Source organism: Seriola dumerili, unplaced genomic scaffold (genome assembly GCF_002260705.1).
Source record: "Seriola dumerili isolate Sdu_G_001 unplaced genomic scaffold, Sdu_1.0 BDQW01000807.1, whole genome shotgun sequence".
In the NCBI taxonomy this organism is placed as follows: Eukaryota; Metazoa; Chordata; class Actinopteri; order Carangiformes; family Carangidae; genus Seriola; species Seriola dumerili.
This window is the reverse complement of record NW_019175062.1, coordinates 2,806,597-2,857,470: the sequence shown is the minus strand read 5'-3', so window position 1 is coordinate 2,857,470 and position 50,874 is coordinate 2,806,597. Positions and strand designations below refer to the sequence as shown.

Sequence of the window (50,874 nt, the reverse complement as noted above, 5' to 3'; positions counted from 1 at the left end):
ATTAATAATTATGACTTAATATGGATGGCAGTAGTAGTTATCTATACAGCAGCAATAAAATTCTGAATATGGAGAGTCTCCAAACATGGTTAATGAACATAGATACAAATGAATGTAATAATGATAAAATCAAAGAAAATATTTTGAATTTCAGTTTCAGTGCAGCACGTGTGGTGAATCTTATTAAAAACATGGGGATACCAGTCATGCTTTGAATAAAACCTGATCCTCCTCTAGAACAGAAGAGGCTTAATGCTAGTGACTTGTTATACTGCAAGTTATAAAAAAACTCTGGTTACTAGATGTGGAAACTGAAAAATGTGGGGACAAGATGTACAGGTTCTTCTAAAGCTAAAATGAGACTACAGCAGTTTGAGACACATTAAGTGAGTCTTTGTCCTGGCAACAATCATTTGACAACCAGAATCTGTCCCTCCACCATGTCTCAATAGTCTTGAATGGAAACACTGGATTTTCTACTAAAAAATAGCTCACCTTTGTGTCCCGGAACCCGTGTTTCCCTGTGTCTCATTGTGTGTCTCCCTGGTCTGACTTTGTGTGTGTGTGTGTATGTTAGTAGGCGCATTTACCTCTTCCTGGCTCTGCAGCTCTCTATACCTGTTTGTTATATACTCATCACCTATAGTTCATGCACTCTGGTCCTCATCTCACTCATCACGACATTGTTCACCCAGTCAACGTGGTAAAAATGCTCTCCGCCACCCAGTTGTAGTATACTTGAGTTGTTCCATGAATATTTCTTTGTTTACCTTGTTAGCTTTGTTTCGCCTATGCCCCGGGACTCCAGTGCCTGAATTTCACTCCATTTCCCTCAAGCCGCTGCCTGTTAACCCTCTCTGTCATGCTGTTCACCCCCAGCCATCTCCAGTCTCCACATCTCCTTACTATTGCTCGACGCTCACCTCTCCTCCCCAGCAACACCTCCACCTCTCATGCCTGACTTCTCCTGCCTAAACCCCCTCCTCTCCTTTCATCTCCCCACAACCTTTTAGCTATTAGAGTACCTTTAATACTGCCTCTGAGTTTCTATGTCTGCTTCTGTGTCCAGATGTCTAAAACAAATGTTAAACTCTGTTCATTATCTTAAGGATAAAAGGTATTTTTTTATATCTCTTTTAAGTTAAAAAGTAGATCTCAGCCAAGGTTGTATAAAGTGAAGTGGGTCTTCAAAGCATTTTAGCTTTGCTTTTGCTTAGAATCTAGTTTTATTATTTCTTCACCACTATTTTATTGTTTTTTTACTTCAACCCTCTCTGTATTTTAACTATTGTTTGAATTATCTAGCTCTTTCTTTTCTTTTTGTTTGTAACTCTTAGTGTGCAGCTGTTCTATTATTATTAGAACTTAATCTAGGTAAACTATAGGGTTATAGATAATTTCACTACATACACAGAGGCAAGCTGCAATCATTGTACAATATGGGATGATAGCACATATATTATAAGGAGCCATATTTATAGTACAGAAAGGATTGTTTTATTATTATTTTGTAAATAGGCATCCCATCTACTGTGAAAAGAAAAAAAAGACACACCTGCCCATGCCTAACTTTGTCTGTGTCATTGTTACATACCATTTGAACCAATAAATTGTCAAGTAATTTATTATTTATTTTTAAGTTATTTGATCCATCTGAGTATAATAACAACGCTTTACAGAGTAAGAACACAAAGTAAATAAATAGATAACAATAATAAATGATAAATGATATAACTGATAAATGAAAACAAGATGAGACAGAATAAGGGTGGCAATGATGGGTACTAAAAACAAAGCAAAATGGAAACAAATATAGTACTGTTGCTATAGTATGATTCCAGACAATACCCACTGTGGACAACAAGGGAATCACATGTCACAGCTCACACTCATTGGGTCCATCCATCCATGTAGCCATCATCACCTGTTCATTTTTCTGGATATCAGGAAGTCTGATTACTGGAAGTAGATATGATTGGAAATGTCTTCCTCCAACGGCATGAGAGCATCCTGACAACTGAACACCTCAATGGTTCTCTGGAACACATCATGTTTAAAATATTACTTCAAGGAATATAGACACACACACACACACACCACAGTCACAAGCTGCCTTACCTTCATGCCTGTCAGTAACTCCTCTCTCGGTGTGGTGAGGAGAAGCTGGTAGAGTCTGTACTTCTGAAACAAACTGGAACCAACACAACACACAGGGTCAGCTGTATAATTATTAAAGGTCCCATGTTGTAGAAAGTGAGATTTCCACATCTTTCTGATTATAAAGCAGGTCTAGGTGCTAAATAAACACTGTGAAAGTATCAGAATATCTGCCTTAAAACAAGCTGTCAGGACCTCAATAACTTTGTGATGTCACAATTAAGCAGTCACCACCCTCAGCTATGCCCCAGCTGGGCCCACCTGGACATTCCCAGCGTGGCGACAGTTTTTTGTAATAGGCTGTAAACATGTTTATTTCTGCTGTAAAGTTGGACATTTTCACATGGGAGTCTAGGGGGATTGACTCACTGTTGGAGCCAGACTCAAGCGGCCATATAAGAAGTGGAGTTTTTGGCACGTCTGTGTTGGCTTAATTTTTTCAGCCCCAGAGGTTGCCACTTGATCTGTACATACATATTCACAAAAACACTTTCCCTTTGTGTCCTAACCTAACCACTGACATCATTTCTAAATAGATTTTATTCACCGTCTTTTTTTTTTTTTTTTTTACAGATACAAATCTTTTTACACATGAAAAAACTTGAATTTCTCATGCAGATTTATTTTACATGTTTATAGGTTGATTTACAACTGCACACTTTGGAATAATTTGTGAACATCATTTTACAAGCTCAGATTGGACACAAAGTTAATAACATGGGATTAATATAAAATATGACATTTCCACTACATAACCTATAATGGAACCTTTGAATCACATTTTGGAAAACCCCATGTATAGATATTTCTGCCCAATACATAATCATTTTTAGATTTTCTTGTTACCTGTTTCTGATGTAACATATGAGCTCTGTGGCTTCATCTCTGTCCAGAAGTGAAGTGGTGTCTTCCTCTGACGTTTGGCAGGCAGTAGCTAAGGCCTTAGCAAACTCCATCAAATTCTCCACTAAACCCATCTGTTTCTCTGGAATATGATGAAAAGACACTGTTTAGTGTATTGATTATGATATATGTGTAATGCATTTACAAGTCATGTTTTCTGCATCATGGAAACACATTTTAAAGATCAAGTGCTCATTTACAATGAGCAATTTTCGTATGTATCAGAAACATGTCAATTTAACATCCTGGTCAATGTTGAGGTGGTAGTTATAGTTTAGTTATAGTTATAGTTTTGTATTGAACAGCTTTATATTGAGAGCTATTTCTAATATTCTAATCTAAAAATGCAGGATTTGATGCTGGGCTATTGTATGGATCACTTAAGATTGTAGAGGTGCACTTAATAAGCTGATAACTCAGTTTAAAGCGTCTTTTAATATCACTCCACTATTCTATATAATACACTATAATAATAAGTGTGTACATTAACACTCTGTATCATGCCCTCAAAAATCCAAAATGGAACAAAAAAGTAGCATCCATGGCACGCACCCTACTTTCAGTCAACACAATGCAATGCTGTGTTTTATTAGATTAGAAAATGACTCTTGTGCAGCTCTACAACTAATAAGTGCCTGTTATATGGTGAATGCGTGAGCAAGGAAGTAATATCAGACACAGCAGAGGTCTGTTTTCATTCAGACGTTTTTACACAGTAGGAAAAGCTAAGTTGTGAATGATAAAATGAACAATGATTTAGTTTCAAAATCCTGGTATGGTTCCTTTTAGCTCACTGTCACACTGTCATGGCTTACTGGAACACTTGAATGTTACAGAGCCATTATCATCACCTTTACTTCTGCTATGCCAAGTCATAATGTGTGCTGTGAACAAGGCCTGTTGCAAATACATTAAGTTTCTTAATTCATTTTGTGCTTTCCTTTTTCACACACCTCTATATTTAGATCCTATATTTTCCACTGTATCTTATTTGCTACACAAACATAATGTAAACCCCGGACAAATCAGATTTTCAAATGCATGTTGTCTGCATGAAAATCTATTAGCAGACTCTTGAAAAAGTTACATGATCATTGCATGTTAATGCAGAGCAGACTTTTCAAATCTTTTCAAATTTTCAAATATGATGTAAGTTAGTTAAAAAATCCTGACTTGATGTACACTGTGATAGATTTACATACATGGTTAGCTTTGATATAATGTACATTAATTTGTTATAAATGGGCTAAAACATGCAAAACCTCCGGTATGGTCCTGTAAAGTTTAATTTCATTTAATTTGATCTGATGAAGCATAAATTTGAGAACAGTGGCTGAAAATAACTGATTACTTTGAGAAGGTTCAGGATGCTTAGATCTATGGAGACACTGTTTTTTCTACCTCCCTCTTTTCACTCCCTATAAGATATCTTTGCCTGTCTGTCCTACTTACCTCTTATGTTCTCCAGCAGCATGTGTAGTACAGCTATGGTGAAGGCGGTCTGTTTGGGGGTGAACTTGGCCTCTTTAGTCCACCAGAAACCAAAGACGTAGTAATCAAGGAGGGCAGCTTCCTTCATACAGGTCTGATGGTTTCTAAAGCCCAGGATCTCCTTCAGTTCCCTACAGACAAGCAGTACACACTGAACCACAGTCACTTACGTGCTAATAAATAATAATAACAATAATAATAATAATAATAATAATAATACATTTTATTTATAAGCGCCTTTCAGGACACCCAGGGACACTTTGCAGAGCAAACTAGATAGGCAAAGTATGAATGAAATAATGAAATATACACTATATATACACATACACACGCATATATATATATATATATATATATACGTATATATAAAATGCATACATACATACACAAACATATATATACATACATACTCATATGCACATATAAATAAAGCAACAATTCAACAATTCAAGTGCACAGTGTACATTTCACAGAGCACTAGGAAAGGCCAGCTGAAATAAATGGGTTTTAAGCTGCGACTTAAAAGAAACAACCAGAGTCTGGGGGAGAGCATTCCATTGGTTAGGGCCAGCTATACTAAAGGCCCTATCACCCATGGTGTGCAGTCTGTCCAAACCTTGAGGGTTTGTAGGGATGGAGAAGATTGGTTAGGTATTGAGGTGCTAGACCATGGTGAGATTTATAGACAAGTAGCAGTATTTTAAAGTGAATGTGGTATTTAACTGGGAGCCAGAGTAGTTGCTGAAGAGTGGGGGTAGGGGTGGTGCTCCCAGGACTGTGTGTGACTAAAGTTGCAGCTAAATTTTGAACAATCTGAAGTCTATTTAATGCCCGTGAAGGCACACCAAGGAGAAGAGCGTTACAGTAATCAAGTCGAGATGTGATAAATGAGGATGAGGGTCTCTGCAACAGAATGGGTAATCTGGAGATGTTCTTGAAATGGAAAGAGGCTGTTTTGGTGATGTTTTTGATATGTGTGTTAAAACAGACGGTGGAGTCTAGAGTTAGACCAAGATTTCTAACTTCACCTGCAGAGGATATAATGAACCCAGGGATGGTGAGATTTAAATGGGGAACTTTGTAAAGTGTCGCTGAGGATGGCTTCAGATTTATCTTGGCCAAGTTTGAAATAATTGCAGGTCATCCAATCACTGATTTCATTTAAGCAGTCGGTCAGGTTGGATGGTGGCAAAGTGTCTGTGAGCTTGGTTTAGATGTAGATTTGTGTGCTGTCAGCATAGCAGTGGAAATTGAGGCCATGCCGACGAATTATGTGTCCAAGAGGTAAATGGTAAATGATAAATAGTAGCCAAAGAACTGCGACCTGGGAAACACCATGGGAAAGGGAGGATGTGGTACCTGAGGTTATTGATGGAGACAAATTGTTTTCTTGCTGTGAGGTAGGGCCTGAACCGGGATAATGGAGTGCCGGTGACACCAAGTAAATGTTCTAATCTGTCCAGGAGAAGTTTGTGGCTGACTGTATCAAATGTGGCAGACAGATCTAACAAGATGAGTATGTTGAGATAACCAGAATCTGAGGCTATGAACAGGTCATTTGTCACTTTGGTGAGGATAGTTTCTGTACTATGTTTTGTCCTAAACCCAGATTGGAACTCTTCCCATAAGTTGTTGTCAGACATATGAGCCAGGAGCTGGCTGGCCACAGTGCGCTCAAGGAGTTTTGCTAGGAATGGAGACTGGTCTGTAGTTGTTGAGGTCCTCCAGGTCAGTTCCAGGTTTTATTAGGACTGGGGTGACAGCAGCCATTTTTAAACAGGAAGGGACAGAGCCAGAGAGAAGAGATGTATTAATTATCCGTGTCAGCAGGGGGCAGAGGACAGGCAGGCATGATTTTATCAGAGGAGTGGGCATGGGGTCAAGAAGGCACATGGTAGACTTTGAGTTTTTCTAACGGTGGTTATATGTTGCTCATCGACAGGGGAGAAAGCTGAAAAACTGACAGGGAGAGGAGGGAGGGGTGATATAATTACATTTCATGGACATATTATGTAACTGGTGGTAGATGGAAGTTATTCTGTTCTGGAAAAAGTCTATGGAATCACAGCAGAGTTTTGTAGAGGTAGTTTGAGGAAATTGTTTTGGTGGTTGATGTAGCTTATTGATTGTAAGAAAAAGCTCTGGGGTTGCCTTGTACTTTTGTAATAATGGTGGAGTAGTAAGTGGTCTTTGCCTTGTCAAGTGCTTCCTTGTAAACTCTGAAATGCTCTTTGTATGCTAGTATATTTACAGTTAAACCAGTTTTCTTGCTGAGATGCTACAGTTGGTGATCAGCTGCCTTCATTTTGCGCAGCTCTGTCGTAAACCATTTGAGTGCGAGATTTTAGAGGAGCAAGATGATTTAAGGTATCTGAGAGGAGCACATTAAATTTAGAGACCAGGCCATCGGTTGATGAGTTTGTGTAATTGTCTGTGAGCTCAGCCTCCAACATGTTCATAAGAACGGGTGTCCTCAGATAACTCAGATAACTCTTGATGTTCCTGTATGTGATAGTGCAAGAGGAATGAAGTTGATGTGAGGGGACAGGGAGTAGTACCAGAGGAGCAGACAAGGTCCAGTGTATGACGTTTAGTATGTGTGGGGAAGTTGATGTGCGGGAATTGAGGGATTGAATTCTGCAGCAAATTAACATTTTCAATGAGTTCAATTTGAATATTCAGGTCACCAACTAACAAAATGGAGTGAAACATAGAACAAACAGATGTGAGTAGCTCAGAAAGTTCACTAATGAAAACAGGATGTTCTGGGAGGACGGTATATAAGTAAACATAACAGACGCTGTAAGCCAGTATATTTCAGGGCAAAACATTCAAATGACATAGTCTATTGTACAGGCACAGTTGAACATATCCTTATATGTTGAGTGGTTATCCTTATATCCTTATACTCAACATATAAGGATATGTTGAGTGGTGGAGCACTGCAAGACCACCAGATTTGCGTGGTTTGTCAACGTACACAAACCCAGGGGGAGTGGCTAGGTTTAGTGTTAAATAGTCATTAGGGAGCTGCCAAGTTTCAGACAGACACAAAAAGTCAATATTGTGCTCAGAAATCAGTTATGAAAGGTGGTTTGTTATTTAAGGATCTTATATTTAATACAGCAAATTTGGTATCAGTTGTATCTCTGTGATTAGATGACTGAGGTGCATTACAATTTACCATAATTAAATTTTGTGGGTTTACACTTGCAGTCCTTTTCCTGCCTGGGAGAGAAGTTGATATTTTGAAAAGCACAGTGTTTAAAACCTGACTTGTCTTACAGACTCTCTTGGGGTATGCAGGGTTCAGCAAAAGGGGTGTTCCATGTTGATAGGGGGAGCACTTGAGGTTGTTTATTGTTGAGGGGTGTGGCGAGGAAGAATGGCTAGATACAAGTGTTGACATTATGCGTGTGGTCTTATAAGTGAATCACGCAAATGGGACTGTGTTGATGGTATGAACAGAAACAGTTGAGAAAGGAGGCGGTGAGTCTATTCATTCCGATGGGAGAAGTGAACGTGATCACAGATTATGACCGATTCTTTCAAGCCATAGTCACCGAAATAAATATTGGACCCATTTTTCACAAGCCACAGATCTCCAGAACATTCTGACATTAAAATGGCATTTTTCAGACTGATAGATCAGGAGTAAATTTACTTTATTCTGACGTTGCTTTCCAACCAGATAACCAGGATCCGGAGACAGTAATCTTTGGATGGACATGAAACCATGAATAAAAAGTTAAAACTTAAATAAAACTTGTGTGTCTTTGCTTAACATTTCTTTTATTGTCATTATTTTTTAACCGTTTTTGGAGGAGAAAACAGAGAGTATTAGGCTATTAGACTGATATGATCTTGTACTGGGTTAATCAGATATCAAGCTAGCAGATGAAAATGAGCGGGAAAATAAGGTACAAAATTGTACTGTATCAATCAGTGTTGTATTGTCTTGTATTGTTTTGACATGGACAAGAAATCCATCAGTTAGTGTTAAAATTGCCAAAGCCAAAGCAAATTTATCTGTCTGTTCTTTCTCAAAGGATGAAGACAGGTAAGTCCGGATAAAGTTAGATATTAACTGTCACATTTCATACCAGTTGCATAATAGGCCTGCATGAGCTACCTGGTGTCACTTTGCAATGCCCTTCTAGCTAGATTGATTGTTGCTCAAAACAATTCCAAATGAGGTGGGGGTGATGAGGAGTGGAGTGACCACACCCACTTAGGAGAAAGGAAGTGTACACCATTCTATACCATTGGCATTGCGTTTAATGCGTCATCTTTTGTTATAGAGTTCGCTGCCAATGCACGCACGCCATCCAGATTGGGATGGATTCCATCTATGCTAAAAAAGACTTCTGCTCCCAGAACAAGTTAAAGTTATCAATAAAAACAAAGTTCTGTGAAGTGCAGGCTGACTGGAGCCAGGTGTGGAGGCTAAGCAGGCTAAAACCGCCAATGAATCTGTTAAAAAAGGGGATGGGACCAGATAAAAACACGCTTCTCACAGACTTTGAGTGAGTAACAGAGGAAATCAAGTTTCAAGATTTCTGACTGCTTAAGCGCGGTGTTATTTGTGCCAACATGAATAATGACTTTTTGGACATGAGGGTGGATCTTAAGAACACCACGGTAGTTGTTCTAGGATATCAGGGACCTTGGCACCTGGAAAGCAGTGGGTCACAGCTGCTTTTGTGTGGATATTCCTAAAAATAAGTCACCGATGAGGAGGAGGAGGAGGGGGTGTGGATCTCGCATCCATGGAAGGATCGGGCAACAGACCAGTGCTCCAGCTTACGTGGAGTCGAGCTCAGCAGGGCCTTTATGCTCCCCCCACCAGTCAGAGACCATACCTCTGCTGGGACATCACACTTAGTGGAAGTGGCCATTGGCCATTGGCTTTGCTCCTAGGAGCAACCACGGATCCTGTGGTTGGGTTGATATAGCATGCGCTGGAGTTTCTGTGGTGATGGAGCCGGTCCATGGGAGAGTGGCATGATTGTTTATGGTCACATTCTGGTTACCACAGCCAGAGGAGCCTAGGACAGAAATGTGCTTGGCTTTGGCCATGGCTATAGTTGAGATGCACAAGGATGCACTTGTTCTTCTCTCTGACCTCAGTTTCCACACCAGCATTTCTTCAGCTTAGAGATGGTAACTCTCTTGCTAATGCTATTACTATATATTGAGAACTTTAGATCCAGACGCCCTATGGCTAAATCCTTCGTCCAGATGAAAGAGACGGTTAAAACAGCAAAGATCTGACAGTTGAGACATAAAATGTGGCTTAAAACTGATGAAAGGGGCGTCGCGTAGCGCAGTGGGTTATGCAGGCGACCCATATATAGAGGCCACAGTCCTCGCTGCAGCTGGCTCCCGGCTCGACTCCCGCATCGGACGGCCCCTTCCTGCGTGTCATTCCCCCTCTCTCTGCCTCCCCATCTCCTGTCTCTCTACTGTCCTGTCCATTAAAGGCACAAAAAGCCCAAAAAAAAACTGATGAAAGACCAGGGCATGAGGTCACTTCCTCTTTTTGGGACAATTTGTGGGTTTTAGCAATGTAAGGTAAATTACGAAAAGATCTCCCGAGTGTTTTCAACATGCTTCGTAGTACAGGCGTCAAGGCTACTTACAACAGAAGGTCGTCTGCGCCGCGCTGCTGCAGCTCTGCGGTTTGTTGGAGAAACAGCGCTTCCCACTGCAGAAACAAAGCGTCCTCTTTCTTACAAGACAAAACACAGTCCAGCCATGTCAAACAAATCAACCACAAACACAGCAAACACTTCTGATAAGCGCAAAGCTCAGATCTACCTGTAGTTTACTGTCCTTTACTTTTGGTTGCTCTTTATTTTCACGACGTGTAGCTCCTCCAGACATGTTGACGCTATTGTCGTTGCCATAGCAACAGCCCTTCGGCCTCAACGGTGAAGATCTTACTTACGGGGAGAGATTCACATGTTTATACATTAAAACTTTCATCTGATCATAAATGATAGTTGAAGCATGTGTTAAGGCATCAAAAACATAGAATAATGCCTCACGTTGGAATGATAGCTGGTTCCAGCCTTCTGTTTTGAATTTTTCTGATCGGAAAAACTGTATGTGCTTTTGCAAATTTTCGTCCATTTACTGTAGGACACGTTCTGTAAACTAGCCGTTCTACAGGGCTTCATTACTCACGTCTCCTACAACGTCTTTTTTCAGTGTTGTCAATGCTATTGTATGAATATCAATATCATCAGTTAAAATAAAATAATTAAAATCAGTAAATATTACTGACGGCATTCCAGAAAAGTCATCAATAAAATGTGCACAGTATTCCGGGGCCTGTTGATGGTAACTACTGCATCAGTTTGATCATTTAAAAAAGCTTGATAATTCTGTGAGAAGAGGCCTGTTCAGAGTGGCTCCCCTCTGATTGCTACATATATGTGACTTGATCCCAGCTAATTTGGTGCTGTATCAATTTATGTATGAAGTAACTGTGGCTTAACATTCATTCACTGATGATTTGTTATATGTTAACTAATGACACTAAATCTTAGCAACTTGGGCATTTATTAATAGTGCCCAACAAGAATTCATGACACATCCTGCATGCATTCGTGTATGCATTAGCTCATGAGTGTGAACATAGCTAGGCCACCTGGTGGCTACTTTCTCATAACAAATTATCCTCAACAAGACTCGTTAGACTGCTATAGCTGCTGTGTGGTTATCAACTGATGGATGAAACGTCACACCCTCCTCCGCCCTATGTACCGCCTCCAATGTATTGAACTGGGTTTCCCCGCCCTTGCTCGCTACGTAACATGCGGCACATCGATAGTGGTAAATTGAGCGCAGCCACTATCTCCACTGACCTGGATTGAACAGGGTCTGATTCGCGCTTAGCTGTGGAAAAGACGCCACCGCAGGTAATTTAGGGGTCTTCTTTTCTCAAAATATCCTCAGTACATTTAAGATGTGTCTATCATCTGATCCACTGACTGACAGCTTCACTGCGATGAACATATTTGGAGAAATTGTTCATTCTTAATTCAAAAGAACAGTCAGAGCGCACATGTAGAGTTAAACGCTGTTACCAGCCTTGCTGTTCTACTAAAGAAATGAGAACCGTGTGTCGCTGTAGGCTGTCGGATAAACCAGGACCTGTCGTCACTACATAGCAAACTGATTCTGAACGTGATCTGACGTCGTTCCCACCGCCCACACTCATATGTCATTCTAAGCTGGAAGTCTAAGTGGCAGACGAATCTTCTGCTTTGATTTCTGTGCCGTGCAGATGGAGTCGGGACCGGGAGGCCGTGACTGCCCGTCACCGCTGCTCCTGCAGCCGCGGAGTTGTAGGAAGAGTACTGATCTGCTGGACAGACCCCTGTGATCTGATCATCCTCTGCTGCTACAGTAGTGTTTGAGACACCAACCTAGTTAAAAATCTCTGCTGAAATCATCATACTCTACATGGACCCGCAGGGCGCAGCGAAGGGGGGAGCGGGGGCCTCCGGAAGAGACCAGAGCTTCACAACTCAAGTCTAACTCCACTAAGGCTCATGGTGAGTTCTTATGCTATTTATTATTCGCCTATTTTATACACTGATCTGTGACTACATGGTGTTTTTGCAACAGTGTAGCTGAGGGTATTAACATAAAAATAAAATCATAACTTACTATCAGCCTTAGTGGATTTTATGATTTGGGATATTGGGCTGTATAAATAAGATTTGACTAATACCAGCGTAAATTAAGGTTACAGTGCAAACAATATATATTTCTAGTTACAAGTTAAGGGGACATTTTAAGGATAATAATTCTCAGGTGATTCTAAGACACCGCACTGCACTGCATCAGCAATTCTGAGGTTTAAAACGGAGGTTGGATTATATTAGTTGAAACTGTTGGTTGCTTCGGGCTCAGTGCAGCTTGCAAAGCAGGGCCACATCAATGCACAGGAGTGGCCCAGGGCAAAAATGAGCTATGGCCCCCTACTATCTCCCTGTGTCTCTTCTCTGCATAAGTAGTATGTTTCTGGTAATTTGACTAACCTGATTTTACGTCAAAGTCAAATTAAAAGCCATGCCACTCAACCTGTGCAAAACAGCTGTGAAGGGATTTGTGTGCCTTGTTAACTCTGAGAACATAACTCAAATAATCCTGACTCAGGCCTGAAGATCACAGATTTTTAACCTTACAAACTGGAGGTTTGGGGTTTGCAAAGTGTGGGCAATTCCAGTTTTATGGAGTACTCATGGGTCAGCCTCAGCTGCACAGTTTGTTTTATCCAACTCCACACAACTGACAAATCACAACTTGTTGCCCACTATGCTTGGTTGGCATTTTGTCTTGTTTTCATGGGTCCTAGCATCACTGCTGCTGCTGTTTGGGCTGTTACTATAACCCGATTGTGACAGGATTTTCTAGGCTGTACTCATATTGATATTTGAGAGTTTAAAAACACAAGCCAAAACATAAATGAAGATTTTTGAGAATGTCCACTTTAACTTTTTTATTTATTTTTTAATGAGCAGGAGATTTACAGATAATAATCTTCTCACAACTCTAGACAAACTACAGAATGGTGACATTGTTTCAAAACATATCTTTGGAATTTCATTACATTTATATATTGATCTACAGTGAGTTAATATCAGCTGATGTATCGGCCAGGCTCTTCAGTGTAATTATCCTTGGTTCCCTTTTCCATCATGTATCTAGAATTATGAAAATTAATTTATGCATGTTGGGTCTGGGCAGGTTTCAGACAGGTTTGGACCCATAAAGACCTCTAGTTATACCTCAATCATAACTGAGTATATACTATAGTGGTGTATTTTATTGTTATATCTACTATTATTGTTATGATTATTATTATTTTGTGTGTATTCTATAATGTCTTCTGTTTGCTAGTGTTGTGAGCCCATATGTGGTTCCAGCTTTGTAGAGCCCAAGTCTAATTTCCCCCTCGGACAATAAAGTAGCCTATATATCTATCTCTTTGAAGGCAGCATAGCTGTATTTAAAATAAATCAGGGTTTGTAGTAGATGATACCATTCAATTAAAGAATGCCTTGACCAGCCCCAACACATCTTCAGGACATCCCTGATACTAATGAAATGTGTCTGATGCACTCAAGATCGATAATCCTCAATGCTTAATTTAGCTCTTGCATCTCTTAGAAATATAGACAGCAGGAAACAAAACCAAGGGACAGACTTTTTCACCCTCTGTGGATTAATACAGCAAAGGAATGCTTTTACGTTTTGACAAATAAAATGTATTTAGAAGCAAGTATTACTATTTTTTAAATAAACTTTGATCTGTAACATTTCTAGGCTGGTGAAAAGCTTTGACACTATGAGAAAAATCCTGTTTACTAGTAAGCACAGGCATCAAAGGCAGAACAAAGGATCCTCATTACAAAATCTTACATCTTGACACAGAGCGTGGTCGCACATCTGAGACAAGTGGACTGTAGTGTGCACTGATCTTTGCTGCTGTGTGTGCATGCCTGTATTTACTAATTTTATAGAAACTGCAAAGGATTTATTCAGTCATGCTCTGTCCAATAGATGGCTTGTTCAGTGGAGCGTGAGGAGAGAGCATGTTGTCCCAGAGAGAGAGAGATGAGAGGAGGAAGACATGACAGTGTCTCTAAAATACAAGGCCTTGGAAACACAAAGGAAAAGCGAGTTGACGCTGTCGTAAAGACGGAGCCAAGTTAGCTCTTGATTTCTGCCTTCACAGGAATCTTCAGCTTGAATTATGCACATGTAAGAGTGTGTGTTCCAATGAAGGAGAGGGCCGAACTGTTGGTTGCCTCTGAACACAGAAGGAATGCTAGACCTGTCCAGGAGATGCACATCACTTACTGTATATGAGTCACTTTCTCTAAGCGTCCTCCACATCCCTGCCTCCACAGCTAAGTCATCTGAGCGTGGCAGAATAATATTAATGCACATATATTTAACTCACAGTGCAAAAAAAATTTTTGTTGGTAACCTCATGGATTTGCCATCACCTGAAAGGACAAAATTTGTCTTAAAATGACAGTCAAGAGTGTACATTAAAGGAATACTTAAACAATTTTCGGAATAATGCTTATTTACTCGCTGCGGCTGTTATTGTTTTCACCGTGTGTGTGTGTCATCATGGTCCAGGAGACACCTACTGTAGCAGGAACTACCACAGAGGCGGTTTTGAGTACTTTGGCAGGTTTGTCTGCATGTCTGTCTGTCTGCATCTATTGACAGATCTGAGTACTAATGAGTACTTTTGTGATAATGTGGTAATTACTACTGAGTACTCATGTAATAATGTAGTCATGATATAATAATTACTGAGTACCCATGCAGTAATGTAGAAATAATATAGTAATTACTTCAGAGTACTCATGTATTAATGTAATGATAGTGTAATAATGACTAGTGAATACTCATTTAATAATATAGTAATAACTACTATATGACTACTGAGTACTAATGTAATAATGTAGTAATAGTGTAAGAATGACTACTGAGTACTCATGTAACAATGTATTGATGACTACTGAGCACACATTACACAGTAAATGTGAGTAATGTAGTAATAGCTATTATATGACTACTGAGTACTCATTTAATAACGTCAAAATAACTGCGGAGTATTCATGTAATGATGTAGTAGTAACTACTGAGTAGTCATGTATTAATATAGTAATGACTTCTGAGCACTCATGTAATAATGTAGTAATGAGTACTGAGTACTCATGTAATAATAGGGACTTTAACCAGCAGCAGTTGAAGGGATGGCTATGGCATGACATCATAGATAGATAGATAGATACTTTATTTATCCCCTAGGGGAAATTCATGTGTCTGTTCACTCGTGGTTTATAATAATAATAATAATAATAATAATAATAATAATAATGAATAAAAACAGTTAATAATACATAAACAATAATAATTAGATTAATTCACATCCTTTGGCTGAGGAGTTGTATAGCCTGATGGCAGTGGGAATAAAGGATCTCCTGAACCTCCCTGTTCTTCAGTGCAGTGAGATGAGATGTTTGCTGCACCTATAGCTGCTGCCAGAATGTTGTAGAGAGGATGGTTGGTATTGTCCAGATGACCTCCATCTTACATTGCATGCGTCTCTCCACAGCAGTCCTGAGTGAGTCCAAACTCCTGCCAAGCACAGACCCAGCCTTTTTTACCAGCTTGTCCAGTCTCCTTGTGTTCATGTCGGACATGCTACTGCCCCAGCAGACTGCAGCATAAAAAAGTACACTGACCACCACTGACTGATAAAACGTGCAGCATTTCACTGCAGACGTCAAAGGAGCTGAGCCTCCTGAGGAAAAAGAGCTGGCTCTGCCCCTTCCGGTAGATGGAATCCGTGTCCAGGGACCAGTCCAGTTTACTGTCCAGGTGCACACCTAGGTATTTATAAGTGTGCACCACCTCAGTGTCCTTCCCTTGAATGTTGACTGGCTGAAGGTTGGGCCTAGACATACAGTCCATGACCATCTCCTTGGTCTTGGAGGTGTTCAGAAGGAGGCAGTTCTTGTCGCTCCATTCACTGAAGGCCATCTTCAGATCCCAGTACTCCTCTTCCTGCCCATTTGTGCTACACCCCACAATAGCTGTCTGAGTATTTCTGGATGTGACAGGACTCATAGTTGTATTTAAAGTCGGCCATATACAGGGTGAACAGGAACGGAGCCAGAACAGTCCCCTGTGGAGCCCCAGTGCTGCTCATGACTGTCCCTAAGACGCAGTTACCCAGCCTGACGTACTGTGGTCGTCTTGTCAGGTATCCTACAATCCAGGACGTGAAGCAGGGATCAACCCCAATCCCTTCCAGTTTGTCTTTNATTTATAAGTGTGCACCACCTCAGTGTCCTTCCCTTGAATGTTGACTGGCTGAAGGTTGGGCCTAGACATACAGTCCATGACCATCTCCTTGGTCTTGGAGGTGTTCAGAAGGAGGCAGTTCTTGTCGCTCCATTCACTGAAGGCCATCTTCAGATCCCAGTACTCCTCTTCCTGCCCATTTGTGCTACACCCCACAATAGCTGTCTGAGTATTTCTGGATGTGACAGGACTCATAGTTGTATTTAAAGTCGGCCATATACAGGGTGAACAGGAACGGAGCCAGAACAGTCCCCTGTGGAGCCCCAGTGCTGCTCATGACTGTCCCTAAGACGCAGTTACCCAGCCTGACGTACTGTGGTCGTCTTGTCAGGTATCCTACAATCCAGGACGTGAAGCAGGGATCAACCCCAATCCCTTCCAGTTTGTCTTTAAGAATGGGGGTTTGGATGGTGTTAAATGCACTTGAGAAATCAAAGAACATAATCCTCATGTAACTACCTGGCTCATCCATTTGTAGGCGAACTGTAGGGGGTCTGGTGCATGTTCAACCTGTGGCCTCAGAAGGTGGAGAAGCAGCCGCTCCAGGGTCTTCATGATGTGTGATGTGAGGGCCACCGGTCTGTAGTCATTTATCTCAGCAAGTCGGTCCACTTTAGGTACCGGAACAAGACATGATGTTTTCCACACGAACGGGACCCTCCCTGTTTGTAGACTTAAGGTGAAGATCCTCTGGAAAGGCTCAGCCAGCTGGGTTGCACAGTCCTTTAACAGCCTCGAACACACACTATCTGGGCCTGTTGCCTTTCCAGGACATAGCCTCTTGACCTCCGCCCTCACCCCTCCACACTAGGGTCAAGTCTTCGGTCCTTTATAGCAGAGTAAAGGACAGGAGACTTGACCCTAGTGTGGAGGGAGTTGCAGCTGAAGCAGTGAGAGAGAGAACAGTTGAGGCTGTGTCAAACCTTTTGCAGGTTGAACTCATTGGCCTTGTCCACATCACCTGATGTTGCCTGGCTGTTCTTCTCTTTATAGCCAGTGATGGTCCTCATCCCCTTCCACATCTCTCTGGTGTTGTTGTGCTGTAGCTTCCTCTCCACTTTCTTTTTGTAGTCACCTACTTTAATCTCCTCTTCAGCTCATGTTGCACACACCTGAGTTTCTCCCTGTCTCCATCCCTGAAGGCCTCCTTTTTCTGGTTGAAGAGGGTATTGATGTTACTGGTGATCCAGGGTTTGTTGTTTGGAAAGCAGTGTACAGTCCTTGCTGGTATTACAGTGTCCATACAGAAGTTAATGTAGTCAGTGGTACATTCAACCATTCTATCAAGGTCAGGGTCCTTGCTTTTATCATTTTCCTGTGACTCCAACAGTAAATTCCGAAACAGTCTTTTAGAGACTCACTGGCCTCCGTGGTCCAGTTCGTGAATGCCTCAGAACACGGGGCTTATAGGAAGGCTGAAGAAAAACCAGATTATGATCTGATCTGCCAAGTGGTGGTAGAGCTGAAGCAGTGTAGGCCTCCTTGACATTTGCATACAACAGACCCAGTGTCTTATTTTCCCTTGTGGGACACAACATACTAAGTCAAGCCATTCAGGTGAGAGGTGATGGTGACATGGTTCAAATCCCCCAATATTGCAATGAATGCATCAGGGTGCTTTGTCTGTACTCTCGCAACAGTCTCGTGAATGATGTCACATGCGACTGCAGGATCTGCTCGTGGTTGAATGTTAACAACAATGGCGACGATGTGTGAGAACTGCCTCAGTACATAGTACAATCTAAGACCAACTGCCAACAGTTCAATATCCCGACAGCAGATCTTCTCCTTCACTGTGATGTGACTGGGGTTGCACCATCTATTGTTCACAAGCAGAACCAGACCTCCACTTTCATTCTTACCGTTTGCATACAACAGATCAAGTGTCTTATTTTCCCTTGTGGGACAGTCAACATACTGAGTGAAACCAGTCAGGTGAGAGTGACATGGTTAAAATCCCCCGATATAGCAATGAATGAATCATTTTCATTTTTCCCATCCCATATTCCCCTTCACTTGAGTCGCTGTTGCTTTGATTTCATCTGGGGGGCAACCAAAAATAGTTATATGGGTGGATGGAAAGATTTTCAGATTCAAAATCCTTGAGATTGTGTCAAAAATGACTGCCAGAAGCTGGACAATTTGGGGCATGACCAGAACATGTGGGTCAAGTCACAGGGAGTCTGAGTTAATCTATTGCTTCCCTCATCTAATCTGCCCAGGTAGAGCTTGGCAAGCCTGGCTTTACTATAGTGAATTCTGTATAATACTTTAAATTGTATTAGGCTAAGTCTGACACAAATGGATGAGGAATTGCCAGAAGTAATCCGATAGGGTAATCGCAGTTCGTTCTCCCAGCTGGCCCTAATTTTGTTAACAACAGGTTCAATAGATGGCGAGAGAAGGTTATAAAAAGCTTTGAGAATAAGATATATTCCACTTGGGGGTGAGATTTGAGGAAACAGGGAAGAGTGGGTCCTCGCAAAGTCACGTAGCTGGAAATATCTAAGGAAATCTGAGCTGTTTAGTTTGAAGTTTGCACGCAATTGTTCAAAACTAGGAAATAACTCATTTATATACATGTCTTTCAGATAGCAGAGACCACTCCTCTTTTGAGAGTCAATTTTAGCAGGCACGAATAAATGATTACAAATAGGAGTTGTCTGAGGGAGAGTGAGCCAACTGAGGTGGCGCCTAATTTTTGCCCAAATTTTCAACATGCCAAATACTATGGAATTGGATGTGAAATGGGAGGGACAGAGAGGAAGGCTGCCACAAGCCAGGGCCTGGAGCGAGGAAGAGGAGCATGACTTAGCTTCGATCTGGCACAAGTTGCTCTGAGGTAAAACCCAAGCATAATCTTGTGAATATTAGCAGCCCAGTAGTAGACTGGGCTGCTAATGACTAGGCTAATGACTAGGCAGGCCAAGCCCTCCATGGGATCTGCTCCTTTGTAATAATGATCTACCGACTCTCGCATGCTTACCAGCCCAAATAAACAAGGAGATAATGCAGTCTAAAGCGGTTAAAAGAAAAAGATCTGTATATATAATTATTTTTCCAGTGACCCTGGGTGCCATGTCAGGAGATTTCATTGATGCACTCATACTGAAAGAGGCTTGCGTAATTATGCAGGGTTTTGGAAACATGCAGCGCAGTCTAACCTCCAGCAGCTAGTCTCCAGGCTTCATGCAGTCATTCTGACTAGCATGAGTGAGGCTGGATGCTATGAATACTGATCATGCAGCAGCACTGTCTATATGCAGAGAGGAAACATGATTACTTTCTTTTATAAGCAATTTAAAGCTCTTCGCTTATAACAGCATGTTGGTGTCATGTTATTATTAAAGGAATAGTCAGACATTTTTGGAAATACACATTCTTGCAGAGAGTGAGATGAGGAGATGAATATCAATCTCATGTCTGTTTAAGTACAATGCTGGAATGAAGACATGGTTATCTTAGCTTAGCATACAGACTGGGAGCAGGGGAAACAACTAGCCTTACTCTGCCCAAAGTTCAGAAACACACCTACCAACACCTCTAAAGCTCACTGGTTAACATGCTACATTTTGTTTGTTTTACTTGTGCAGCAACGGAAATGTAAAAATGAAGGTTTGTGGTTTTGGGGGTTGTCATTTGCTGTAACTATCTCTTGGTGAACAACAGCCAGGTGTAGTGACTGTACACAGCTTTCTGGAGACTTGTGCCACTTTCATATCATAGGCCTATGGGAAGGATTGTAGAGATGATAAAGATTCAGATGTTTACAACTAGTGAGCAGTACCTGTATGATACTGTAAATTTGTAGATTTCGATGTGACATTGTGTCCACACAGGAGGCATAGCACAAGCAATGTTAGCAGAGCAGCAGCGTGGTAGGTCACCCACATTATGGAAGACCAACACACAATCACTGTAAGTAAAATGTAGGACCACAAAAATACACTATGGGTCAATGGGTTTTACTTTACTTTTACTTTACACCCATGACCACATTTGTTACCATTGTAAACATTGTACATACCAGAACATGTGCTTAGCCACTGTGGTGACATGCTGCACAGATGTCATAGATGCATGGATAAAATGATGTTCGTAAAGAAATACTGTAGATGCAGCGTGAACAGAAAAAACAAACAGAATACAACTTGTCAATCAGTGAGCTTTTGATGTTTTTGTAAGTGTGTTTCTGAATTATGGAATGGTCTAGGTTAGCAGCACTAAAAGGGGGGCCTTTTAGTTTTCATGCCAAGCTTGGCTAACCGCATTCTGATTCCACCTACAAATTTAACACATATACAGTATCTATCTTATCTCATTATCAGAAAGAAAACAAAGCATATTTCCCAAAATGTTCAAACTGTTCCTTGAAACTGAATAAAGTAAGCAGAAAAATGCAACAATATACTCCTGACAAAGTCCTGAACTAGCTTAGATCAGTGCAGGACCACCTTGACACTTTTGTTATAGCTTTTGGCTGGACTAAAGCAGTTGTTAAAGAATTGTTTTTTCATTGAACAACAGAATAATGTCTCTGTGTGTCAGGGTGATTTTTGTTCTCCATTCTAATAGATCATTTTAAGCAATGACTTTATAAGACACGTTATATTCTGCATTGTTCTCTTTGTAAACTTGTGTCATTCGCAGGATTTGAAGAGAGTGTTGTCATTCCCACCATACCCTGGGGATTACCTGCATCCAGTGGTGTATGCCTGCACTGCAGTCATGCTGCTCTGTCTGCTTGTCTCCATCATGACCTATATTGTTCACCACAGGTGAGAAGAACATTTGTTTAAGGATTGTTTCACATTTTTCAAGTCTATCTTAATACAATAGTCACGTGTCCATACAGTATATATGTTGAAAGAGTTATTGGTGGATGTAAAGGTCTCAGTATATGGCTCTATTGCCTCTAAGTGTCTCAGACTCCCTCTACAATGGTGGAATTGCTGGGGCTTACATCTGACATATTTTGCAACTTTCCAGACTGACACGTTAATAATAATAGTCATAACAATAGGCTTTATTTATATAGCACTTGTCTTAACACTGTTACAAAGTGCTTTATAAAAAACTAAAACCAAAAAAAGGGGAAAAAGAACATGAGTAAGTAAAGGAAGTAAAAACAATAAAATTTATAAGAAAAAACAGGAATATAACAGTATAGATATGAAGCTTTGTCAGACATTTCCAAAAGCTGTCACAAAGAGAAAAGTTTTGTGTGTCTAAGTTCAGTAGGCAGATAGTTTCATAGTGTCTCTAATACAGGGTTTTTTCTGCATAGAGAATTGCGAGGCAGCTGCCTCCGTCAAATTTCATGCTGCCTCCGCCTCCCAACAAAATTCTAGTAGGCCTACTTGTTTTCTCGGTACTCAGTGGATTTGATGTAAAAGGTGAGCAATAAAATGTTTAAATCTAAACCTAAACATCTGTGGGTTTTTTAGTGTCATCAGCATAAAATGGTAAAAATCTGAAAAAAAAAAATCAGCTTCTTTACTGAACTGATTAAACCTTTGCCACAACACAGTGCAACATCCTCCCAAAACATTGCGTTTGCCAATAAAAAACGTGCAAGTGCACATTCCTGATTAATTTGGAACAATTTTGTTGAAAAGTTAAAATCCTGTCTCATGATGTTTTTCATAGCCTTAAAACACATGGATTTAATACTCAAACCAGCCCCCCCAGCAGTGGCACCATAAGTCTGTTTGCACTGTGCTTACATTTTTTTAAATAATTTTGTTTGTTTTAACAACTTGAAAATAAAATAGTGACAACAGGAGATCCTGTCTTATTTTGTGGCTGCATCCACTAACGTTATGAGTGAGATTGAAGAAGAGAGCAGGAGATAAAAGGAGGAGTATATGGTGCTTTGATGCCCAGTGTTGACACTGCTGATGTGGAGCACTGGTGAACATCCATCATGATATTGGAATTGATGCAGAGGCCGTTTTGCAATAGTTTAATTAATGTTATTAATGTGATTAATGTTCAGACGCAGAATGAACTTCAAATAGGCAGGACTACTATTTCATTTTATTGTCTCATGAGGTTTTTTGATTGTTTATTGTAGCAGCTTGGTTTGGTCTTGCTGTTGCATATCGTAATTACTCTGGTAGTTAGTGAAGCAACTGTTCTCATGATAATGATGCTAAATGAGGGAATCTGTTACCTAATGACGATTTTTACTGCACGTTTCTCTGGGATTTTCAACATATTATGTAAGAGTATATTGTAGGCTGTTATTTAGCTGCTGTTGTTGTTTTTAAGGCCTGTTGGTTGGTCTTTGAAATGCATGTGGTAGGAGGCTAATCAGAGTTTTATTGTGGTGTTTGTGTCTTAACTTTAGCGCTATAATACACAAATAAATCTCTCTTTCTCTCTCTCTTGCATGCTCACTCGTTCGATGAGTAGACATAGGCCTACTGTATGTGCATGTGGGAGAATATAGATAGTCTTCCTGATAGAACTTGTGCTAAGCTTCATTTCAATCAGGAAAGACTCATTTGCTTAACGAATAAAGTTTAATTGCCACGTGCAAAGAGAGAAATATGACATAAGGGGGTGAGGCTGTGCAAAATTTGGGGAAACCCCCCAAAAAGAAAGCAAAAGGAAGAATGACAGACCAGAGAGATAAATCGATACTTACCTTACTGCAGCAGAGGACATCTAGTAAATTAGGTAACAAAAAGGTTACGCAGAGAAATGCATGCTGAAAGGAGTATGTAATGGTTACATAAATTCATAAAGATAATTCATGGAAGAGGTCGCGTTAGCATTAACTGAAGATGACGTTGCTATAGGCCTGAAATAAATTATGGCAAGCAGCATTCTAGAATGAATTGAAAATTGAAGATGTGGTAGGATGCTAGACAAATTCAAAATATGCGACATGAAAAACGAGACAAGACAGAGATGAAAATCATAAATGAAATTACATGAGCTTGTTAGAAATTAAGGTCAGTATGTCACTTAAATGAAATGGTTAAAGAAATATAAAGTCTAACACTAAAGAAATTAAGGTGAGAAAAGACGAAGACAATGATGTAGTAAAAGTTCAGTGAGGATCATACTGAAATAGAAAGGTCATAAGTCTGAACAGAAATTAGAACAGTGAGACTAACTTAAATAAAATGCAAAAGTAACATTAAGGTCCGACAATGGTGGCTGAACTGAGAACAGAGTTATGCATGTATGGCATAGAACATGCTGAGGCAAAGATGACCATGATGATGAAAGTGGTCTTGTAACCTGATGTGCCGAGCCGACCAAAACTAAAAGATATAAAAGAATGATGATTTTACAGAGTGTATTAAGTATGCCAGGGACATCCACCACCAGTTGAATTTACATGAGTGATGACCAGAGTAGGACCACTGCCATATGTCATATGTATGGGTAACCGTATGACTTATATGTATGAGATCTTATTACAAAATAGCACTAATGTCAGGCGATGTAAGAAACGTTTACGGATGCCGTCTCTATAATTAACAGGATGAATATATCTTTAACAGTACAATGAAGGAGATCAGTGCTAACAAATCGTTCCACTCCAAAAAACAAAAAACTGCAATGATCAGGGAATGCACCACCAGAAAACATGTATCATTAAGGACTGATGAACCTGAGCTGAAATGAGGAGGATCTATTGTGAGGAATTGTAGCATTGCAGCCGATAAATGAAGGGATCTCGATATCTGATTACAGAATCCAAACACTATTGAAAACACGTGGGCCATATGTCAGCTGAAGTCTGACGCATTGCGAGTACCCTACTATTGAATCTCTTACTGATGAACATTCCACAAGATGGGCAAATGGGGACAATTGCTCATATAAAAATGTAACATATATGACAAATAACCCTATGTAAGAATGATGTGCAATATGTGTTCCTATAGGGCGATAATTATCACATATACTGTATGTCCTCTAAATATTTGAGCAGATAAAAGTATAACATGCGTGAAATACCACAATAAAACTTAAACATGATGAAATATCTATGTGATGAATTGTATATTGTGACAATATATATTAATGATAAATTTCCATTTGCAAATTCTTAATGCAACATACATCTAAAAGTATGTTTTCTTATCAATTGAAACATGTGAATGTTTGAATTTACACTAATTTATTTATTTTTTAATATATAAATAAATTATGGCCCCATTTAGGGAAAAATAGAATGAGCAGGGTATGCATAGGGCATGTGATTGACCAACTGTACCACACGGCGACCTGCCTGATATCGGGATAGAGTACAGAACATGTCAGTTCTAGCCCTCACTCCTCCTCAGCTCTGCCTTCTCATCCAAATACATTTCTGTGGTTTCAAAAACCAAGATGGCGACGCAAAAATTATGAACTCAAGTCTTCAAAATGGCAGTCCACGAGCAATGTTCGACTTCCATGGTAGCTACTGATAAAACATAGTTAGACATTATGTAAATATGAAAGAATTCCAAATTCTGATTCTGGTTCATATAAAAATATAAAATACTTAATGTGTGCTTGAGTTCAGATAATCGATATAGGCATATTACGTTACTTAGGGTGAAGCGCTTGCTTGAAAATGAGCTCCATAACCTGCGATCTTATTATTTGAATAGCTTGATAAGAGAGTAGCTTTGATGGCATGAGGCTTAACCATGACGCTTGGCTCCCCTGAAAAGGACTGAAAAAGGGCTCCATAGAAAGCCTCCCTGAGACGTTTAGGGGGAGCTTTAAAATTAAAAAAATAGTGTATACTACTATATTCATTCACTTTATTCATATTGTAACTTAACTTAACTCTGTTCATTGTTTGCAGTGTGATCCGCATCAGCAGGAATGGCTGGCACACACTCCTCAACTTCCTCTTCCACACAGGACTAACATTTGGAGTTTTTGCCGGGGGCATCAATCAGATCAACCTACCTTTTGTGTGTCAGATTGTAAGTTTTTTTTCCCTACTTGATTAGTTTGGTGATATTTTTATGTTGCCTGCAAAATGTGATGGTCCTGAGAGAGCTTGAGGCCTGCTCAGTTGTTGGTCAGGCAGTTCCTGTCAGTCGTGAGGTCACTGACAAATGGGCCTCAAACAAGGTGCCACCTGATTTGACAAGTGAGGTATTGAGTTTCATCAAAAAGGAATCAAATGAAGGACAGTGTTAAAGATTTGGTTAATCATTCAGCTTAAATTTGCAAGGGTTGATTCACATTATTAACTGTCTGTTTAGGTGCAAAATTTCCTCTGGTTAAAATATGCAGTGCAGTATCTATAAAAGGTATTCAGCCTCATTGGCTGTTTAGAAGTTTTTACACTGAATCTTCAGTAAGTCATGCTGTGGCTGAGGCTGTTTTTAGGCAGTGTGTTGCTTTTAGCTAAATGCTAGCAGCAGCTCACTGTACAAAAGCCTACCAGTTTTGCCCCTTATCAAGCATACAGACTCTTCCTCCTTCCCTCACTCCCGACATACAGCCCCGCCCATCATACAGAGTGCAGCAGTTAACAAGCGGTACTGTAGTTAACGAGCGGAGCCGTAGTTGATGAGAAGAGTCTTTCCATGCAGTTGTGACGGTGAAACTTGCCGAGGGACAATACTCTGGACTGTCCTTTACTGTGTGCGTGAAGGATATAAATGTAAGTTGTGACATTTCTGTTGGGAATAATTATGCATTAGACTCGCTAACCTGCTCTGTTGTACTTTTATCATGCTTGCTGACGGATTGCTAGCTTAATAACCTTGTAACTATCTTAAATGTATCAGCAGTTGTTCATGTTAATATTAGGCCAATGCGCTGAATAGTGGCGTATTTAACACACATTATAATTAACAGCAATTTCTATTGTTGGATTTATGTTTAAAGGGCCATTTCATTATATTTCATGTTCCTGTTATGTGCTTTATGCTTGATTTCAGACCACACATATACGCTGACAGCCAGGCCACACCTGTTTAACAAGTTTTGTAATAAATAAGCTTTCCTCCTACCTCAAAGATTATCTGACTGGAATCATTTCCTTAGTGTCCCAACCCATACCACTTACCGAGGCTACGCTTCCTTATACTCACTATGGCAATGCTAGAATACTAGGCCCGTAGGCATTTTATCATAGCTCTAAGTCACACTAAAAGTCCTCTTTACAAAGCTGATGAGACCAACTTTTACTAATGAAAAGTGAAAACTCCAGAGCTAAGAGTGTGACTCCGTTGCTATAGGTGACATCAATTTTCATGGATAAGCATGAAACATGCGCAACATACCTCAGTAATAATAAAAAAAAAACACTGAGAAATAAACAAATACAAATTGAATAATAACGGTGCTGTTTAGGTGCTGTTTACAAAATTAGTGCATTAGTGCAAGTTTGTACATGCATAGAAAAGATTTGCATTACTAAAAAAAAGAGAGTGTGAATAAAATCTGTGAACGAATGATGAGCGCTGAGGTTACACAAAGGAAGAAGTGTTTTTGTGAACATGTACAGATACAAAACAAAACAAGGCATCTCTGGCCAGGTCCACCATTTTTTCAAAAAGCTGACTGTTCAGGTGCCATGGCACAGCAGAGAGAGATCAAAGTTAGTGTGACCACCAGCTTTATTAATAAAATTACATCACAGGTCCCTGGGTTGCTCTACCAATGGCATAATGTAAATCCTGAGTCTCTGGGCAGAGGTCACCCTGGAATGTGATAAGAGCAGAATTGTGGTAAATTGAGTCCACATGGGGGCTCCATACAACAGCTAGCCTCACCAACACCACCAAAAGTCATTAATTAACAAACCACACTTTTTTACACATATGCTGAACTAAGCTAACCATCTCCTGGTTTAACCCTCATACCTGAGGAACAAATGAGCTTCCTCTGTAAAAAAATAGCAACAAGGATGAACTGTCAGAGCTAGTGCAAACAGATGTAGAACTGCAGAATTATACACAAGCAGATACATGCTAAAACTACAGTACATTCATGAACTCGAGACATAAATTACCTCAACCTAACAAAGATATAATGCAAACCTAATCAGTGAACTAGCACTTTAATAAAATTGTTCAAACTATTAGTAACACGTGTTTTTCCTACTACAAATCAATGTCTGCTGTGAGAAAGGCTGTTGCTGGAGTATTTTGAACAATATTATTAGCTGAACATGGCAAACAGAAACAACAGAATTTAGCGTGTTATTATTCTAGCATCTGTTAATTGGTAGATATTAGTTTTGCAGGTATTTTGTCATAAACCAAGTTGTGGGGAACATGCATGGCTTTACCAAATTTATAATAATTCATCCAATATTTCACCCATGACAAAGAAACGAACCACAGTCATGCTTAAAGCCTCACTGTGAGTGGGCTAAAAATTCTGAATCAATATTTTTAAGTAGAAGTGAATACTTTGTATGAGCACTGTACCATAGGCCTATGTGGCTGTGCAGAACCACCATGCATCACACAAAAACACACAAGTTTCTCTTGAGATTCTGTATCTGTACAGTTTTGCTGTATTCTAACCAAAGTGGTTTAAATGTTATCACAATATCTGTATAGATCAGTGGACCAGTGCAAAAAGAATTTGATAAAGCAAAGCAAAGTTGGTTCAGTGGACATATTGTAATGCATTTCTATTCAGTTAGCAGCATGATTCAAAAGTAATAGGAGAGGGCACAATTTGTGGTATGGTGATTACCCAACTATCTTACATTCATGTGTTGCTTTTAATAATGTCCCTTTGCATCTTTTTCGGTGTTAGGTCGGCATTGTGCTCCACTATGCTTCTTTGTCTACCATGATGTGGCTGACGTTTACTGCTAGGAACATCTGTAAAGATGTGTCCAAAGACCCACTTCGGGCCCAGAACAGGAATGGGCTGGCCCAGACTCGCACCAAACCAACCATCCTCAGGTAAGCCATAAGATGGTAAGCAGATGTTAATTCACACAAAAGCACATTGTTCTGATTAAATCACTAAACAATACAGTGTAAATTAATCGTAACTGGTGTTCTGTCAACAAGCAGTAACCTGCTTTTCAAAAATGAAAGGAGAGCCTGATGAAAGACAGCTTAAAAGATATTTAACTGTATCGCAAAGAAAGGATTATAGCAATGTTGGTAGTGCCCTTAGACATCTTTCTCTCTTGCTGATTTTCACAAAGCAAATGATGGAGTGTTAAGCCAACTGATTCAATTCATCTTCGTAGTCCTTGCAGAAGTGCAGACCTGGAAAAACTCCTATTTGCTCTTACCCTTTCAGCATCAACTGACAAATCTCAGTGCACTATGACAGTGTGAAAAGCTGTGAAGGCAATCAATGTTAAATGACTGAGAAAAATGTGAAATTTAACAAATCTTACAACTAAGTTATTTAATTACATACAAGAGAATTTTATATCACATATTGTTTGTAGCTGATGCCTCATGTCCCAGTGAATCAAGCTCCACTTTATACAGTGTGCCTTCATTTTATTGTTTGTAGATTTAATTTTAAGTTGATAAATTGCCCATGAGCCTACACTCAATAACCCATAATGACTACATGAAATTCATTAAACATTAAAAATCAAGAACTGAAATCTCTCATTTACAGTGTTCAGACCCTTTGTTGTGGCTCCAAACTGTGGTCAGGTGCTTCCCGTTGGCTTTATTTATTTATTTAAAATTTTTTTGGGGCTTTTTGTGCCTCTAATGGACAGGACAGTAGAGAGACAGGAAATGGGGAGGCAGAGAGAGGGGGAATGACATGCAGGAAAGGGCTGTCCGAAGCGGGAGTCGAACTGGGGGCCAGCTGCAGCGAGGACTGTAGCCTCTATATATGGGGCGCCTGCGTAACCCACTGCGCTATGCGACGCCCCAACTGTTGGCTTTATTGATCTTTCAGATGTATCTAGAACTTGAAGTCCACCTGCAGCAAATTGATTGGAAATAGTTTAAAAAGGTTCACACCAGTGTATATAAAGTCCCACAATTCACACTTTTTGTCAGGACAAAAACCAGGCAATGAAGTCCAGGGAACTCTCTGTCAACCTCTGTGATTAAATAAAATTGTGGTGAGGCATAGATCAGCTCCCAGGAGCACAGTGGCCTCTATAACTGTGAAATGGAAGTTTCGAACCACCAGGACTCTTCCTAGAGTTGGCCATCCAGCCAAACTGAGTAACCAGGAAAGAAAGGCCTTGATCAAGGGGGTGACCAAGAACCAATGATCACTCTAAAGAAACGGAGAACCTACTGGAAGGACGACTATCTCAGCAGCACTCCATCAATCAGACCTTTACAGTAGAGTGGATAGAGAGAACCCACTGTGAGTAAAAGGCATATAGCAGCCTGCTGCAATTTGTCAAACAGCTTTTAAAGGACTCTGAGAGCATGAGGAAAAAGATTTTCTCTGATGAGACAAAAACTGAACTCTCTGGGCAGGACTCCAAACATCTGGTGAACACCAGGCACTGCTCATCACCTGGCACCAGCATGGTGGGAGCAGCATCATGCTGTGGAGGGCTTTTCCTGAGCAGGGACAGAGAGATGGTCAAAACTGAGGGAAGGAAGAATGCAGCCAAATACAGAGAGGTCCTTGAAGAAAACTTTTTATCTATTTGAAATGAAATCTACAACACAGTTAAGTGAAGGGGTCTGAATTTTTTCTGAAGCCACTGTATATTTCAGTCTGAATCAGTGGGGTGCCCCAACCCACCAACAGCATGTAACTGCCTTAACTGCCTTAACCACAAATTGGAAAGTAAATTATAGAGTAGTTTAATTTGATGAGCTACTATCCTTTGATTCAGCTAGATTTTCTTATGTCTCACTTGTTACCCTGCAAAATTTCCAAAACACCATTTGTACTTGATATTTTTCACTTTTTTGCAGATTTTATCTTGTTAGTGATGGAATCCCTCTCATAATTGTTGGAGTCACAGCAGCATTTGGTATGGATAACTATGGCAGCAGGGATGATGCTTTGTAGTAAGTACTCATTATATTTGAGCATACATTCACTGCTTTCATGGTTAAATAAAATAAATTTATGTTTATGTCTCTGTGTCTTTTTCAGTTGCTGGATGGCATGGGAACCAAGTCTGGGAGGTTTCTATGCTCCCATGACTCTTCTGGTCTTAGTCATGTCTGTGTACCTCTTGTGCACCTACATCCAGCTCAAATGCCACCCAGAGAGGAAGTATGAGCTGCAAATTCTCAGTGAGGAGCGGCAGCAGTTGTCATCCAGTGATTCAAACCATCACTACCACACAGACACTGGTGGAGCTTCTGGACCTGCTGGGGACTGCCCACCATTTGCTACTGGTGTATCAGTGCTGGCCAATGAGCACTCATTTAAATCTCAGGTCCGGGCCACAGCCTTCACCCTCTTTCTGTTCCTGGCTACCTGGGCTTTCGGGGGATTGGCAGTATCACTGGGGCATTTCCTGGATATGATATTCAGCTGCCTCTATGGGGCTTTTTGTGTCACTCTGGGACTCTTTCTTCTCATCCAACACTGTGCCAAACGCGATGATGTGTGGCATAGCTGGTGGGCTTGTTGCCCCACTAAGTCCAAGACAGAGGACAGCAATGGAGGTGGAAAGAGCCAGAGGCAGGGGCTCCATCAGCCTCACTGCCACCTAAACTCCCCATGCTCAGGCAAGCAGCCGCTGCTCTCTCCTCACCTTGTGCAGACTTCTTACCATAAAAGGACGGCATCTCCCCAGAGCCCCACACCCAACCACACAGGTCCATGCTGTGTGGCTGTGATGAGTCCTGTCACTACAACCCCCATCTCACCTCTCACTGAGCCAATGCCCTCACCACATCAACAGTCACTTCCTGACGAACTTCCTTATCCTGTTCTGCCCCTGCAGAGCTGCCTTACTGACAGAACAAAGTCACGCTCCTTCAACCGCCCACGCCCATGCCTCCAGGACTACCGTTCTCACATGGCTTCCACCAGTATGGATGGCAGTGTGCACAGCTCACACCTAGACAGCCCTCATGCTGCACACCATCTTGAAGGCTCACCACTGGTTTCCAACAGCCCACACCCAGACATCCAGCTTCCCTGCCTCAGTCCTCACTTGGATAAACAGCTGGTTTCCTGCCAGAGCTTACAACGCCAGACCTCCTGCCACAGTGTACAAGACATAATGACTTCCTGCCACAGCCATGCACACAACATGCATGACAGCATCAGTTCCTGTCACAGCCTCCTCCTGCCTTCTCATGGGATCCACGCCTGCCAGTGGCACATGTACAGCTCAGCTGATCATTCTTCCACCACAAGCTGCTGTGAGAAACCCGATCCCTTCACCTTGCAGTATCAGCAAGATGCTTATAGCTGCATGTCAAAGACAACAGACAAAGAAAGGGATAATCTCTGTGAAGAGGTGGAGCAGAAAGGTTTCCCCAGAAATACTCTGCCTCGGCAGCACGCCACTGTCAGCCTACGAGGCGCCATCAGCCGAAACAGGAGCCTGCAGGAGGATGCCCTATTTGGTTCAGACGCCACAAGAAACATACGAACTGGCCCTTGGAGAAATGAAACCACTGTATAATTTTCTTATGCTTGTATGTGTGAGACCTTACAGCAGCCCTGTAATCAAATTATTCCGTAAGTGTTTGGGCCTCACTGCCTTCAACTTTGCCCTTAAATTACAAGTTGAACTTTCAGTGGGGCCTTGTATCTTGACAACATTTCAGAACCCTTTATAACAAAGTTATCTTTGTGTGTTACAAATTGTGTGTTTTTATGAGGAATCTTCAAGAACAGTTAAATTAATGTTGAATTAATTTTCTGCTCCATGCAGTTTAAAGTTGCAGTCAGTATTGTCTGGCTCGCGAGGGCCACAGTTATTCAGTAGGGATCAGTTCATCTGAGTTAGGAACTACATGGACCTGTTAAGACCTCTGCTCCTCCCCCTTGACCAAGGAACTGGAGTTTTAAACATTTCTATTGGGATGGAACATAGAAATTTCCTCACTTGGCTTTTTGGGTAGAGGTCTTCACCTGTTTGGACCCAATCTGAAACTGCCCTGTGGGGAATAAGATCTGAATAGGCCTAAAGATAATTACACCTGATCCAATCCAGTATTATGCAAAGACGACGTATCACTGATTGCACCTTTAAGTTGGATTGATCTCTTTTAAAAAGATCTATATTTGTTCATGTTATGTTTCATATTGTTAGACACAATATAATTTTAAATATGAGTTACATGTATGATTTTAAGTAGTGTGAGCATGTGTGTTTTTTATGTGTGCAACAGTGCATGGGTAGGTACATAGAGATGTGGTGTGTTGGTGCTATATGTATTTGTTATTATGGATCCACACTTGCAGAATTTTACATTTATGAATATCTTGATAAAATATTTACGAAGTCTGAAGATTTTCTATGGAGACACTTTATGTATGCTGCCAAATAGAGTCAAATAGACTCTTGTCTGACAAATATTGCACTACTATGTACCATAGTAACCCTCACTTTGTGAGATGATAATTCAAAAGAAAAGTGCAATGTGCTACAAAGCACAAACTTTGTCCAGTGCCAGTCTATGTGCCAGTTTTCACTGTGATGAGAAACTACACACAACTCATTCTCAACATTGTTTGTAGTATCATACAAACTTGAACTCAGGTTTTTAAAAGATCATCAGCAACTCTTTGAAGTTGTTCCAGAAACTTCCATATGTGTTCTCCAGATTTACGAGTTAAGCCAGGCCTATGTCAATAAATCAGGCTAAATTTCAGTTTCATAAAGTAGTTAAATAAGTCTGATAAAGTTACCATGACAATGTATCCTTTGTCAGGTTAGCTTTCAGATTTACTTTCACCTCAGGCCTAATCAATGTAACCCAGACATGAGAGTGTCCTCTCCTGTGAGCAGAACGCTGAACAGTGCCCTTCAAAGTTATCCCAACTTGACATGGTCCTACAGTAATTCCTATGTTCAATGTATCAGCTCCGGCTTCTCTTTCTGTCCCAGTCTTCTGTATTGTGAATTGATTCGACCTACCCCTCATGTCTCAAGTCTTGTTTTATAGAAATAGTTTGATATAGTGGGAAATGAGAGAATTGATGTGACTCATGTCTGTGCAGATCTAGCTTCAGTAGGTGATTAACCTAGCTTAGTATAATGACTGGAAATGGGAAAACAGCAAGCCTGGCTCAAAAAGTAGTCGCATCATGTAACACCCCCTAAACCCACAAACTGTCATTTTACATTTTTGTCACAAATTAAAGGCTGATTGTTTCCCCAGATCTGTACATAATACAAAGGCATGATTAATCTTCTTATATTCTAAAAAAGACAGTGACTAAGAACATTTCCCAAAATGTTGAACTATTACTTTTAAGTCACGAACAAGCAGTTCTTAACCCAAACATGAATTAGGCCGATCACATTAGTGCTCATTTAGCTTTATGCAACAGCTTCAACCTGTAAAACATAACCCAATCCTTGATCACAGAAAGAGTAGTCCCGCAAAATAATGTTACATGAGCACATACTGAGACATTTTTTAGCAAAGATCATAAATTATATTTTGTAGTGAGAATAAATTTGAGCAAACAAAAATCCATTCTGTGGTCAGTAATCCTATTTGTAGCTAACCTGGTGTATGAGGTATCATTGACAAGGCCGAGTCCTTTCCACAACAGTCTGGGTCCTTTGCTGCATGTCATCCCCACTCTCTCCACATATATATATATATATATATTTTATACACACATAATAAATATATGTACATATAAATACATACATACATAGTTTTTCTTGAAAAAAAGGGATGAAACACAAATGTAATGCCATAGAAATACAGTTATGGAAGAAGTGAGGGAAATGGCCTTGATTTATTCAATGGTTTATTATTTTATCAGTCTTAACCATGGTTTAGATTGTTAGACTTACTTAATTCACATTCTTCACATTAAATTGTGCTTTTCTGAGCCTTCTTTTTGAACCTCTCAGGTTCATGGTATTTAGCGGCATATTTGGAATTTCACTCAGTTAAATTTATCCTTACATTTTATACTACTTTTAGGCCATAATCAGGCCTTCACATGGAAACTAGTATTACATTTATGGAGGGATGAGTCATATCACTGTTATATATTGTAGGTCAAACACAAAAAGTTCACTTATATGTCACCATATCCCAGTTTGTGACACTAGCCTTCAGGCTGCTGATGATGACTGTGAACATGTGATGTGTTGTTGTGCCCCAGTGTTGGGACAGCTTTAAGCGTCTTCCCAAGCCAGAGACAGGTATCACCTGTTAGTGTTGAAATGAATGATGCTGTCCAAACATGAGACCATTTTAATGTGGCATTCTTGATTTGTCACATCTATTATATATATATTATATATTTACAACAGTGTAAAGAAACAAGTGGACACCTTGTAAGACAAAGCGAGTATATGAGCACTGTGTGTTGTCTGCACCAGAAATAAAGATATGCTGTGAGACACTGCATGAGTCATTCTTCTCTCTTTGTACAGGGTCATAGATACGATCAAGGTTGAAATTATACATCATAGCCTTTTTGTAGTGAATTGGACCCAAAAGGCTTGTTTGTGTCATAAAGTCACAAAACAAGCCTTTGGGTCCACATTCACATTTAAACTTCGTCTTCGTCTTCGTCTTTGTCGTCTCCCGCTTATCCGGATCCGGGTCGCGGGGGCAGCAGCCTCAGCAAAGAGGTCCAGACAGCTCTCTCCCCAGCCACTTCCACCAGCTCCTCCGGGAGAATCCCGAGGCGTTCCAAGGCCAGCCGAGAGATATAATCCCTCCACCGTGTCCTTGGTCGGCCCCGAGGGCTCCTCCCGGTTGGACATGCCCGAAACACCTCCCTGGGGAGTCGTCCAGGAGGCATCCTTACCAGATGCCCGAACCACCTCAACTGGCTCCTCTCGACATGGAGGAGCAGCGGCTCTACTCTGAGTCCCTCCCGGATGACCGAGCTCCTCACCCTATCTCTAAGGCTGAGCCCGGTCACCCTGCGGAGGAAACTCATTTCGGCTGCTTGTATTCGCGATCTCGTTCTTTCGGTCATTACCCAAAACTCATGACCATAGGTGAGGATTGGAACGTAGATCGACCGGTAAATCGAGAGCTTTGCCTTCCGGCTTAGCTCTCTCTTCCCCACAACGGACCAGTTCAGCGCCCGCATCACTGCTGACGCCGCCCCAATCCGCCTGTCGATCTCCCGCTCCATCCTACCCTCACTCGTGAACAAGATCCCGAGATACTTAAACTCCTCCACCTGAGGCAGAGCCTCCCCCCCGACCCGGAGCGGGCAATCCACCCGTTTCCGGCTGAGAACCATGGCCTCAGACTTGGAGGTGCTGATCTTCATCCCAGCCGCTTCACACTCGGCCGCGAACCGCCCAAGCGAGAGCTGAAGGTCGGCGCTCGATGAAGCTAGGAGGACCACATCATCCGCAAAAAGCAGAGACGAGATCCTCCCGCCACCGAACCCAAACCCGTCCACCACCCGGCTGCGCCTAGAAATTCTGTCCATAAAAGTTATGAACAGAACCGGTGACAAAGGGCAGCCCTGGCGGAGTCCAACCCTCACCGGGAACAGGTCCGACTTACTGCCGGCTACGCGAACCAGACTCACACTCCTTTGGTACAGGGATTTAATGGCCACTAACAAGGGGCCATCCACCCCATACTCCCGGAGTGCCCCCCACAGGGAGCCCCTGGGAACACGGTCGTAAGCCTTCTCCAAATCCACAAAACACATGTGGACTGGATTGGCAAACTCCCATGCTCCCTCCAGCACCCTAGCGAGGGTAAAGAGCTGGTCCACAGTTCCACGCCCAGGACGAAAACCACATTGCTCCTCCTCGATCTGAGGTTCAACTATCGACCGGACCCTCTTTTCCAGTACCCTGGCATAGACCTTACCAGGGAGGCTGAGGAGTGTAATTCCACGGTAGTTGGAACACACCCTCTGGTCACCCTTCTTAAAGATGGGGACCACCACCCCGGTTTGCCACTCCAAAGGCACTGCCCCCGATGTCCACGCAATGTTGCAGAGGCGTGTCAACCAAGACAGCCCTACAACATCCAGAGCCTTGAGATACCCAGGGCGGATCTCATCAACCCCCGGGGCTCTGCCACCGCGCAGTTGTTTCACTACGTCGGCGACTTCTGCCCCGGAGATTAGATCATCCATCCCCAGGTCTCTTGGCTCTGTTTCCTCTACGGAATACGTGTTGGTGGGATTGAGGAGCTCCTCAAAGTATTCCTTCCACCGTCCCACTATATCCTCAGTTGACGTCAGCAGCTCCCCGCCCCCACTGTAAACAGTGTGAGCGAGTTGCCGCCTTCCCCCCCTGAGGCGCCGGACGGTTTGCCAGAACCTTTTTGGAGCCGATCGATAGTCTTCCTCCATTGTCTCACCGAACTCCTCCCACGTCCGAGTTTTTGCCTCAGCAACTGCCGCGGCTGCACTCCGCTTGGCCCGCCGGTACCAGTCAGCTGATTCCTGAGACCCACAGGCCAACCACGCCCTGTAGGCCTCCTTCTTCAGCCTGACGGCTTCCCCCACCCCTGGTGTCCACCAGCGGGTACGGGGGTTACCGCCACGACTGGCCCCAGCTACCTTGCGGCCGCAGCTTGCAACAGCCGCCTCAACAATAGCAGAGCGGAACAAGGCCCATTCGGACTCAATGTCCCCCACTGCCCTCGGGACGCGGTCGAAACTCTGCCGGAGGTGTGCGTTGAAAATCATCTTGACGGGTTCTTCCGCCAGGTTTTCCCAGCAGACCCTCACAACCCGTTTGGGCCTGCCAGGTCTGCGCGGCGTCTTCCCCCGCCATCTGATCCAACTCATCACCAGGTGGTGGTCGGTTGACAACTCTGCTCCTCTCTTTACCCGAGTGTCCAAAACATGCGGCCGCAGGTCTGATGATACGACTACAAAGTCGATCATAGACCTGCGACCTAGGGTGTCCTGGTGCCAAGTGCACCTGTGGACATCCTTATGTTTGAACATGGTGTTAGTTATGGCCAAGCTGTGACTAGCACAGAAGTCCAATAACTGAACGCCCCTCGGGTTCAGATCGGGCAGGCCGTTCCTCCCCACCACACCCTTCCAGGTCACGCTGTCATTGCCCACGTGAGCGTTGAAGTCTCCCAATAGGACAATGGAGTCCCCTTTCGGGGCACTTTCCAGCACCCGTCCCAAGGACTCCAAAAAGGGCCGGTAGTCTGAACTGCTGTTCGGTGCATAGGCACCGACAACAGTCAGAACCCGATCCCCGACCCGAAGGCGGAGGGACGCAACCCTTTCGTCCACCGGGGTAAGCTCCAACATATAGGCAGAGAGCCTGGGGGATACCAAAAAGCCCACCCCGGCGCTCCGCCTCTCACCCGGAGCAACTCCAGCAAAGAGGAGAGACCAGTCCCTCTCAAGGACTTGGGTTCCGGAGCCGACGCTATGTGTCGAGATGAGGCTGACTATATCTAGCCGGTATCGCTCAACCTCTTCCACAAGCTCCGGCTCCTTCCCCGCCAGAGAGGTGACGTTCCATGTTCCAAAAACCAGTTTCCGTAACCGAGGATCAGACTGCCAAGGCCCCCGCCTTGGTCTGCTGCCCAATCCACACTGCACCGGATCCCACTGACTCTTCCTGCAGGTGGTGAGCCCACTGGGAGACGAACCCATGTAGCCGGTTCGGGCTGGGCCCGGCCGGGCCCCTTGGGCCAAGGCCCGGCCACCAGGCGCTCACCCACGGGCCCCAACCCCAGGCCTGGCTCTAGGGTGGGGCCCCGGTGTCCCTCCGGGCTGGGTACTCGGGTTCTTGTTATTTCTTTTATCTTCTGAGCCGCTCTTCGTCTGGCCCTTCACCTGGGACCAATCTGCCTTGGGAGACCCTACCAGGGGCAAAATGCCCCCGACAACATAGCTCCTAGGGTCATTAGGGCTCTCAAACTCCTCCACCATGGTAAGGTGACAGTTCAAGGAGGAGACATTTAAACTTAATATACATAAATATACATAAATCATATACATAAATCTTTTGATAATTATGTGCCTGCAATGCAATAGCATTGAAGACATACTGTGTATTATTATTATTATGTGCCTTCCCATTGAAGGGAAATATTATTATTCTACATACTTATTATGTGCCTGCAATGCAATAGCATTGAAGGCATACTGTATATCATTATTCTGCATTCTGCATAACTTATTGTTATTCAAATCTTTATTATTGTTGGGATTGCTGAATGAAGCAATCCCACTCTATGTTGTTTATTAGTGTGAATGCAGTAGCATTCAGCCAATTTAGGCCATTTAGTTTTCAACTAACATGTTTATGTGTGGTTTGTTATGCCTTCCATCAACAACTCAGGCCTTTTTCAATCATTTCAGGACATTCAGTCTCCAGCCTACAAGTTCTGCTTTTAATCTTCAGCTCAATGACCTACTTCAGCATTGCTGCAGCAGTTGCTTCAGCTTCTTCAGCATTAGTTTAGCGGTTGCCTCAACTTCTTCAGCATTGGTTCAGCGGTTGCCTCAGCTTCTTCAGCATTGCTTCAGCAATCTAATTGAGCTCTCAGCATTCACACGCATTTTCAGCTGAAAATGCATTTTCTAGTTATTGTAAATGCTGCAGCAAGTCTTTATTATTATTTTCCTGCAATGCAATAGCATTGAAGGCATATATTATTATTCTGCATACTTATTAATATGAATGCTGAGGCATTCATTCATCTTTATATTTTATTATTCTTCTTCCGCCTGTCCACGGTGACTAATTACTCCTTCATACTTTTTTGTACAGAAACCATTCAACTATCAAAACATTCAGCTTGTTCTGTAGATAATCGACTTTATACAACTTTTTTCTACTATTTATAACTTTCAAAATATTAAGCTTTTCCTGCAGTTTTTTGCCATTCAAATGAATGGTGAGACTGTTCAAATCCTTGAAAGTTTCAGCCTCTTTGGGCTTCAACTACTTCAGCATACTTTCAGCTACAGACTTCATTCGAACATTAAAATGTTTACAAGACTTTCAGCTATTAGACTTGTATTCAACTTTTTGATATCTTGTACAGTTTTTGAATTATCACAGTTTTAGTTTCATGTTTTTTTCAGATCATTTCTGAATTTATAATGGGTGCATATTGCATGGAATGTTCAGGGCTAGAGTGGATGACATCATGGCTAGAGTGGGAGAAGCTCTAAAATTTGTCTGAAAAAAATCAGTGTACCTCATCCTTATGGCCACATATTTCGATCTTGACACATCATTTCTTCCTCATTAGTAGAAAAATTTGTCCGGTTTCATATAAAGTTAGCACAGAGATTAACAGAATTTAAACTGTCAGCCTCAAACTGATGGGAATACCCTCCAACTGTCCCATAGACTGCAATACAAATTCAGGAGCTGATTTCAGGAGAAAACCAGAACTGACCCTTTTTTTGTAACTCGCTCCGATTTCCACATTTTGGCTCTAGAAACCCCAAAACCACATAGAGGTGTTCAGAAGAGTCTTGTGGCGCTGACCATGTGATAACTTTGCTGATATTATATACAGTTTTGTATTAAATGGCAGGAGTTTGAGAGGTTCACTGACCCCTTTCTCCCATAGTGTGTGTGTGTATCTATCTGCCTGTCTGTGTACCTCTCTTCCTGTCTGTATTTATGTGTGTTTCTGTGTCAGTTAGAATGACTGTATGAAAAAGTATGAAGGAGTAGTTAGAGACAGTGGAAAGCGGGAGGAAGTAAGAATAATAAAATATTTGAAGCATTCACACTAATTAACTGCAGAATGCTTCCTGATTAGATAGATTGATTGATAGATAGATAGATAGATAGATAGATAGATAGATAGATAGATAGATAGATGATAGATAGATAGATAGATAGATAGATAGATAGATAGATAGATAGATAGATACTTTATTTATCCCCTAGGGGAAATTCATGTGTCCATTAGCTCATTGTTGATAATAATAATAATAATAATGATAATAATAACAGTTGGTAATAAATAAACAATAATAATTAGATTAGTGCAGTTCCTTTGGCTGAGGTGTTGTATAGCTTGATGGCAGTGGGAACAACGGATCTCCTGAACCTCTCTGTTCTGCAGTGCAGTGAGACGTTTGATGCACCTGTAGCTGCTTCTCTGTCCTGCCAGAATGTTGTGGAGAGGTAATTGGTGTTGTTCTGAGTGAGTCTAAACTCCTGCCAAGCCCAGCCTTTTTTACTAGGTTGTCCAGCCTCTTTGTGTTCATGTTGGACATGCTGGTGCCCCAGCAGACTGAAGCATAAAAAAAGTACACTGGCCACCACTGACTGATAAAACGTGCAGCATTTCACTGCAGACATCAAAGGACCTGAGCCTGCTGAGGAAAAAGAGCTGGCTCTGCCCCTTACGGTAGATGGCATCTGTGTTCAGGGACCAGTCCAGTCTACTCTCCAGGTGCACACCTAAGTATTTTTAAGTGTGCACCACCTCAATGTCCTTCCCTCTAACGTAGACTGGTGGCCTAGACCTCCGAAAGTCCATGACCATATCCTTGGTCTTGGCGGTGTTCAGAAGGAGGCAGTTCTTGTCGCTCCATTCACTGAAGGCCATCATCAGATCCCTGTACTCCTCTTCCTGCCCGTTCCAGATATGCGCCACAATAGCTTTGTCATCTGAGTATCTGGATGTGGCAGGACTCACAGTTGTATTTAAAGTTCACCGTATATAGGCTGAACAGAAATGGAACCAGAACAGTCCCCTGTGGAGCCCCAGTGCTGCTCATCACCGTCCCTGAGACACAGTTACCCAGCCTGATATACGGTGGTCATCTTGTCAGGTAATCCACAATCCAGGACGTGAAGCAGGGATCCAACCCAATCCCTTCCAGCTTGGCTTTAAGAATGGGGGGTTGGATGGTGTTAAATGCACTTGGGAAATCAAAGAACATAATCCTCAAAGGCTCATCCAAGTAAGAATGGGCCCGGTGGAGCATGTAAAGGATGGCATCATCCACTCCAAAATGTTCTTTGTAGGCCAACTGTAGGGGGTGCATGTTCAACCTGTGGCATCATTTATCTCAGCCGGTCGTCCAACTTTAGGTACCGCAACAAGACAGGATGTTTTCCACAGGACCGGGACCCTCCCTGTTTTAAGGCTTAAGTTAAAGATCCTCTGGAGAGGCTCAGTCAGCTGGGCTACACAGTCCTTTAACAGCCTCAGACACACACCAGTCGGGCCTGTTGCCTTTCCAGGATGTAGCCTCTTGAGCTCCGCCCTCACCTCCTCCACTGGAGAGGACAGGAGACTTGACTCCAGTGTGGAGTGAGTTGCAGCTGCAGTGTTAGGTTGTGGAGGAGATGCCGTAGTAGAAGTTGCAGCCGAAGAAGTGGGAGAGAGAACAGGTTGTAGAACAGGTTGAGCTCATTGGCCTTGTCCACATCACTTGATGTTGCCTGGCTGTTCGTGTCCTTATAGCCAGATGTGATGTGACTGGGGTTGCACCAGCTATTGTTCACAAGCAGAACCAGTCCTCCACTTTTATTCTTTCCACTTGCTCCAGTGTCTCTGTACGCTTGTACTTGGTAAACTGCATAATCCATACAACGGTCAGGAGTGTTGTCGTTTAACCAGGTCTACGTGAAACGCATGATACCACACATGATTACAACTGGACTGAAACATATTTCCAGTGAAACCAGTTGAAATGTTTATAAATCATTACAGTAATGTCAGTAAAGTGGTTGATAAACACCAGAGATATCAGAGGAGTCTCTATTCAGGTAATTTGACCCAGATGTGTGCCCCCTCCCTCCACTTAGAGGTTGCCATGGTGACAATGCTGTCTCACTGGGTGCCCACCTGTCTTTCTTTTTGAAAAAGGTAGCACCTGGAAAACACTGGTTGAAGGTAATCCACCAACCAGAATGAGCACCAAAGGTAATCCACTAATCACAATGAGCTCCAAAAGTAATCCATCAATTAGAATATATGTAATGTGGAGTCAGTTGAGATTTCAAACTGAAATTAACAGCCAAATGTTTCTGAATGAAACTGTGTCCATCTACCTGTCTATTGGCCCGTCTGTCTGTCTACCTGCATGACCATGATTTGCCCAATCTCCTTGCCAAGGCAGCCTCAGAGTCTGCACTCCAGGTGGCCCCAGCGCCTCCTCCACTCCAGGTGCACCCAGCGCCTCTTCCACTCCAGGTGATCCCAGCGCCTCCTCCATTCCAGGTGGCCCCCAGCGCCTCCTCCACTCCAGGTGCCCTTAGCACCCCCTCCACTCCAGGCAGTGCCTCCTCCACCCCTGGTGCCCCCAGCACCCCCTCCATTCCAGTGGCCCCCAGCACTAGTGCTTCTAGCCTTTCAGGTACCATTGGCACCTCCTCCTCAGATACTTCATGTTCCAGATCGGCCAGGCCCTGCACATAGCCAGAATATGCTTATGATCATAACCAAGCTTATCAACATTACAGCAACCTCCCTCGTTATGGGCCATTATGGGCCTCAGCTCCAGTACATGATCCATAGCTGTCCACAGCCCACTTACCAGGGTACAAGTCACGTGTTGAGGGACCCCTTTCCCCAATTTGAATAGGGAAGACCCCCATGAATATACCATGCTTAAGATGCCCTTACAAACCTCTTACCTCCCTGGGAAACAGAGGGTACAATTATCATATACTGTAAGCTTACCTCTGCTCAACATATTGCACTGGCCTATGCTCATGACCCACAGCCTCATACTAAAGCTTTAGCTGCGCTAGATCTACAGTATGAACAACCCCACCATTTAGTCATAAAAGTCATAACTAGTATAATAAATCTCCCAAAGCTTCAATCTGGTGATTCTAAGGCGTTCCACTACTTTGCAGTTAGAGTCCAGCCCTTAGTAGGAATGCTACAGGCTATGGGCCAGGGTGAGGGAGTTGCTGAGCTTGTCTGTTCCTCTCATGTAAGACATCTCCTTAGTAAGTTGCCAACGAATTCCAATTTCATACGTTATACCTGTTTAACCCGACCAGAATCCCATTACACCAAAGTGGACTTTGCTACATGGCTCCGGGGAGAAGCAGAGTGTCAGTTGATAGCAGCTCAAGTCAGACATCTGACTTCTGAAACCTCCATGCAAACCAGGAGAGGCCAGCCGAGGCCAGCTCCCACAACAGCCACCATACTGCATGGTACCAATCCCAAGCCCCATTTCCTATCCTCTCCTGGAAAGCTGGTGGCTATACCTAAAGCATGCCAATATTGCAACTTACCTGATCATTCAATAATCAAATGCAAGGAGCTGATGGATCAGAGCACAGATGATGTAATAGCCTGGATTAAGTGGGAAAAGAGATGTTGGAGGTGTGCAGGACCACATATGGCAATGAACTGCAATCTGAAAAAACCTTGCCCCAGGCATTCTCTACCATGTTAACCAGAAAGAGACAGGCTCTAAAGTCCTATATCTGAAATCCCAGTCCAGCTCTCCCAAAGTCCTTCTGAAAGTGGTCAAAGTGATCCTACGAAATAAATACCACCCCCTAGATACCATTTTAGATGATGGCTCTCAGCGTACATTGCTCTTGCCAGCAGTCTGCAAACAGTTAGGGCTTAAAGGGTCCACAGAATATCTCGACGTACGCACAATTAAGCAGAAAACTGAATCCTTGGAAGGAGCTTCAGTTAGTTTTGAGGTTTCACCCTCCTTAAACCCACAGAAAACATTCCTTATTAAAAAAGCAAAAATGAGAAGCTAATCACAAGATCCAAACAGGACAAGGAAGCCATGGACTTACTGGAGGCCAAAACCGTCAGAGTGAATATCGATGGGATTGAACGCTATGCAACAGCTCTCCTTCGTATACACAATGGCCAAATCTACAAGCACCAAAGGAGTCAGTTATGCCCCTCCGGCGCCAGACCGAACGGCATCCAGTAAAAAATCCAGAACTAGCACAAACTTACACCAGAGAGATTTTAGTTAGTGTAGAGAAACTAACTGCTGACCAAATATCTAGATCATTAGAGTCTTGGTACATCCACCATCATATTGCAGAACACAACAGAAAACACCATATAGTCTTTGACTGTTCATTCTCCTTCCAAGGTCAGGCCTTAAATGACCAACTCCTCCTAGGACCAATACTAGGACCATCATCCATCATCAGCCATCAGCCATCATCTAAAATGGTATCTAGGGGGTGGTATTTATTTCGTAGGATCACTTTGACCACTTTCAGAAGGACTTTGGGAGAGCTGGACTGGGATTTCAGATATAGGACCAATACTAGGTTGCTCCGTTTCCGACAACACAAAGTGGCCATCAGTGGGGACATTAAATCAGTGTTCCATCAAATAAGACTCCGACCAGAAGACAGACCTCTGTTAAGATTCCTGTGGCATGACCTGAACAGAGACGAGCCTCCAAATACATATGAGTGGCAAGTACTGCCATTTGGCACGACCTGCAACCCCTGCTGTGCAATCTATGCTGTTCAAAGTCACGCACAAGCCCATCAACAGCATCGTGAAAATGTCACAGCAACAATCCTTCAGTTCTTTTATGTGGATAACATGAACACTTACCCCCAGAGGCCCAGGCCGATATTACAGAATGTTGGCTGATCCAACAGAAGGCACTCTTAGATTAAGTTGGCACTTCTCATCAGACACACTAGGCTACAAGCCAGTAGTGTATAATGATTTAACCATGAGAAATGTTTGCAAAGTACTTGCCACTCAGTATGACCCAATCGGGTTATTATTGTATTGTATTATTATACCTTTCACCACCAGAGCCAAAATCCTCCTCCAACAGCTCTGGATGGAGGAGAGAATGGGATGACTCCATACCCCCAGGCAAACTTCAGCAAGCATGGTTGAAATGGGAAAATGAGCTCCCCTACCTAAACATTCAGTACCCAAGATGGTACAAGTTCAATACCCCTTGTCCTGTAACACAAAGAGAACTGCATGTTTTTTGTGATGCATCTGAGAGGGCTTATGGTTCTGCAGCGTACCTGAGGATGGAGGATTAGGAAGGGGGGACACATGTTTCATTTGTCATGGCTTGATCCCGAGTAGCCCCCAAAACACAGCTTACTAACCCTTGCCTTGAGCTGTCTGACAGGAGCCAGCTAGCTCAGTTAATTAACAGTGAGTTAACAATCCCTATTGATAAAACTGTGCTCTGGTTGGATTGCACTGTTGTCCTGACCTGGTTACAGTCAGAATCATGCAGGTACATAGTCTTTGTTGCAAACTGTACCACAGAAATCCTTGAGCTTACATCCCCTGACCAGTGGTGTTATGTTGGAACATCTCACAAGCCTGCCAATGATATTACCAGAGGCAAGAAATTAACAGAGCTAAAGGAACCTTGCAGAGGTCCATCATTTCTTGCTTTGCCTTCTGATCAATGGCCTGTTCAGCCACCACCCTCTCACAATCCAGTCCCAGATTTAGGGAAACCCCTATTTTGTGGCCTCACACAGGTCAGCAAAAACTCTGATCTACCAGATCCTACTCAGTTTAGCACCTGGCAAGATCTTGTGGAGGCAACCAACCAAAGCCTGCAGAATACTGCCAAAGCCCACTGGAACTCCATCATTAACCCAAGCTTAGGCTGAAGCATTACTCCTTTCACGAGCACAATGAGAAAGTTTCCCAGATGAGTTTCAGGCCCTTGAGGATGGCAAAGAACTTCCTGCCCATAGTCGCCTCCTTTCCCTTTCCCCAGAGTTTGAGCACAAGCTATGGAGAGAGTAGGAGGCAGACTCCGCCGGTCAGAGGAGCTTGAACCACGCATAATACATCCTATTGTCCTTGATCCCAAGCATACGGTAACCAGTCTGTTAATAAAGGCCTATGATTCACGCCTCCTTCACCCTGGCCCTGAGAGGCGAGGTCCGCCAGACCGCTATACGTATTTTCATTGATTGTGTGTTTTAATCTTGCAGGTGTACGGGGATATAGGAAACAACTTACTGTCACATAGTCAGGTAATCAGTCATTATTTAGTGTAAGCTACCTGTTCAACAGTTAAACACGAGATAATTACTAGGAAAAGGAGAAATGAGACAAGGATCAAAGAGAATGGCTGCGGGGGATACTGCTGCTGCATGTTTCGCGAATTTGCCGCACAATACTAAAATATATTAAGCCTACACTTAAAACTTGTAACTTACCTCATTGCAGGCAGCCTATATGTATTTTAATAAACACACGCTCAATAAAAGAGATAAACTCAGAAACAATGGGGGATAGTAATAATAATAATATTTTAATATAACAACAACAACAATATATATAAATAATACAATTATTCACAATGTAATACAATACAGTATCAGGCTATATAATAACAATGGTAATAATAACAAGAACAATAATAATAATAATAATAATAATAATAATGATAATTAATTCATTTTCCAACCCACTTGTCCTCAGTTGCGGGGGCTGAAGCCAATGTTACTGGGAAAGAGGTGATAATAATAATATTGATAATAATGATTATTTATTTTATGCGTCAAATAAACAAATGTACAAACAGACATAGAAACAACAAACCAGGAATACCCTAAACAAAAATAAGTCTAAAAACAATAACTAGGCTATCTATACTAAATACTATATAACTATATCTAGGGCAGTGGCACACAGTTGGAGCAAAAGCTCTCCAACCTTACTGTGCACTTCCCACACACAGGTCGCTCACATCCTTGACAGCACCAGTTTTGTTCTGCTTGCAGTGGCTGTTGATCTGACACTGCCTTCTTTGGTGACTCTGTTGCGGCTCTGTGGGTAGACCTGCTGGACCGGACATGGCGCAAACGTGTTCCGCTCGCAGTTCCTTTGCCAACTGCAAGATAAATGCTTGTCTGGCGATGTTGATGGACATGCACTTTTGGAATAAGATGTGGGCGTTTATTGCAGCCATGTCCAGGAGATTGAAGAACACGGCTACTGGCCATCTTCGTGTTGCCCCTTTCACTGAATAGAGCCGTGCCATTTGGTCGAGCACGTCAACCCCGAGATATAATGATAGAAATTAGTGCAAGCAAGCAAATATGTTTGTAATAACAGTAGCCTACTATAACAACAGCAATTGTCACAGCCTACATGCAATGCAGCCCAAAGTGCTTCACAATATCAACATAATGGCATCACAGCAATAATTTATTTAAAAACAAATCATGAATAATTATTCCTATGATAAAACCCATCACATATACCTTTGTGGTGTTATAATAGGTGACTGTCTCCGGCTTTTTTTTCTGATCACTCCCGATGGACACACACTGGTGCATGGAGCTGAGGAGTGCGACGCTCTTTCGAGGTTTCCCTTGATAAATAGTCAGAGTGGTACATTCATGCCTCAGGACCTTGGTGGTATACAGCTCTCCTCTCTGCTGCTGGACTGAAGGAGGAAGTTCCCTTCTGGCCTTGTTCACTGTGCCAACCAGGCTGGTGTTCCTCTTCAGCAGGTTCTTGGCGAGGGTGAGGGACGTGAAAAAGTTGTCGGTGGTGATATTTCTTCCCTTTCCCATGAAGGGCTCCACCAGCCTCATCACAACATTTTCACCCACCCTTTGTTGTTGCTATCATCTCTGCTGAGGTATGGGAAGGCATTTAGCATGTACTTAGTTTCCAGCTGCAGCTAACCAAAATTTTATTCCAAATTTATCTGGCTTGTTTGCCATGTATTGAGTGAAGCGGCACCGTGCTTTTGTTGGGAACAGCTGCTCATCAACTGTGATGTTAGCCCCAGGTTTATAGCACGCAAGACAGTTGCTTACAAATCTCCCCCACACCTCTGACATCAAAGCAAACTTGTCACTGGAGAGACGGGCACACCTGCTCTCCTTCTTGTCAAAGCGCATTATCTCCCGGTACCAGCTCCTTGGCGTCGTGGAGTTGAAGAAGGCCAACCCCCATTCCTCGGACCAAAAGCTCTCCATTTCGATATTCTTATTGTACACTCCTCTAACAAAAAGAAGAGCGAGGAATGCCTTCAGCTGTCCAACCGAGAGATTCCACTGACAGTTCTCTTCAACACGATGAGCCACAGTGCACTCACAAATATATTCTAACGTTTGCCTGTCAAGCAAGCACAAAAACGCGTTCTGAGCGCCATCTATATTGCGCTTAGCAAATACTGTAGGACCTGCGGATTCTGTGAGGACATTTTGCACTTGTTGTCTCCCTGAGGTGGATGGCACTCCAGGGTGGATGGCACTCCAGATTGTCCCATCTTTCCCCAGCTCACATGGGCTCGGGACTGCAAAACATAAACAGGTATAAATATGTGTGTGTGTATGTGTAGATGTACATATTATTCCACCGTGCTGCTAACTAGGTTGTAAATAGCCTACTTACTTTGTAGAAATATTTTCGTTTTCAAATAAATATTTTCGTCTCCTGAGATTGTTCTAAACATGTGTGTATAGTTTAACATTTGTGTTTTGGTGCACTTGTCAGGCAGGGACTCAAAGCAGGACTCAGATGCAGAGATTTTTAGAAAACAATAGGCTTTTAATGAATTCACCGAAAACCTCTGACAGAGTGATAAACAAAAATGGCTATGAAAAAAACTAGACACTAACTCTGAATCCTGAGGAACGAAAAACACTCCAGGAGGAGGAAAAAGGCTCTAATCAAAAGAAACAAACCGATTAACACAAAACGCTCCGTGCGGAGGAAAAACCTGACTACATAAAAAATAAACCAAAATAATCTACTCACGCTCCTAAGCGGAGGATCTAGAATTATAAATAACTAAGCTAAGGGAAGATATACCAACAAAAATTCACTCTTAAAGAGGAAAAACAAAAGGGCTATGAACCTAAACTATGGCAAAAATTTACAAACAAAAAATCACTCGCAAAGAGGTAACAAATGCATACAAGGCAGAGACAAGACAAGAACTGTGACGGCTGGCTGGGGTGCACGACGGAAACGAAACACTCTGGCACAAGACAAAGGGAGACGCAGACTATAAGACACATGAGGGCAAATGGGAAATAGGTGGACACAATCAGGAATCAGGGAAGACACTCAGAAAGGTGACACATGAGGAAGGGCAAGTGACCTGAAATGAGAGGAGAGTTAACCTTTCAAAATAAAACAGGAAGTGACAAGACATGGAAACAGGACAAAAACCCCAACTTGACCTCACCGCGTGACAGCACTTTAGCAGTATTTTGTAAGTCTTACTCGCATCTGGAGATGTTGCGCATGCTCTGGTGTCAGTACCTGCCGGTGTTGGCACTGTTGAGATTTATCACATTGTTATTTATTTAATTATTTATTTATGTATTTATTATATGCATTTCACATGAAATGAAAACAGCCATAAGTGTTTTACAATAACCATCCTACCTGGAGATGAGGCGTGAGCGCTGGCCAAGACCAGTGAAGCTTGTGTACTGGACTGGTGGTTGCACTGTTGAGATTTACTAGGGTTACATTATAATTCCTTTTAAAAAAAATTGTGATGATAATGTGAGATGTTTCTCACTGTTTATAGCCTATACTGTAATGTTGTGGGTATTCAGTTTTACTGTATACTATAAAGGACCAACTCGGACGCTGTCGTGAGCTTAACTTTTTACTGCTCGTTAACTGCTTTGTCCAAACGCATATTAACAACCGTTACCTGTCACAACTGCTTTGCGCATGCGCGCATCCCCACAGGTCTTAAAGTAATAAAACACATTTCTTTCATCACATCTCCCCCCTCTGGAATATTCCACCTAAAGGTTTCTTACAGATTCTTAATGTAATTTAATTCTTAACGGTGAATACTTAAACTTCACATTACAACAACCACTGTGCTCATTTATATTTGCTGGCTCTGTGCCAAGCTTTCCCGGGCTTGGCAGACAAAAGGCTAGCCTACATTTTAGGTTATTGACTAATTGGTTACAAACTAGATACTGATTTTGTAAATAGTATATGTTGATGAAAGAAATGTGTTTTATTACTTTAAGAACGTGGGGATGCGCGCATGCGCAAAGCAGTTGTGACAGGTAACGGTTGTTGATATGCGTTTTGACAAAGCAGTTAATGAGCAGAAAAAAGTTAAGCTCACGACAGCGTCCGAGTTGGTCCTTTATAGTATACAGTAAAACTGAATACCCACAACATTACAGTATAGGCTATAAACAGTGAGAAACATCTCACATTATCATCACAATTTTTTTTAAAAGGAATTATAATGTAACCCTAGTAAATCTCAACAGTGCAACCACCAGTCCAGTACACAAGCTTCACTGGTCTTGGCCAGCGCTCACACCTCATCTCCAGGTAGAATGGTTATTGTAAAACACTTGTGGCTGTTTTCATTTTATGTGAAATGCATATAATAAATACATAAATAAATAATTAAATAAATAACAATGTGATAAATCTCAACAGCGCCAACACCGGCAGGTAC

General features: G+C 42.2%; 2 protein-coding genes across 2 annotated transcripts; one reads left to right on the top strand and one right to left on the bottom strand.

Moving 5' to 3' along the window:
- Positions 1 to 1,747: 1,747 nt before the first annotated feature.
- Positions 1,748 to 10,638, bottom strand: cabcoco1 (ciliary associated calcium binding coiled-coil 1). The gene is made up of 7 exons (XM_022766076.1): positions 10,602 to 10,638; positions 10,372 to 10,496; positions 10,194 to 10,282; positions 4,513 to 4,682; positions 3,004 to 3,142; positions 2,119 to 2,191; positions 1,748 to 2,037 (listed from the first exon to the last, which is right to left on the bottom strand). The coding sequence occupies exons 2-7, from the start codon at positions 10,435 to 10,437 to the stop codon at positions 1,957 to 1,959; spliced, it is 618 nt and encodes a 205-aa protein (XP_022621797.1). The 5' UTR covers positions 10,438 to 10,496; positions 10,602 to 10,638; the 3' UTR covers positions 1,748 to 1,956.
- Positions 10,639 to 12,035: 1,397 nt separating this feature from the next.
- LOC111237098 (adhesion G protein-coupled receptor A1-like) lies at positions 12,036 to 32,152 on the top strand. Its single transcript, XM_022766065.1, has 6 exons — positions 12,036 to 12,116; positions 21,109 to 21,236; positions 25,280 to 25,403; positions 28,207 to 28,358; positions 30,321 to 30,416; positions 30,505 to 32,152. The coding sequence occupies exons 1-6, from the start codon at positions 12,114 to 12,116 to the stop codon at positions 31,994 to 31,996; spliced, it is 1,995 nt and encodes a 664-aa protein (XP_022621786.1). The 5' UTR covers positions 12,036 to 12,113; the 3' UTR covers positions 31,997 to 32,152.
- Positions 32,153 to 50,874: the final 18,722 nt, after the last annotated feature.

What these genes read in the sequence shown, in the direction of transcription:
- LOC111237098 (XM_022766065.1), top strand. An exon ending in ACCAAACCAACCATCCTCAG is followed by an intron (nt 28,359 to 30,320) that starts GTAAGCCATAAG and finishes ACTTTTTTGCAG; the next exon opens with ATTTTATCTTGTTAGTGATG. An exon ending in AGCAGGGATGATGCTTTGTA is followed by an intron (nt 30,417 to 30,504) that starts GTAAGTACTCAT and finishes TGTCTTTTTCAG; the next exon opens with TTGCTGGATGGCATGGGAAC.
- cabcoco1 (XM_022766076.1), bottom strand. Translation starts at nt 10,437, where the DNA reads ATGTCTGGAGGAGCTACACGTCGTGAAAATAAAGAGCAACCAAAAGTA. An exon ending in TAAAGGACAGTAAACTACAG is followed by an intron (nt 10,283 to 10,371) that starts GTAGATCTGAGC and finishes TTGTCTTGTAAG; the next exon opens with AAAGAGGACGCTTTGTTTCT. An exon ending in GCTGCTGGAGAACATAAGAG is followed by an intron (nt 3,143 to 4,512) that starts GTAAGTAGGACA and finishes ATCATATTCCAG; the next exon opens with AGAAACAGATGGGTTTAGTG.